This window comes from Arachis stenosperma, chromosome 8 (genome assembly GCF_014773155.1).
Source record: "Arachis stenosperma cultivar V10309 chromosome 8, arast.V10309.gnm1.PFL2, whole genome shotgun sequence".
Lineage (NCBI taxonomy): Eukaryota > Viridiplantae > Streptophyta > Magnoliopsida > Fabales > Fabaceae > Arachis > Arachis stenosperma.
In genome coordinates, this window is record NC_080384.1 from 7,553,953 (window position 1) to 7,626,041 (window position 72,089).

The 72,089-nt window shown below is 37.1% G+C and overlaps 1 protein-coding gene and 2 non-coding genes across 3 annotated transcripts; all 3 read right to left on the minus strand.

Moving 5' to 3' along the window:
• Positions 1-6,463: 6,463 nt before the first annotated feature.
• LOC130947045 (small nucleolar RNA R71) lies at positions 6,464-6,571 on the minus strand. The gene has a single exon (XR_009072458.1). It is a non-coding gene; the product is annotated as a small nucleolar RNA R71 (small nucleolar RNA).
• A 28,789-nt stretch (positions 6,572-35,360) lies between these two features.
• Positions 35,361-37,416, minus strand: LOC130946941 (cytochrome P450 CYP82D47-like). The gene is made up of 2 exons (XM_057875845.1): positions 36,200-37,416; positions 35,361-36,111 (listed from the first exon to the last, which is right to left on the minus strand). The coding sequence occupies exons 1-2, from the start codon at positions 37,139-37,141 to the stop codon at positions 35,485-35,487; spliced, it is 1,569 nt and encodes a 522-aa protein (XP_057731828.1). The 5' UTR covers positions 37,142-37,416; the 3' UTR covers positions 35,361-35,484.
• Positions 37,417-61,859: 24,443 nt separating this feature from the next.
• On the minus strand, positions 61,860-61,967 carry LOC130947140 (small nucleolar RNA R71). Its single transcript, XR_009072549.1, has one exon. It is a non-coding gene; the product is annotated as a small nucleolar RNA R71 (small nucleolar RNA).
• Between the last annotated feature and the right edge of the window lie 10,122 nt (positions 61,968-72,089).

Below are 72,089 nucleotides of genomic sequence, written 5' to 3' on the forward strand. Positions count from 1 at the left end.
TTTTTATATAATACAAAAAAGAATTATAGCTCAATAATTAAAAAAGTTATTAGAAATATAATTTTAATGGATCAACTTTAATTTTTTCTAAGTTTTTATAGTTGTGTGAGAGAGATTTACAAAAAAATAAATTCAAATTTAATAGCTACGTATAATTCAGTTTATATATATATATATATATATATATATATATATATATATATATAATTTTTTATTTAATTATAAAGTTAAAACTCTATCATATTTATGGTAGATGTTTGTTTAATAAAAAAAATTACTATATATAAGGTCAAAGGATTTAGATCTTTTAAATTTTGAATTTTATTTTAGAGGGTAAAGTGTGATCTTTCATCGTTTATTTCATAGGTGCGACTAAGAGAAAATATGAGAGAGAAACTATTCAAGGGTGAGAGATCACATTTTACCATCTAAAGTGAAAATTCAAAATTTAGAGGTCCAAATTCAAAGCGAAAAATAAATTAAATAAAATAATGAAAATAAATAAATAATATATAATATTATCTCAATTAACATTTAAGAAAAATTACTAAATACTAATAATATTATTTATATTATGATGTCTCATGTGTGTGATGTGTTCTTATTTTATTGGTTTAATAAATATTTAATTAAAAGGAAGTTACATGATTATTTTGAAATGTAACAAATTTGATGGAAGTTGATTTTTTTATGAAAACAAATCAGAATTCAATCCTCTCTTCCTACCTATAAATCGTCTTTCTTCTTCACTCACCATCAATAACTAAATAGAAGAAAGAATTAAAAAAGCAAAGGAATAAACAAAGTGAATTCTTCCTAATACTATCATCATCATGGATCAAGGTTAGTAACTATTCTTATTTTTATTTGTGACAATCAAGAATTTCAAGATCCTTTTATTATTGTGACTAGTTTTATAACATTCACTAAAACTGTATAAATTAACATGTGTATCAGAGCATTAAGTTGTGAAATCTGTAATTGTCTATGAAAATAAAATTTTACTGCAAAATTGATATAGCATGAAATTTGTAGTTGTACAAACTTGTTAACTATATTTTCGTTTACATATTTTCGTGCATGATTGTTTATTGCAAGGTATATATAATTGTAATATATTAGAATATTTGCAGTATATATGATGAATGTTATATGAATAAATGATCAAGGCATTGGTATTATGCTGTGTATATATTGATATTGGTTTTGATAATTATGCGCTGTGTTATTATGGATATGAACAGCAATTTTTTTTTAACCCAAAGTAATGTGAAGTGTTCTCTCCACATTGGAAACCAAAAGAACAGTATCTTTTATTTTTGTAACAATAAAAGAAAATATTGTACTGAAATTTTGAGATTTGTTAATCACCAAAGTGGTCAAATTTAAAAAGTTTAGTTAATTTCATATTTATTATTTTATATCAATTACATATAAAAAAGATGCTAAATGACAATTATTTATATGTTAATTGAAGTTCATTGTTATTAGATATTTAAGGATCACCTAAAGTTTGATTAGTTGATCTTATAATTAATGAACATGATTGTTAGCATATATATGTACTGTTATTAGTATTTAAATATTCAAAGATATTAAATATTTTTAATTGGTGCATGTATCTTTACTAAATAAAGTTAAATTTATTAGTATCATTGTATTATTGTATATTAATATATCATTTAAAGGAGAATATTAATATACTTTGAATGTTTCTATGAATGCTCTTTGAATCTGAATAATGTGTTATCTTATGACTCAAAGTGTTAACATTAAGTACGTGATAATTGCAGCAATTCTTCTTGTCGTATTGCATTCGCATGCTACGTCTATTCTAAATGGGTTGAATTTTTTTGATTGGTCTGAATAAGTCCAATTTCACCTTTCTATCTTGGATCTAGATTTGGCACTTCAAGTACAGAAACATGCTGCTATTAATGTTCTTAGTAGCAATGAAGAAAAAGCTCATTATAAAGCTTGGAAAAAGTCAAACAAACTTAGTCTTATGTTTATGCGGATGAGCATAGCAAACAGCATCAAGTCAGCTCCTCCCAAGTCTGATAATGCTAAAGAATTTATGAAGTTTGTGGAAGAGTTCTCCTAAGCTACTGATAAGTCTCTTGCTGGGACTTTAATGGGTACTTTGACCACCATGAAATTTGATGGTTCTCGTACTATGCATGAGCATGTCATTGAAATGACAAATATTGCAGCAAGACTTAAGTCATCAGGAATGAAAGCGGATGAAAATTTTCTTGTGCAGTTTATTTTAAACTCATTACCATTTGAGTATGGTCCTTTCCAAATGAACTATAATACTACGAAGGATAAATGAAATGTGCATGAGTTGTATAGTATGTTAGTTCAAGAGGAAACCAGACTTAAGAATCAAGGAAATCATTTCATCCATTACCTGAACCATCAAGGAGTAGTTGGAAAGAAAACTGGAAAGAAGCATGGAAAGGGAAAGAGAAAGGGACCATTAAAGACTGCTGAGTCCTCTTCTAAAATTCAGAAGAAAGATAAGTGTCATTTCTGTAAGAAACCTGGATACTTCCAAAATGGTTGTTGATGAGCGGATAATTTATACACTTTTTGGCATTGTTTTTAGTATGTTTTTAGTAGTTTTAGTTGAGTTTTTAGTATATTTTTTATTAGTTTTTAGTTAAAATTCACTTTTCTGGACTTTACTATGAGTTTGTGTGTTTTTCTGTGATTTCAGGTATTTTCTGGCTGAAATTGAAGGTTCTGAGCAAAAATCTGATTCAGAGACTGAAAAGGACTGCAGATGCTGTTGGATTCTGACCTCCCTGCACTCGAAGTAGATTTTCTGGAGCTACAGAAGCCCAATTGGCGCGCTCTCAATGGCGTTGGAAAGTAGACATCCTGGGCTTTCCAGCAATATATGATAGTCCATACTTTGCCCAAGATTTGATGGCCCAAACCGGCGTTCAAAGTCACCTCAAGAAATCCTAGCGTTAAACGCTGGAACTGGCACCCAAATGGGAGTTAAACGCCCAAACTGGCATAAAAGCTGGCGTTTAACTCCAAGAAGAGTCTCTACACGAAATTGCTTCATTGCTCAGCCCAAGCACACACCAAGTGGGTCCGGAAGTGGATTTTTATGTCATTTACTCATCTATGTACACCTTAGGCTACTAGTTTTCTATAAGTAGGACCTTTTACTATTGTATTAGAGGACTTTGGTAGCTATCTTCGTTTTATGCTATCTTAGATCATTGGGAGGCTGGCCATTCGGCCATGCCTAGATCTTATGCTTATGTATTTTCAACGGTGGAGTTTCTACACACCATAGATTAAGGTGTGGAGCTCTGCTGTACCTCGAGTATTAATGCAATTACTATTGTTCTTCCATTCAATTCCGCTTGTTCTTGTTCTAAGATATCACTTGTTCTTCACCTTGATGAATGTGATGATCCGTGACACTCATCATCATTCTCACTTATGAACAAGGTGACTGACAACCACTCTTGTTCTACAAGCAACCAAGGCTCTAGTGAATATCTCTTGGATTCCTGATTGCACGATGCATGGTTGATCGCCTGACAACCGAGTGCTCGCCTGACAAACGAGCCAACCATTCCGTGAGATCAGAGTCTTCGTGGTATAGGCGAGAACTGATGGCAGCATTCAAGAGAATCCGGAAGGTCTAACCTTGTCTGTGGTATTCTGAGTAGGATTCAATGACTGAATGACTGTGACGTGCTTCAAACTCCTGAAGGCGGGGCGTTAGTGACAGACGCAAAAGAATCACTGGATTCTATTCCAGCCTGATTGAGAACCGACAGATGGATAGCCGTGCCGTGACAGGGTGCGTTGAACATTTCCAATGAGAGGATGGGAGGTAGCCACTGACAACGGTGAAACCCTTGCATAAGCTTGCCATGGAAAGGAGTAAGAAGGATTGGATGAAGACATTAGGAAAGCAGAGAGACGGAAGGGAAGGCATCTTCATGCGCTTATCTGAAGTTCCTACCAATGAATTACATAAGTATCTCTATCTTTATCTTTTATGTTATTTTCGTTCATCACCATTATACATTTGAGTCTGCCTGACTGAGATTTACAAGATGACCATAGCTTGCTTCAATACTAACAATCTCCGTGGGATTGACCCTTACTCACGTAAGGTATTACTTGGACGACCCAGTGCACTTGCTGGTTAGTTGTGCGAAGTTGTATAATGCCATGGAATTGAACTACCAAGTTTTTGGAGTTCATGACCGGGGATTATGAGAGTTGTGAAAAGTATTGTTCACAATTTCGCGCACCAAGTTTTTGACGCCGTTGCCGGGGATTGTTCAGTTTGGACAACTGACGGTTCATCTTGTTGCTTAGATTAGGTATTTTTTTTTCGAAATTCTTGAAGATGAATTCTAGAGTTTCATGATGATTTGTTGAAGTCTGGCTGGCTGAGAAGCCATGTCTAATCTCATTGGACCGAGGTTTCAACTTATCATCACAAGAGCTTGTTGATTTTTATCAATCTTGCTTTTGGAGCAGTGATCTGCTAAGGCTTGGCTGGCCTCTGGCCATGTCTAGTGTTTTGGACCGAAGCTTTCTTTGAAAGCTTGGCTGGCTGTGAAGCCATGTCTAATTCCTGGACCGGAGTCTTAGACTAGCATTGCACTGATTCCTGGAATTCTCATTAAGAATTTTGATACCTTTTTCCACTTAATTTTCGAAAAACACAAAAAAAAATTCAAAAAAATCACAAAATCCAAAAATTTCTTGTTTGAGTCTAGTGTCTCATCTTAAGTTTGGTGTCAATTGCATGCATTCATGTGTCTTAGTGATCTTCAAGATGTTCTTGGTGATTTACTTGCTCTGATCTTTGAATTCTATTGACTTGAAGTATTTTGTGTGTCTCATATGCATTCTCATTAGTGTCAGTAGTATACAAACTGCTAAGTTTGGTGTCTTGCATGCATTGTTATTTCATTCTTGTTGCATTTTGATTATTAAAAATCCAAAAATATTTTTAAGTTGTGTCTTTTCAAGTCAATAATACAAAGAATTGAAGATTCAGAACATGCTGCAGAGGAATTATACAGAAAAAGCTGAGCATTCAAAAATGCCCAGTGAAGAAGACAGACTGGCGTTTAAACGCCAGCCAGGGTACCTGGTTGGGCGTTTAACGCCCAAAGAGGTAGCATTTTGGGCGTTAAACGCCAGAATGGAGGCCATTCTGGGCGTTTAACGCCAGGATGGCAAAGGGGGAAGATTTTGTTTTCAAATCAATTTTTTTTTCAAGTTTTCTAAGTTTTTCAAAATCAAATCTTTTTCAAATCATATCTTTTCAATCAAATGTTTTCAAAATCAATTTCTTTCCTTTTTCAAAGATACTTACTAACAATTAATGATTTGATTGAACATCTCAAATATGTTGCCTTTTCTGTTGAGGAAGGTTTGATGTTTGAATCATATCTTTTCTTGTTAGACAAGTCATTGATTTTCAAAATCAAATCTTTTAAAAAAAAAATTTTTTTCAAAACATATCTTTTAAAATTGTTTTTAAATCAAATCTTTTCAATCATATCTCTTTAATCACATCTTTTTCAAAATAGTTTTCAATCAAATCTTTTTAACTTCTAATTTCAAAATCTTTTTCAAAAATCACTTGATTTCTTCTCCACTTTCAATTTTCGAAAATTATCAATCAATTTTTAAAATGTTTTTGACATCTTTCTAATTAATTTTTGAAAATTCTCTTCCCTCCTTCTCACATCCTTCTATTTATGGAGTACTACTCCTTCTTAATGCACAATTCGAACTTTATCTCATCAAGTTCGAATTCTTCTACCTTCTTTCTTCTATTTTTCTTTTCCTCTGACACCTCAAGGAATCTCTATACTGTGACATAGAGGATTCCACATCTTCTTGTTCTCTTCTCTTTCATATGAGCAGGAGCAGAGACAAAGGCATTCTTGTTGAAGCTGACCCTGAACCTGAAAGGACCTTGAAGAGAAAGCTAAGAGAAGCCAAAGCACAACTCTCTTTAGAGGACCTGACCGAATTCTCCAAGGAAGAAGAACACATGGCAGCCGAAAACAACAAAAATGCCAACAATGCAAGGAAGGTGCTGGGTGACTTTACTGCACCTACCCCCAACTTCTATGGGAGAAGCATCTCTATCCCTGCCATTGGAGCAAACAACTTTGAGCTTAAGCCTCAATTAGTTTCTCTAATGCAACAGAATTGCAAATTCCATGGACTTCCAATGGAAGATCCTCATCAGTTTTTAGCTGAGTTCTTGCAAATCTGTGTCACAGTCAAGACTAATGGGGTTGACCCTGAGGTCTACAGACTGATGCTATTCCCTTTTGCTGTAAGAGACAGAGCTAGAATATGGTTGGATTCACAACCTAAAGATAGCCTGGACTCTTGGGAAAAGCTAGTCAATGCCTTCTTGGCAAAGTTCTTTCCACCTCAAAAATGGAGTAAGCTTAGAGTGGAAGTCCAAACCTTCAGACAGAAGGATGGGGAATCCCTCTATGAAGCTTGGGAAAGATACAAACAATTAATCAGAAAATGTCCCTCAGACATGCTTTCTGAATGGAGCATCATAGGTATTTTCTATGATGGTCTATCTGAACTATCCAAGATGTCTCTGGATAGCTCTGCAGGAGGATCTCTTCATTTGAAGAAGACGCCTATAGAGGCTCAGGAACTCATTGAAATGGTTGCAAATAACCAATTCATGTACACTTCTGAAAGGAATCCTGTGAACAATGGGACTAATCAGAAGAAAGGAGTTCTTGAGATTGATGCTCTGAACGCCATTCTGGCTCAGAACAAGATATTGACTCAACAAGTCAATTTGATTTCTCAAAGTCTGTCTGGAATGCAAAATGCACCTGGCAGTACTAAGGATGCTTCATCTGAGGAAGAAGCCTATGATCCTGAGAACCCTTCAATGGAAGAGGTGAATTACATAGGAGAGCCCTATGGAAACACCTATAATTCTTCATGGAGAAATCATCCAAATTTCTCATGGAAGAATCAAGAGAGACCTCAACAAGGTTTTAACAACAATAATGGTGGAAGAAATAGGTTTAGCAATGGCAAGCCTTTTCCATCATCTTCTCAACAACAGACAGAGAATTCTAAGCAGAACCCCTCTGACTTAGCAACCATGGTCTCTGATCTAATCAAAACCACTCAAAGTTTCATGACTGAAACAAGGTCCTCCATTAGGAATTTGGAGGCACAAGTGGGACAGCTGAGCAAGAAAGTTACTGAACTCCCTCCTAGTACTCTCCCAAGCAACACAGAAGAAAATCCAAAAGGAGAGTGCAAAGCCATCAACATGGCCGAATTCTGGGAGGAAGAAGAGGCAGTGAACGCCACTGAGGAAGACCTCACTGGACGTCCACTGGCCTCCATTGAGTTCCCCAATGAGGAACCATGGGAATCTGAGGCTCAAAATGAGACCATAGAGATTCCATTGGACTTACTTCTGCCTTTCATGAGCTCTGATGAGTATTCCTCCTCTGAAGAGGACGAGTATGTCACTGAAGAGCAAGTTGCTAAATACCTTGGAGCAATCATGAAGCTAAATGACAAGTTATTTGGAAATGAGACTTGGGAGGATGACCCCCCTTTGCTCACCAAAGAACTGGATGACTTGTCTAGGCAGAAACTGCCTCAAAAGAGGCAGGATCCTGGGAAGTTTTCCATACCTTGTACCATAGGCACCATGACCTTCAAGAAGGCCTTGTGTGACTTAGGGTCAAGTGTAAACCTCATGCCCCTCTCTGTAATGGAGAAGCTAGGGATCTTTGAGGTGCAAGCTGCAAAAATCTCATTGGAGATGGCAGACAATTCAAAGAAACAAGCTTATGGACTTGTAGAGAATGTTTTGGTAAAGATTAAAGACCATTACATCCCTACTGATTTCATAGTCCTAGAGACTGGAAAGTGCATGGATGAATCCATCATCCTTGGCAGACCCTTCCTTGCCACAGCAAGGGCTGTGATTGATGTTGATGGAGGTGAACTGATCATTCAAGTGAATGAAGAATCCTTTGTATTTAAGGCCCAAGGATATCCCTCTATCACCATGGAGAAGAAGCATGAAGAGCTTCTCTCAAAACAGAGCCAAACAGAGCCCCCACAGTCAAACTCTAAGTTTGGTGTTGGGAGGCCACAACCAAACTCTAAGTTTGGTGTTGAACCCCCACATTCAAACTCTAAGTTTGGTGTTGGGAGGTTCCAACATGGCTCTGAGTATCTGTGAGGCTCCATGAGAGTCCTCTGTCAAGCTAATGACATTAAAGAAGCGCTTGTTGGGAGGCAACCCAATGTTTTATAATTAACTATTTCCTTTTGTTATTTTATATTTTTTGTAGGTTGATGATCATAAGAAGTCACAAAATCAATGAAAAAAGCAAAAACAGAATGAAAAACAGGAAGAAAAACAGCACACCCTGGAGGACGCACTTACTGGCGTTTAAATGCCAGTAAGGTTAGCTGTTGGGCGTTTAACGCCCAGTCTGGCACCATTCTGGGCGTTTAACGCCAGAAAGGGGCACCAGACTGGCGTTAAACGCCAGAAAAGGGCAAGAACCTGGCGTTAAACGCCAGGAATGGGCACCAGCCCGGCGTTTAACGCCAGAAATGGCTCAAAACGTTATTTTGAGCAACATTTGGTGCAGGGATGACTTTTCCTTGACACCACAGGATCTGTGGACCCCACAGGACCTCCACCTACCCCACCACCACTTTCTCTCTTCTTCCCCCATTCACCAATCACCTCAATACCTCTTCCCCAAAAACCCTTCACCTATCAAATCCCATCTTTCTCTTCACTACTCACATCCATCCTTCAAAAACCCCACCTAACCTTCCATTCAAATTCAAACCACTTTCCCACCCAAACCCACCCATAATGGCCGAACTCCATCTCCCCTCTCTCCTATAAATACCCTTCTTCATTCCTTCATTTTCACACAACCTACACACCACTTCTTCCCTTCTTTGGCCGAATACAAAGCCATCCCTTTCTCCCTCATTTCTTCTTCTTCTACTCTCTTCTTTCTTCTTTTGCTCGAGGACGAGCAAACCTTTTAAGTTTGGTGTGGTAAAAGCATTGCTTTTTGTTTTTCCATAACCATTTATGGCATCCAAGGCTGGAGAAACCTCTAGAAAGAGGAAAGGGAAGGCAAAAGCTTCCACCTCCAAGTCATGGGAGATGGATAGATTCATCTCAAGGGTGCATCAAGACCACTTCTATGAAGTTGTGGCCTTGAAGAAGGTGATCCCCGAGGTCCCCTTTTCACTCAAAAAGGGTGAATATCCGGAGATCCGCCATGAGATCCGAAGAAGAGGTTGGGAAGTACTTACCAACCCCATTTAACAAGTCAGAATCTTGATGGTTCAAGAGTTCTATGCCAATGCATGGATCACCAAGAACCATGATCAAAGTGTGAACCCGAATCCAAAGAATTATCTTACTATGGTTCGGGGGAAATACTTGGATTTCAGTCCGGAAAGTGTGAGGGTAGCGTTCAACTTGCCTATGATGCAAGAAGATGAACATCCTTACACTAGAAGGGTCAACTTTGATCAAAGGTTGGACCAAGTCCTCACAGTCATATGTGAAGAGGGCACACAATGGAAGAGAGATTCAAGAGGCAAGCCGGTTCAATTGAGAAAGCATGACCTCAAACCCGTGGCTAGAGGATGGTTGGAGTTCATTCAACGCTCAATCATTCCCACTAGCAACCGGTCCGAAGTTACTCTAGACCGGGCCATCATGATTCATAGCATTATGATTGGAGAAGAAGTGGAAGTTCATGAGGTTATAGCCCAAGAACTCTATAAAGTGGCGGACAAGTCTTCCACCTTGGCAAGGCTAGCCTTTCCTCATCTTATTTGTCACCTCTGTTATTCAGTTGGAGTTGACATAGAAGGAGACACCCCCATTGATGAGGACAAGCCCATCACCAAGAAAAGGATGGAGCACACAAGAGACCCCTCTCATCATGAGATCCCTGAGATACCTTAAGGGATGCACTTTCCTCCACAAAACTATTGGGAGCAACTAAACACCTCCCTAGGAGAATTGAGTTCCAACATGGGACAACTAAGGGTGGAGCATCAAGAACACTCCATCATCCTCCATGAAATTAGAGAAGACCAAAGAATCATGAGGGAGGAGCAACAAAGACAAGGAAGAGACATTGAGAAGCTCAAGCACTCCATAGGATCTTCAAGAGGAAGAAAGAGCCGCCATCACTAAGGTGGACCCGTTCCTTAATTTCCTTGTTCTTTATTCTTCTGTTTTTTGAATTCTATGCTTATGTTTATCTATGTTTGTGTCTTGTGATCATTAGTGTCTTAGTGTCTATGCCTTAAAGTTATGAATGTCCTATGAATCCATCACCTTTCTTGAATAAAAACGTGCTTAATTGAGAAAAAAGGAAAGAATTGCATGAATTTTGAATTTTATAATAGTTTAATTATTTTGATGTGGTGGCAATACTCTTGTTCTCTGAATGTATGCTTAAACAGTGCATATGTATCTTGAATTTGTGGTTCATGAAGGTTGGCTCTTGAAAGAATGATGAAAAAGGAGACATGTTACTGAGGATCTGAAAAATCATTAAAAATGATTCTTGAAGCAAGAAAAAGCAGTGATACAAAAAAAAAAAAAGAAGAAAAGAAAAAAAAACGAAAAAGAAAAAGAAAGAATAAAGTTGTGATCCAAGGCAAAAAGAGTGTGCTTAAGAACCCTGGACACCTCTAATTGGGGACTCTAGCAAAGCTGAGTCACAATCTGAAAAGGTTCACCCAATTATGTGTCTGTGGCATGTATGTATCCGGTGGTAATACTGGAAGACAGAGTGCTTTGGGCCACAGCCAAGACTCATAAAGTAGCTGTGTTCAAGAATCATCATACTTAACTAGGAGAATCAATAACACTATCTGGATTCTGAGTTCCTAAAGAAGCCAACCATTCTGAATTTCAAAGGATAGAGTAAGATGCCAAAACTGTTCAGAGGCAAAAAGCTAAAAGCCCCGCTCATCTAATTAATACTGATCTTCATAGATGTTTTTGGAATTCAGTGCATATTCTCTTCTTTTTATCTTATTTGATTTTCAGTTGCTTGAGGACAAGCAACAATTTAAGTTTGGTGTTGTGATGAGCGGATAATTTATACACTTTTTGGCATTGTTTTTAGTATGTTTTTAGTAGTTTTAGTTGAGTTTTTAGTATATTTTTTATTAGTTTTTAGTTAAAATTCACTTTTCTGGACTTTACTATGAGTTTGTGTGTTTTTCTGTGATTTCAGGTATTTTCTGGCTGAAATTGAAGGTTCTGAGCAAAAATCTGATTCAGAGACTGACAAGGACTGCAGATGCTGTTGGATTCTGACCTCCCTGCACTCGAAGTGGATTTTCTGGAGCTACAGAAGCCCAATTGGCGCGCTCTCAACGGCGTTGGAAAGTAGACATCCTGGGCTTTCCAGCAATATATGATAGTCCATACTTTGCCCAAGATTTGATGGCCCAAACCGGCGTTCAAAGTCACCTCAAGAAATCCCAGCGTTAAACGCTGGAACTGGCACCCAAATGGGAGTTAAACGCCCAAACTGGCATAAAAGCTGGCGTTTAACTCCAAGAAGAGTCTCTACACGAAATTGCTTCATTGCTCAGCCCAAGCACACACCAAGTGGGCCCGAAAGTGGATTTTTATGTCATTTACTCATCTATGTACACCTTAGGCTACTAGTTTTCTATAAGTAGGACCTTTTACTATTGTATTAGAGGACTTTGGTAGCTATCTTCGTTTTATGCTATCTTAGATCATTGGGAGGCTGGCCATTCGGCCATGCCTAGACCTTATGCTTATGTATTTTCAACGGTGGAGTTTCTACACACCATAGATTAAGGTGTGGAGCTCTGCTGTACCTCGAGTATTAATGCAATTACTATTGTTCTTCCATTCAATTCCGCTTGTTCTTGTTCTAAGATATCACTTGTTCTTCAACTTGATGAATGTGATGATCCGTGACACTCATCATCATTCTCACTTATGAACAAGGTGACTGACAACCACTCTTGTTCTACAAGCAACCAAGGCTCTAGTGAATATCTCTTGGATTCCTGATTGCACGATGCATGGTTGATCGCCTGACAACCGAGTGCTCGCCTGACAAACGAGCCAACCATTCCGTGAGATCAGAGTCTTCGTGGTATAGGCGAGAACTGATGGCAGCATTCAAGAGAATCCGGAAGGTCTAACCTTGTCTGTGGTATTCTGAGTAGGATTCAATGACTGAATGACTGTGACGTGCTTCAAACTCCTGAAGGCGGGGCGTTAGTGACAGACGCAAAAGAATCACTGGATTCTATTCCGGCCTGATTGAGAACCGACAGATGGATAGCCGTGCCGTGACAGGGTGCGTTGAACATTTCCAATGAGAGGATGGGAGGTAGCCACTGACAACGGTGAAACCCTTGCATAAGCTTGCCATGGAAAGGAGTAAGAAGGATTGGATGAAAACATTAGGAAAGCAGAGAGACAGAAGGGAAGGCATCTTCATGCGCTTATCTGAAGTTCCTACCAATGAATTACATAAGTATCTCTATCTTTATCTTTTATGTTATTTTCGTTCATCACCATTATACATTTGAGTCTGCCTGACTGAGATTTACAAGATGACCATAGCTTGCTTCAATACTAACAATCTCCGTGGGATCGACCCTTACTCACGTAAGGTATTACTTGGACGACCCAGTGCACTTGCTGGTTAGTTGTGCGAAGTTGTGTAATGCCATGGAATTGAACTACCAAGTTTTTGGAGTTCATGACCGGGGATTATGAGAGTTGTGAAAAGTATTGTTCACAATTTCGCGCACCAGTTGTCCAAAGAGGAAGGCTTGATTTGAAAAGAAAGGTAATAAGCTTAATTATGCTTATGTATGTATTGAATCAAACTTAATTGAAGTTCTTCGTAATACATGGTGGATTGATTCTGGAGGTACAACTTATGTTTCTAAATTGATGCAGGGATTCTTTACAACCCGAACCATAAGGCCAAATGAAAAGTTTGTCTACATGGGAAATAAAGATAAAGCTCCAGCAGAAGCTATTGGGACTTATCGGTTGATTCTCGACACTAGACACACTACTAGAATTTAGACATTTACTAACACTTTTTATCTAACATTTTTAAAAATATTAGTAATACTAATAAAATCTTATTTTTAGTAACATTTGTAAAATAAATGTTACAAAATATTTTTTTTCTTAAAAGAAAGAAAAAAATTAGATTTAAATGTTACTAAATGTGTAAACATGTGAAAATTATACTGGGAGATTATCTTTTAATCTCTTTCACGTTCTTCACAACAGAGAAAACTACTCCCAAGTTCCAAGTTCCAAGTTCCAAGTTCCAAGTCCTATGGCATTCGCGTCTCCTTCCTCTGCACTTCATCTTCTTCCTCAATCTCACTCGCAATCTGAATCATTCTCCAGATTCAGATTCTCCTCTCAATTTTGGTAAGCATTTTCTCTCTTCTTTAACTTTTTTCTATTCACTCAGTTCTTCAATTTCTCATCTCTTACTAATTTTGATCCAGATCTGAATCATGCATATGTAATTTCTCACCTCTGGTTCATCCTTTCGTCGCCTACACTGTCATTGTGCCGTTCTCTTCTCGCCTGCGCCATCATCTTCTCCACAGTCGTCTTCTCGCCGGTTCCATCGTTGCGTTATCTTCTTGCTCCTTCAATCCTCTTTAATCTTTACTAGATGATTAATCTGTAATTAATTTGATGTATAATTATTAGTTAATTTAGATTTTTAATTGGTTATTTAATAGTTAGGTTTTGAATTTAGATTTTAATTAAGTTGTTTATTTGAATTTAGGTTTTGAATTTAGGTATAAATGAGTTTAGTTACATTGTCTTTTTAATTATTATTCATTCTGTTTTGCCAATTTCTTGCTTATATTATCTAGCTGTCCGATGCCAACCGACCAGAAGCAACTATTTCTTGCAAGTGTAGCATAATAAAGGGGCAGAACAAGCTTAAGCTCTACAAGGTCAAAAGTCTATGATTTGATTAGTTGATTAGAAAATGTTAGCAAAACGTGTTACACTTGCTTTTTTCATTTCCATCTTTCAGAATATTTGATCCCTTTTTCATCCTCATGTTGGAAATTAAATATCACTTGTAATTGTAGGTCGAACTAAATTATGTTCGCCACATGGTCACAGATGTGTCCTGTCCTGCTAAGAACCTTGATCCCAGACTAATGCTATGCACCAAAAGGATCATAGCAGCTCCAAAAGTAGGTGTCGTTTTTATTCACTTCTAAAGATTACATCGTACCAATTTTTTCGTGTAGAGATTTTGTTTATATAGTTTTCACAATCCTTCTGTTTTCTTTATTTTTATTACATGTCAAATTGAATTGCTAAAGCATAGGTTTTATCCATTTCTTAAATAGAAAAAAGGAACATAGACAATGCAATTGAACTTACTATATGTGCTCTTATCCCAGGATGATGAAATTTAATGCATTTAAAAGTTGATTGATTCTGCAGTTCTAGATGAAACAAAGTCATGTAAATAATGCAAAAGAATTAAGAAAATGAAACCATTTTACTACAAACAAGCAGCCATCAGAGAACAAAATGACTATAATTTTTAAACTTGTCATATAAGCTTTTTCATTCATTCATTCATTCAATCCTTCGTTCCCCCTTGCTTCCCTTAGTCCTCTCATAAGAAGTGCTAGCACATTATTATTACTTTTATTTTCATTTGTCATTTTGGTTAGATGCACAATTATAAAAATGTTACGATTTACTATTGAAAATTCATGCACGAAGGATATCTACATTTAAGAACTATTCTTTCCTAATAAAGACACGATGGACTTTAATTTCTTCACCACATGTGGTAAATACGCCCTTTAGTTCACAGCATATTCTCTTTCTTCAAATATCTTGGCTGCTTTGTTGTTCATAATATATATATCACTTTAACATTTTTGTATGAATTGAAGAGTGTGCTCATGAGTTACAAAAGAAAGAAATAGAAGGTTTAAGATCTTAATTTCTTTTTACGAGTTTAAAATAAATAACAAAAATTTGAAAATTTTGTTATATACTTTTATAATTTTATCATTTACCAAAATATTTGAGATAAAATGGTAAATACTAATAAATAGAAATATAGTAATTTATTGGAATAAAGAGGTAAATTAATTTATCAATTGTTTCTTATTATTCACTTTGATACTCTGCATTCTGCAATGTTTGAGTGATCAATTCATCAAGCATGTGCTGTGCACTCACCTTACCTCATCTTCACAACTCTACACTCAAAATCAAAATCATTCATTCCCTGCTTGCAGCTTCTTGTAACTAACAAAAATTATTACTACATCCAGATTAATTGATAAATTTATTATCTAATATTTCCTCAATCTATTTAATTTCGGTTACTCCTTTCAATTTTTGCTACATAAGTTTCAGATTTTACACAGATTCTGTTTCTGAATTACCAAGTCCAGAGAGAGCTGGACTGACAAAGAACACGACAAGTTTCTAGAAGCTATTCAGCTGTTAGTCTCTAATTTTCATAATTCTATTTTTATTTCTTATTTTCTTTCTTCTTTTATTAGGACAAAATAAAATTGCATTTGTATGTTCCTTGACTTATTTTCGTGGTTCTTATTGCCACTTTAGAGTTTTTTTTACCATCATTCTTAGTATTCTTTTAAGTTCAAACACCTGATTTAGTTGACCTTTTTGCGCTGAGAGAGAAGAATAAGAAATTAAAAAAGAGAAAAGAAAGAGTTATTATTTCCACCTTATAGAAGTGAAAATTATTATTTCCACCTTTCCATGGCTATGGTTACTGGTTTGGTCATGAAATTCTTTAACTCAACTTTTAGATCCTCATGAAATTCTTTAACTCAATTTCTTTATTTCTTTCGTTCATTGTTATATTCTTTATTTTTATTTAATTTGTTCTTGTTTCTTGTTTAAGAGTGGAATGCATGTATACATAAAAAGTGAAATTTGTTACTGTCAATATTAAGAGAGTGACATTTCTATATTTTTTATACTATTAGTTAATAGTTAATGCTCTCACACTCTCGGTCAGTCACAGAGCTCTCAACCTCTGACTCTGGCCGATCTATGCTCGCCTCTCTCTTGCCGGTGCTCGCCTCTCACTCTCGACGGTCTGTACTCGCCTCTAGCCGGCTCATCTGCTCGTCTCCGTGTGTGCTCCTCTGCTCGCCTCCGTCTGTCGCCTTGAATTTTTATTTGAATAGGTAAAAATTTAATGCTTCTGATAAGTACATCTTTCGTTCAATGTATTGGTTTGCAGAGAAAACTGATAAGTCAAACCTTCTGCCGTTATAACGGAATCACCATTCTCATATGGCAAAATGTGACCATATTATAGTAATTTTTTAATATACCCATTTCCTTAAGTTGAATTTCAAAGCCTTATTTTTAATCTTTAACATGAAGTTGGAGAACTCTAGGTGGCAGCCGGCCTGGACCTCCCACCAGAAGACTCCTTCCTATAACTCTTGGACAGGTAGGTCTGTTTCTGAACACGTATCATGCATGATATAACTGTAAATTGCTTTAGCCTGGTCGCATGAAATATATTTGAAAATGATTCATAATTGTTGAGCAAGTTGCAGATTCTTATAGAAGTCTATTATCAACAGTAAAAGTAATACTTTTATGGACATATTTTGCAGAATGATTTGGTTTGTCATCAGCACTTTGTTCAGCAATTAGATCATGATCAGTGTCACTTCCATCTTATGTTTGGGATAGTTATTTTGTTCCATTATGCAGTGATAGAAGTTCCTGATAATGTTTTCCTTCTAGAAGGATGCCCTCATGACTGGTTGTTTCCTCAATGTTCCGCCGTGGTGAGTCAAAATTTACACTTCCAGGGTTATTTGGGAAATAAAAAGAATAAAAAATGCTTATCATGCCAGTGATCAACTGGAGATAATTTAATTTCTGCACAAAATGCAGGTGCATCATGGTGGAGCTGGAACCACAGCTACAGGATTAAAAACTGGGGTAATGTTCAATATTGTAGCAAACTGTGTTATGTCTTAACATTTTTTTGCAGTGGTTTTTTCTTCAAATAGCCAAGTGGTGTTGTGTGCCTTGTGGTGGTGTATAGTTTTTTTCCCACTAAGTAAAGTATTTTCTTCTATTCATTATATAGCAACGGACATATTTTTAGCTGTGTGTGCCTGTATAGCTTAAACTACATATATACTCATTACCAAATTTTACAGGTGCTCATTCTTTCGTATGAGACATTCCGAATGCATTTGTCAAAGTTTAGCTCTAGTGGCTCTTGTGACCTCCTTATCTGTGACGAGGTTCACAAACTAAAGAATGATCAGACGATAACAAACAAGGTACTGTACAAAATTTCTCCGGTTTCAAGGCATGTTTCTGACTTTTGTTCAAGGCACGTTGATGGCAGCTCTTCCATGTAAACGTAGAATTCTATTGTCAGAAATCCTTTGCAGGTGAGATTCTACGCATGTATAGCTCTTTGTGTTTCGGGCTACAATCCTAAATAACCATTTATGTTTATACTTTTATGGACATATTTTGCAGAATGACTTGGAGGAATTCTGTGGAAGTTGAGGCTGAGAAACGACTAAGATGCATGGAATGAATATTATCAACAGTGTCAGACTTTTATGGGATTGTTGCTGTGTGTGCAAATTATCATCTAGCTGCTCAAGTTTTGATGGACTCTCAAGGCATGTTATTAATCATGTAAGCATATTGAAGAAATAGAAAAATTGACTTATTAGACTAATTTTAATGTTTAAATATCTTTAGTTTAATTTGTAAAGTGGGTGTAGAATATGTAATTGAAAAAAAAATTAATTCAATATTTTGTGCATTTAAATGTTACTAAAGATCTATTATAATTTTTTTTTGTTAGCAAAGAAAATCTTTTGTAACATTTATTAGAGTATTGCTATAGAATATCTATTGTAATATTTTTTAAAATGTTATTATAAAGACTTATTGCGATATTTTTTAAGTATTACATAAAATATCTATTGTAATATTTTTTAAGTGTTACAGAAAATATCTATGGTAATATTTTTCTAAATGTTACAAAAATTATCTATGGTAACATTTTTCTAAGTGTTACAGAAAATATCTATGGTAACATTTTTCTAAATGTTACAAAAAATATCTTTTGTAACATTTTTCTAAGTGTTACCATGAATGCTCTATTGTAACATTTTTCATAATATTACTATAGACTATCTTTTGTAATATATGGTAACATTTTTCTAAGTGTTACAGAAAATATCTATGGTAACATTTTTCTAAATGTTACAAAAATTATATATGGTAACATTTTTCTAAATGTTACAAAAAATATCTTTTGTAACATTTTTCTAAGTGTTACCATGAATGCTCTATTGTAACATTTTTCATAATATTACTATAGACTATCTTTTGTAACATTTTTACTAAATGTTATTAAATCTTTAGAATAATGTTAGTAAAACTCTTTAGTAACATAGGGTATATTTAACATTTGTTAAAATGTTACTAATATACATAGGTAACATTTTAATATGATTTAGTAACATTTTTTAAATGTTAGTAAAAGTCAATTATGTAGTAGTGACATCTTTTGGATTTGCTAGATAATTTTTATGTACCAAGTATTTCTAGGAATTTAGTTTCTTCATCTAAACTTGATGTTGCTGGATACTCTTTTAATTTCGGTAATAGTTATTTCAATTTGTTTAAGCACAAGTATATGATTGGATCTGGTATACTTTCTTATAGTTTATATAAATTTAATCTTGATAATTTATATGCTGAATCACTTATGACTTTGCATCATAAAGTTGGCACCAAATGTGGTTTAGTGAATGAACGTTCTGCTTACTTGTGGCATAAACATTTAGGTCACATTTTCAAAGAAAGAATGGATAGGTTGATAAAGAATGACATCCTTCCAAATATGGATTTCACTGATCTTAATATTTTTGTAGATTGTATTAAAGAAAAGTAAACAAAACACACAAAGAAAGGAGCCACAAGAAGTATCAAACTTCTTGTAATTATACACACTGACATATGTGGACCTTTTTATGTAAACTCTTTCAATAAAGAAAAATATGTTATCACCTTTATTGATGATTATTCACGTTATGATTATGTCTATCTACTTTATGATAAATCTCAAGCATTAATGCTTTAGAAATTTATATAAATAAAGTAGAAAGGCAGTTGGACAAAAAGGTGAAAAATCGTTAGATCTGATAGAGATGGTGAATATTATGGAAGAAACGATGGAAGAGAACAAAACACTGGTCCATTTGCTAAATTCTTTGAAAAATGTGGTATATGTGCTCAATACACTATGCCAGGTAAACTTCAACAAAATATTGTATCAGAAAGGTGAAACCGTACTTTAATAGAAATGGTTAGGACAATTATGAGTAATGTATCTTTACATATATCATTGTGGATGTATGCTTTAAAAACTGCTATGTATTTGTTAAATAGAGTTCCAAGTAAGGCAGTTCTTAAAACTCCTTTTGAGTTATGGACTGGGACGAAACCTAGTTTAAGACCTCTAGATGTTTGGAGATGTCAAGCAGAAATAAGAGCTTATAATCTGCAAGAAAAGAAGCTGGATGCAAGAACAATCAGTGGATATTTCATTAGCCACAAAAATCAAAGGGGTATAGATTTTATTATCCTACTCATAGTACAAGAATAATTGAAACTGTCAATGTACGGTTCATTGAAAATGGTGAGACCAGTGGGAGTATAGCTTCACAAAATGTGGAGATTAAAGAAGAATTCAAATTCCTTCAACTTGTACTTCTATTTCTAGAGTTGTTATTCCAAATGTTATTGAGCCTAATCACAATCAACAGGAACAACAAATTATTGATCCTGTTGTTGTTAGACTAAATAGCAATCAAGAGGAACAAGAACTTATTAATCCCATGGTTAATGAGGAGCCGATAATAGAATAACCACAAGAAATGACATTAAGAAGGTCTCAAGAGAAAGAAGATCTGCTATTTCTGATGACTATATGGTGTATTTATAAGAGTCAGAAAATGACTTGAGTGTCGCTAATGATCCAGTTTTTTTCTCACAAGCCATTAATGGTGATAATGCTGATAAATGGTTAGAGGCCGTGAAAGATGAGCTTAAATCAATGGAAGAAAATAAAGTATGGGACCTTGTGGAATTACCTAAAGGATGCAAGAGAATTGGGTGTAAATAGGTCTTTAAGACTAAGCGTGATTCTCATGGCAACCTTGAATGCTACAAGGATCGTTTTGTTGCCAAAGGTTTTACTCAAAAAGATGGTGTTGATTACAAAGAGACTTTCTCATCAGTTTCTAGAAAAGACTCTTTAAGGATTATCTTGGCTTTGGTGGCTCATTATGACTTAGAGTTACATCAAATGGATGTAAAAACCGCCTTTCTTAATGGGGATTTAGAAGAAGATGTTTACATGGATCAATCAACAGAATTTTTGGTTGAAGGGAAAGAACAAATGGTGTGTAAACTTAAGAAATCACTATATGGACTTAAACAAGCATCCCACCAATGGTTTATCAAATTTAATGATACCATTTTGTCCTATGGATTTAAAGAAAATACTGTTGATCGGTGTATATACTTGAAGGTTAGTGGGAATAAATTCATTGTTTAAGTTCTATATGTTGATGATATTTTGCTTGCATCTAATGATCTTGGTCTATTAAGCGAGACTAAGAAATATCTCTCTAATAACTTTGAAATGAAAGATATGGGTGAGGCAAGTTATGTGATTGGAATAGAAATATTTCGAGATAGATTACAAGGACTATTGATGTGTGAAAAACGATCCAACACAAAACTCACCGGCAAGTGTACCGGGTCGCATCAAGTAATAAAACTCACGGGAGTGAGGTCGATCCCACAGGGATTGAAGGATTGAGCAATTTTAGTTCAGTGGTTGATTTAGTCAAGCGAATCAAGTATTGGTTGAGTGATTTTGTATCCAACAGTAAGTAAATAGCAGAAAATGTAAAGGGAAAGGGATGAATTACAGAAATTAAAGAGAACTAAAAATAAAGATGCTGAATCTTAAAGAACAAGAAATTAAATGACTGAAACTTAAAGTGCAAGAAATGTAAATTGCAGTAACTTAAAGTGCAAGAAATATAAATTGCTTAAATGGAAAAAGGGAGTTGAGGACTGGGAATTCAGAATTTAAGCAAGGGAAATTAAATTGCAGCAATTATCAAAGCAAGAGATGAATTGGAGTTGACTAGATCTCAAACAGAAATGGAAATTTAATTTCAGCAGGGGTTCAACAGAAGAACCAAAAGGAAAAGTGGATCTCAGGACTCCAGAGACTAGATAGCAAAGTCTAGATCTCAATTGCCTTCCCAAATCCAAGTTCACAAAGCAATTAATAAGAAATTAAAGATTGCAGCAGTGAGGAAATGAAATTTAGCTCAATTATGAAGTAGTAAAAATCCAAGAGATCTTAAATGGAGATTGAGACAGAAATTCCTCAATTCTTCACACCCAAGACTCAAACAAGAAAAGTAAAAAATGCTCAAGCAAGAACAAGGAAGAAGAGAGATCAATTCTCCTTCCCAATTCTCTCAGATCTCAGTTCAAAGCTCTCAAAGAAAATGAAGTCTCAAAATGTAAGAATTCAAAAATCAAAAGAAGGTCCCCTAATTACATCAAACTATCTCCTATTTATACACTTTCTATTCTTGGATTTTGGAATTTGGATGGGCTTTTGATTTGGTGAAGAAATGAATTAAATTGGATTTTTAATCCAATTTTCAGCCCATGAAGAAGTTGGCTCCAGGAGGCTGCTCTGCTCTTGTGGAGAGCAAAGCAGGGAAATGGTGCATGCGGCCTCATTGCGTGCTCGTGCTGCGTGTGATGGGCGTTCAAGATGCTCCTGGCCGTGCGTGCTTGTGTGCGCGCTTGTGTGCTGCCCGTGCCAAGAAATGCTGCTCTGCTCTCCTTGTGGGCAGCGCAGCAAGGCAACCAAGGGTGAGGTCCCAGGTTCGAAACCTGGTGGAAGCACACGCTGCCCCTTTTTCCTTGGTTTTCTTGGCACCAAAGTAGCGCCTAGTTCCTTGCTTCCTCATGGTGCTGAGTTCGATTCTTGGAGATTGAAAACAAGCCAAATTTGCTTGTTTTCCTTGTACTTGAGCGCTACTCCTTTCCTCCTTGTTCTTGGGTTCGAAACCCATGGGTAACACTAGGAGAGCAATTTCCTTTGAATTTTTCTTGGATGAAGCCCGATATTGCTCTTGAGGAGGGCAGGGCAGAATTTTTGCTTTCTTTGGTCTTTGGCATAGAATTGTGCTCCGCTCTTATTGTGGGCAGGGCAGTGATATTTTGGAGGCTTGGTTTATTATGCTGCTCTCTTGGAGAGCAGTGTGCTCTTGTGGAGAGTAGTGTTTGCTTCCTCCTTCTATGTTGCACCACACTTCTCCTTCCATGGCCACACTTCTTAAGCCACGTTTTTCTTCTTTTCTTCCTTTCTTTACCTACAAGAAACCAAAGCAACCAATCAAAGTATCTCCAAACTCATAAGGTTTATAATTCATTAAAAATCAATTAATTTTAGTTCAAACCTCATGATTTAGCATCAATTTAATGGTGGTTGTTTGATTTATAGAAGTCATGCATTTTCATTCCAAATTACTTACTTAGGATGCAAGAAAGTGCATAAAGACTAGTGAAACAAGTGAAATTAGCTTGAAAAATGGGTATATGATGACTTGTCATCAACTATTAGGATTGTCTCAGAAATCATATATTAATAAAGTATTAGAGAGATTCAGAATGGCACAATGCTCAGCATCACCCATTTCAATTCAAAAAAGGGACAAGTTTAGTCTCACAAAGTCAGATATCAGCTTTGCAGTTGGTATGCTTGGCAGATACCAAAGTAACCCAGTATTGGATCATTGAAAAGATGCAAAGAAAGTTTTAAGATATCTGCAAGGGACAAAGGAACACATGCTTACTTATAGGAGATCTAATCACCTTGAAGTGATTGGATATTCAAATTCAGATTTTGCTGGTTGCGTAGATACAAGAAAATCCACTTTTGGTTATTTGTATCTCTTTGCTGGAGGAGAAATATCATGGAAGAGTGCGAAGCAGTCAGTAGTTGCTACTTCTACATTGGAAGCTGAATTTGTGACATGCTTTGAGGCCATGGTTCAAGATAAGTGGTTGCGGAACTTCTTTTCAGGGCTTGAAATTGTTGACAGTATTGCTAGGCCGCTAAAAATTTATTGTGATAACTCTGCAGCAGTTTTCTTTTCTAAAAATGACAAGTATTCCAAAGGTGCTAAGCATATGGAATTGAAAGACTTTGCCGTTAAAGAAGAAGTTCAGAAACAAAGAGTGTCAATAGAGCACATTAGCACCAATATTATGGTTGTTGATCCATTGACTAATTGAATTATTATTTATTTTCTAATTTAAGTCAATTTAATTTATCTAGTTTCAATAGATTAAATTTATATATAATTTTTTTCATTGTATTGATATTTAAGAACATAAATTTTTATCATACATAAATAAAAAATTTAAACATGCCACAATATAATGATACAATGGGCATTATATACTTCTATGTATACTTCTTATTATTTTTTCTATAATTCAATCGGGGCAGAGGCCCCCCATAACTTTATGTAGGTCCGTCTCTAGTTGTGCTCAATTCGAGCATTAGTTAGTTCGGTTATTTGATTTGCCATTCGCTGATTTTTCTCTGTCGTGTACTGATTTGCTTGTTGCAATTCTGTTATCTGAAGAAGCTCGGATAGTATGGAAAGAGGCAAATCAGCCGAGATTGAGAAGCAAAGTTTTTGGGACCTGTAAGGAGAAAGGATTTTTTTTTTCGAGGTTCCACGGTGGACGCCAAATGGTCTTGTGTGGTCGAACTATAAATCAGCAGGATTAATCTCACCTTCTGCTGATCAAATCCAAGCTTTCTTCTTTGGTAGAGTTATATTTCAGCTTTCAGTATACAAAGGAGTGTGTGTATCTGCAAAAGGCACTTCGATGTTCAAGTTAGTATAAGAATTATCCAGATGTACTTGAATATAAAAGTGTCTTAACTCCCCCTTTTATAGGGTGGAGTATCCGATCATTGTATTTTGAAGAGTAAAATGCATAATTAAACCAAACCTAAAATAATATTACATAATTCACCCAAAAAAAATGTTACAAGTGCATATTTCTATATAAATCGAATGAGATACATTCGATTTGTAAATCCCATAGTAAATCAAAACTGATCAATTCGAATTATCAAAAAGAAAGCAAATCGAATCAGTCAGTCAATTTATGCATGCAAGGTTTTGCTCCTAGTCATTCGAAACAGACTGTTTTAATTTATTCTAAATTTGATTTTTATATAAACTTAAGATGATTAACTCTTCCTTAAATTTAAACAAAAAAATTGAAATAATATTTGAATATGAGTTAGATTATAATTTATATTTAAATTTAAATTAGACATTTATGTTTATGATTTAATATTTATTTAATATTTATAAATAAAAAATATTTTTTATCATATGTAATAAATAACAAATTTACAGAATACATATACATATATTTTATTCTAATCCCTTGTCTTGATTTCTAACAAGTTAACAGACATTTGTTATCATGCATACCAAAATAAATAACATATGAATTTTATGAATCAAAATTAATTGTTCTTATATAAAAATTGAAAAAATATGTATAATTTAGAGACCAATTATTTATTTAAATTTATTAAATTCTATATTATAATTTTTTAAAATAGTTACTCCAATAAAATTATTTTTTTTTAAGCAAGCAACCGTTCATGAATATAAATAATCAACATATCAACTATTATAAGAGGTATCGATTTTTGAATATACTAAAAATAAAGTAGGACAGAGAATAAAGTTTAATGACTATAAAATTTTTCACTGTATAAAGTATATAATTATTTATATATTTTGTTGGATAAATTAAATTTTTGAAGATAAATAATTTTATAATTTAATATTCTAAATTTTATGGTAATAGAATATGAAGTCGTACTCCAACTAACATAAGATTTAATATAGTTTACGAAAATAAAAAATAATATAATATAACAATAATTTTGTCATATTAAGTAATTATATCTAAAATAAATCATAAAATAAAAAATAGAACTTATAATTAATTCAACATGATTTATATGTATATTTTAATGGTTAGTACATATTATACATCTATATATTATTAAATATATTTATATTATATGTTATTCTACATAAAATTTTTTATGTTTATTTTTATTTATCTTAATTTTTTAGATAACAAAAATTAAATTTTTAATATTTTATTATAAAAAATTTTTATAGTTTTTTTTATTTATTTTAAATTTTTAGATAACAAAAATGGAAACCGCCTATTTCAAATTACTAGGAGCAAAATCTTGCATGTATAAATCGAACATAACTTATTCGATTTATTGTGTGGCTGACATGTATGTATAAATCGACTGACTGATTTGATTTGTATTTTTTTTGGTAATTCGAACTGATCAACTTTAATTTATTATGAAATTTATAAATTGAATACATCTCATTTGATTTATATAAAGATATGTACTTGAGTGATTCATGTAATATTTTTTTTGAATTAATTGTGTAATATTGTTTTGGATTTAATTTAAGTGTGTATTTTATTCTATTTTAAATATTTCTCCTTTTATGAAAATTAACTATATATGAAAACATTTTTATTTGACGACCGTTTATTGGTAACCGATTTTATGGTCAATCGTCAAGTTATACCGTTTTAGCCGATTTATAACTGCATATCAATATATATAATCTTTAATTATTATCTGATTATTTATATCCACCTAGATCTCATCATGCTAATTAACGCTGCTCTAAATTTCTAATGACCTTAGCTTGTCAGTCTCCAAGAGAATTTGTTTTAGACGAATACTAGACTTTCAATTAATTGAATATAGAATAGTTAGTTTAGATGATCTTTCTTTTAATGCAAATACGATTTTTGTATTATTAATATAGCTACATTTAATGATATTAATAGTTTATTTACATCTGATGACGAAAAGACGTTGATATTAAGCGAATTTTTCTTCTTAGATAAAATACGGTAAATAATTTAGCTAAAATCAGATTCATCAAAATGAAGTGTTTTAACTTTTAAATATAGATAAATTTTAGATGAGGACGATGTCTTTTCAGTCCTATAAAATAGCATATCATTACGTGTTTTTCACGTAGCCTTTTCGAATTACCACAAACTTTTGTCTTCTTTTCGGATTGGTCAAATTGTTAGGCGCACTTAGTGGATTATTATATCTGTAAATTTGTAAATGGTGTGTTTATATAGATTAAACTTAATTTAATGATAAAGTTATATAATAATAAAAAATAGTATATGTTCACTAATAATTAACGACCAAAGTTACAATAATATTTTATTTAATTTGTTTTTAATATATAGTTATATTTTAATATATATTTTATAAAATAACTAATTTAATAATTAATTTTTAATACACATAAATATAATTGTATAATAATATAACATAAGATAAATATTAGACTAAGAATTATATTAAAATCTAAAAGTATGATAACTTGATAAGAATGTGAGAGTAGACGTGTTGATATAAAGTTTGAGAAATATTAAGCGACTAACTTTTTCAATGTAATAAATAAAAAATTGATTAATCTAAATTCAAATATAAGAAAACATATTAACATTTCTTATAAAATTTCTGTTCGCGGTGTTTGCATTATGATATATTTTTTTAATAATTATATTAGGTATAGATAAAAAAAATTAATTAATAAATTAATTATTAGTATAAAATATATGTTAAAATGTAAAATATATTTTAAAAATTAATTAAATAATATATATTTATATAAAAATATATAATAATTTATTTTTTATATGTATATAGCGTACGGTATCAATTTAATATCGGATGAACCCCGTTATACTTCGGCATATCACCTCCACATTCGAAAATAAAAATGATGTTATCTTAATAAATCACTCCCCATGATTTCGTCCAAAAGTCGGCCACGAAGATCTCGGCTCAAACCGGCAATCCATTCAACACCAATCAAATCTATAAATCGAGCATAAGGTCGACTAAGGTCGGCAGATCATCCGACATATAACCCATTGATCATATACTCTTTTTGATAAGTGATTTTTTACTGACTTGAGTGTGGGAGTCCTTTTTACAAGTAACACACTCAAGTCCGAGTTCACGAGGATATTTCCAGTTTAGTTCGAGCTGTCAAGGACATTGGATTAACACAAGGCCAAAGTATAGCTCGAAAGGATCAATATCAAGCTTTGAAGAATTCGCCAAATTGTTGATAAACCACTTCGCAGCATCCAAAATCTATGTGCTAGATTCAGATTGCCTCAGTATAATCAAGCAAGGACAACATGAGAGTTTGAAGGTCTACATGACACGCTTCACGACGGTAGTCATGGAAATCCCAGAACTCAACCAGGAAGTACAACTGCACGCGATAAAAAGTGGCCTTCGACCTGGGAAATTCCAGGATGCAATAGCTATTGCAAAGCCAAAAACATTGGAGGAGTTCCGAGAAAAAACAACCGGAAAAATTGAAATTGAAGAATTACGTGAAGCTCGAAGAACTGGCCATTACCTCGGAAGGAGGAGGAAAAACCTACCAAATCTCAAAACAGAGATTCCAAAAAGCCTTTCAAGTTAACACTGAAGTTCAACTCATACACCAAGTTCAACACCAAAAGAGAGGACATCATCAAGGAAATACTACATAATAAACTAATCAAACCACCAAGCAAAGCAGGGACATACCGAGATCAGAAATATGTAGATAGAAGCAAGTATTGTGCATTTCACCAGAAGTATGGCCACACCACTGACGAGTGCATAGTAGCCAAAGACTTATTGGAGAGGCTAGTGAGACAAGGCCTGCTGGATAAATACGTCACTTCCAGAAGCCAGAAAGAAACAAGGGACACTGACAAATTGAGCTATAGATCAGACCACAAAGAAAAGGGAGCCTGGTATGGACCAGTTGAAACTCGTGCATCTAAAGGAACAATAAACTATATTTCAGGCGGCTTCGCAGGACGAGGAGCAACCAGCACGGCCAGGAAAAGGAGTTACAAAACTATAATGACAGAAGGATCTCGGCAACAGACTCAAACCTCGGCAACAAATGCCTAAATCACTTTCGGTTCATCCGATCTAAAGTCGCAATGCCCAAATATGGACGATTTAGTGGTGATCTCAATACAAATGGGAGAATTAACAATAAAAAAGGTTCTACTCGACCCAGGGAGTAGTGCCAACGTTTTATTTTACTCCACCTTCAAGAAGATGCAACTCAGCGACAAAGCACTGCAACAATCACCCGGAGAGTTAGTAGGATTCTCCGGGGAAAGGGTTCCCGTATCAGGTTATGTATGGTTGAGAACAACAATGGGGGAGTCTCCGAACTCAAAAACCCTCGATATTCAATTCTTAGTAGTAGATTGTGCAAGCTCTTACAATGTCATCTTGGGACACCCGTCCCTCAACTCCTTCGGAGCTATTGTCTCTACTATTCACCTTTGTGTTAAGTTTCCTGTGCAGGATAACATAATCGCAACAGTCCATGCCAATCACGAGGAGGCCAGGAAATGTTATAATGCGGGCTTAAAAGTCGCCTCAAAGGAGACCATTACAAGAATCCATTTTGTTTACAACTCGGAAAGCGTTCCAACTTTGGCTGAGCTAGATCTGAGAGAAAGCAACAGTCACCCTACCCCAAGGGACGACTTAGAAAAGGTATAACTTGGGAATCTAGACCAATTTACTAACATCGGCTCTATTTTCTCTGCAGGAACAAAATGAAATCCAATTGAGACATTAAAGTCCAACACCGACCTATTTACATGGACACCAGCCGATATGCTAGGGATCGATCCGAACTTCATATGCCACAAGTTAGCAGTCAATTCTAACGCTCGACCTATAAGGCAAAAGAAACAAAACTTAGGTGCAGAAAGAAGAAATGCAGCAATAGAAGAAAAACAGAAATTACTTGATGCAAGTTTCATTCAAGAACTTTGTTTCTTGCCATGGATAGAAAATGTCGTAATGGCTCGGAAAAGTGGTGTATGTGCATGGACTTTACAGACCTAAACAAGGCTTGACTAAAGGATTCCTACCTGCTACCGAATATTGACAGGCTAGTAGATGACAACTCAGGATATCAAGTGCTCAGTTTCATGGATGCCTATTCTGGTTATAATCAGATACAAATGCACCCCGATGATGAAGAAAAAACAACATTTGTAACAGACCGAGGTAATTTTTGTTACAAAGTTATGCCTTTTTGACTAAAAAATGCAGGAGCAACCTATCAGAGACTGATGGACAAGGTCTTCAAAGATCAAATTGGCCGGAACATTGAAATATACATTGGCGACATGGTGGTCAAATCGAGCTCAGAACAACAGCATGAGGCCGATCTCAATGAAGTCTTCCAACAACTCCGAAAATACAATATAAGACTAAACCCAGAAAAATGTGCATTTGGAGTACATGAAGACAAATTCCTTGGGTTCTTACTAACAAACAGGGGGATAGAAGCCAACCCCGACAAATGTCAAGCCATGATAAACATGCAATCACCTCGGTCAATTAAAGAAGTACAGCAACTCACAGGACGCTTAGCAGCTTTGTCCCGATTCTTACCTGCAGCAGCGGCCAAGTCATGTCACTTCTTCAACACATTAAGGAAGACCAAAAATTTTCTCTGGACAGATGAATGTGAAAAACCCTTTGTCAAATTCAAAAATCTCCTCGGTTCACCCACTATTCTCAAGAAGCCACAACAAGGTAAACCCCTTTTTGTATTTCTTTCAATTTCAACTAACACGGTCAGCTCCGGGCTTGTAACAGATACAGGAAAAGAACAACACCCAGTATACTTTGTGAGTAAAGTATTACAAAACGCTGAAACAAGGTACCTGCCCATTGAAAAATTAGCATTTGATTTGGTCATCACAGCTCGGCGTCTGCGACACTATTTTCAAACATATCGAGTAGTAGTTCGGACGGGACAACCCCTGCATCAAATATTAATGAAACCAGACCTAGCAGGGCGACTTAAAAAATGGGCAATAGAGCTCTCCAAATTCGACATCTCCTACGAATCACGAGGATCTCCCAAAATACAAGCTCTTGCCAACTTTATATTAAAATTCACCGACCTTGAAGAACAAAATCAAAACATGGGAGTTGTCTGTAGATGGTGCATCAAATGAAAGTGGATGTAGAGCAGAGATCCTACTAAAGGACAACTGTGGAGTCCAAGATGAACAGTCAATCAAATTCCTATTTCAAGCAACCAATAACCAAGCCGAATATGAAGCACTCTTAGCAGGCCTCTGGTTGGCAAAAGAAGTAGAAGTAAAAGATCTAAAGGTATACTGTGACTCCCTACTTGTAGTACAACAGGTAACCGGTCAATTTCAGGTACGAGATTAGCTCCTAGAAATGTATCTAACTTCAGTAAAAAATATGATACAGTATTTTCAAAATTTTGAAATATCACATATACCCAGAGAACAAAACTATAGAGCCGATATTTTATCTAAATTAGCTACATACATGGTAACTAATTTGGTAGATAAATTATATCACCTCACACTAACAGAACCAAGTTTAGAAATCAAATCTGCCGTAAGTATATCACAAGAAGAAGACTGGCGAAGCCCATTCATTCGCTATTTAAGAACCAGAGCAATACCAGAGGAAGAAAATCTAAGATCATTTAGATATAAAGCGAGCCATTACACCATGATGGGAACTGACCTATACAAACGGGGTATCTCTAGGCCACTATTAAAATGCCTCGGCCAAGAAGATGCAGCAAATGCAATTACCGAAGTCCATGATGGTTTCTGTGGACACCACACCGGAGGTAGGAGCTTAGTCACAACAATCCTACGAGCAGGCTATTATTGGCCGACATTAAGAAAAGACTGCAGAAATAGCGTACAAAAGTGTGATGCATGTCAAAAATGTGCATCGCTCATCCACAGCCCGGCCAAATTGTTACACACCTCAGATGTCAACTGCCCATTTTACAAATGGGGCATGGATATACTCGGACCATTCCCAGTCTCACCAGGACAGGTAAAGTTCCTTTTGGTAGCCATTGACTACTTCACAAAATGGATATAAGCGCAACCACTTGCGAAAATAACATCGGATAAGGTACAAAATTTTATTTGGAAATCAATTATATGTGGATTCAGTTTACCTAGAGAAATCGTCTCCGATAACGGTAGGCAATTCACTGATAAGAAAATTGATTCATACTTAACTGATCTACATATCAAACACCATTTTTCATCCGTCGATCGAGCACCCACAACGTAATGGGCTCGTAGAGGCAGCTAACAAAGTTATTTTGCAGGGCTCAAAGAAGAAACTAACAGATGCTAAAGGACGTTGGGCAAAACTCATACCAGAAGTACTGTGGAGATATAAAACAACACCGTAGTCTACGACAAAAGAAAGCCCGTTCTGACTAGTTTACGGAACAGATTGCATGATTCCCATTGAAGTCAGTCAAGGATATACTCGGACTGAGCACTTTGATGAATAGGCCAACACAGAAGCAAGATCAGCCGAGCTAGATCTAATAGAAGAAGAGCGATGCTTAACAGAGCTCAGACAAAGAGCCATGCAGGAAGCTATGCAAAAGCAATATAACAAGAAAGTATGATCGAGAACTCTAAGAGAAGGGGACTTGGTGCTAAGACAAATCGAAGAAGTTCGAAAACTACCAGGACATGGATAACTAGCTGCTAATTGGGAAAGCCCCTTCCGAGTCTCCAAAGTTGTCGGAAGAGAAGCATACTCACTCGAAACTTTGGAAGGAACGGCTCTCCCCAACACTTCGAATATTTCATCTCTAAAGATCTATCATAGTTAACATCTTATTTTAAAAAGTGGAGTGGCCAGGTACTCTTTTTCTTGGTTCGGGGTTTTTCCGTAAGGAGGGTTTTACTCAGACAGATTTTAACGAAGCTGACCACTCCACACCTCTCAAACAACCAAGAGGTCTTTTTTCACACAATAATCCAATCACTTCTTTCTTTCCGATTACTATACTAAAATTTTCTTAGCAATATCAAACCAATGAAATACAAAGTTGGAAATCGCAAATTCATATGCATACAGCAACCATTCAGAATATTCACAAAAAAGTCAAAACCGACAAAACATGTCAGCAAAACAGTTACAAACAAACAACTATCTCAATAATCGGCTACCAAATAACAGTACCCAACAAACATACTATGAATTTTCAAAATTACAAATATTAAAATTCTTCAGGAGGGGGAGGAATATTGTCAGCATGACCTTCGCCGAGCTCATCTTCCACAAGATGACCTCCAATCACAATCTTTGTCACATCAAGCTTTCTGACGTCAAACTCGAGAGAAAACAGAGCAACTTGGCTAACAGCACGATCAAATCCCACAGCAAACATCTCAAGACCCTCATCCTCAAGCTCATGAATCCGAGATGTCATTTCACCTTTTTTCTTGTCATTCTCCTTAATCTCTGCCTAGAGAAGACGGATCTGATCCTGGAGTTTAACAATTTCTTCCTCCCCACTTTTCATCTTTGCGGTTACGTCAATAATGACGTCATCTCTCTCCTTTAAGGTTTTTTCCAAGCTAACCACCTTGTCCACAGCAATCTGCTGCTCCGCTCCCAACAACTCGGTTGCACGACCAACGCATAACAAACGCGAAGCAACGATCTACATAACAACTAATCAATGACAATTCCAGATATAAAACATATAACAAAATGAAAGACCCGTTGACCTGGATAAATTTTTCCATTCCTTCTACTCTAGTCCTTCGAGTCCGCCGCATATCTCTAGGATAATGGGAAACTCAGTCAGCCAACTCACCAATAGGAAACTGGTTGCTGCAAAGAGACTAAAGATTCACTCCGTCAATAAACCCACGCAGCCTTTTCTGTTTCTCAAAGACCGACCTCTCACCAGCAATAGCTTCCATACCTTCCTCGGATATGACCTCCAAAGACTTGTCCGACTCATCTCTCCTCATCTTTAAAGATACAGAATGCTGAGCAGCAGAATGCAGAGCATCCCCACCAGTTTCTTTCACCAACCCAGAACCACTACCGACCTTTTTATTTTTTCGACTCAGATAGGACTGAAGCCGAGAAGTGTTCAGATGAGGAACTCACCCACCTACAAGAAACAACAACAAAACGTCAGCAATTAGAAATTATCAAAACTAAAAACACAAGATTATGATTACCTATATACGCTTTCAACCCCTCCTTATCATTCTCCCTTTCAAAATGCAACATATTCGGAATCGATAAGCATTTTCCAGCAGAAAAATTTTCTATGAGAAAATCTGAAAAAAGTCCTCTTCCTCACTCCTCTCATCAGTCTCAAGAATCTGTATTGGCTCCGAACACCAATACAGAGGATATTTCTCTATTAGTTCATCTAAATAAAAGGGATACTCGGTCTCCAAAGATCGAACTTTTACGAACAAAGACTTGAAGTTCTTAAATGAAGACTTGTACAAAAGAAAAATAGAGCATCCAGAGAAACTACTAAGGAAAACCCAAAGACCCTTCCGCACCCCCTTTGAGTGAAATAAAGAAAATAAAACATTAAGAAAACGGGAAAACTTGAGAAAAAATCCATCAAGCATTCGTACGCACGCAGGAACTCCCCAGGAATTAGGGTGAAATTAAGACGGAGCACAATTAAGCTGCATCAGAACTTTGCACTCAAAATCAGGAAAGGCTAATTTCACATGCAACTCGGTGAAGTAAGGAATATACATATAAAAATACTCCCAATCACCTCTCCTTTCACAGACCTTCTCCTCACTAGTACAAGGGAGGAGCTCAATGCAAACTCCCGACCCCTCCCTAATAGGCTTCAGAGCTCTTAGCTCACGAAGTGACTCGGCATCACAATACGACACCGCACGAGTTTTCACATTAATGTGAACCCAATGATAGGGATTCTGCTTATTCACTTCAACTACTTTAACTTTGTTTTTTTTTCTTTTTCCTAACCATCATTTTAAAAGAGACTGAGTCAAAAAAAGGGACAAGAAGAGGGAAGACAAACTTTTTGAAGATATGTCCTTTTTCAATTAAGCAAAAGTAACTCCAAGTCGAGCGTTGTGTTTCTTCCCAATGAGAAAATGAAAAAAATATTTAATTACAATCCACTAATTTATTGGGAAGTTAACAATTGAAATTGTTCATATGCCCAAGGTAAACAATCTGTATCCCAACAGGCCAAGCAAATTATTTCAGCCCAATTAACAAAGTAAATAATTATTCAAAACTTATCTTTCTTTTTTTTTTTAACCCGTTACGCATTTAAATAAAAATCATAAAATCCAAGCTTAAAGTAGTAGCAATGCATATTGAGTTTGGGGGCTACACACTTGCCATTAAAAGACCAAGGTATAACTAGACAAGATAAGCTCAACTTGCTAAAGCTATACTTTTCAAGTCAAGCTTGGGGGCTGTGTATAGTATCAGTCTAACATCGGATGAACTGCGTTATGCCTCGGCACGTCACCCCACATTTGAAAATAAAATGACGTTATCTTAATAAACCACTTCCCATGATCTTGTTTAAAAGTCGGCCACGAAGTTTTTGGCTCAAACCGATGACCCATTCAACATCAATCAAATCTATAAATCGAGCATAAGGTCGACTAAGGTCGGCAGATCATCTGACATATAATCCATTGATCATATACTCTTTTTGATAAGTAATTCTTTATTGATTTGAGCATTGGAGTCCTTTTGTAGGTACTACGCTCGGGTCCGAATTCACGAGGGTATTCCTATTTTAGATCGAGCTATCAAAGGACACCAAATTAACACAAAACTAAAATATAGCTCGAAAAAGGTATCCTTACCATAACATATAGTATTTTTATTTTCTAATATAGTAATAATTGTCAGCTAGAATATTTCATACATATATAATTTTAGAAAAATAAAGAATTACTTTAATTAATAATATTAATAAATATTTTTTATTATAAAATCTTTTTTAAAAGACATAAAATCATTTTAAAAAAAAACATAATTTTTATGCCGTTAATATTAACTGTTTTTGTATATTATCTATATAGTATTATTCTATAATCTATACATTAAATGTCCTTGTTAATCTGAAGACACACTAGTAGAAATTGATATTTGATTTATTAGCTGTACACCATTTCAACAAATTAGAAAAACAAAATCAATTTGCATTCAGGTGGCCAGTTGGATTTCTCATTGCCCATTATATGAAGATCAGAGAAGGTGATAAGCGACGTTTGACTAAAACCTCAAGCGGTGTGGTTTTGATGATTGTGAGGCCAAACGTCGCACTCATATCAACAGGAGCATCTGAGGGAGTTGTGACCTCAAATGCATGCAAGAATGCAGCTAATGCCAATTTCGTCATTTGAAGCCCAAATGACGCACCGGGGCACACCCTTCTTCCGCCGCCAAACGGAAGAAGCTCGAAATGCTGACCCTTCACATCCACATCTTTGTGTGCGCTTAGAAACCTCTCTGGCTTAAATTCCATTGGATCTGACCATACGCGAGGGTCTCTGTGAAGCTTCCAAAGGTTCAAGAACATTCGAGTACCTGCTTTGATATGATAACCCCCTAAGCTACAATCCTCTGTGAATTCACGAGGTCCTGATAGTGGTCCAGCGGGGTACAATCGCATCGATTCTTTGACCACAGTTTCAAGGTATGTTAGTTTGTTAACATCTGATTCCTTCACCACACTTTCTTTTCCTACCTTCTCGTCTAGCTCGTCTTGAACTTTCTTTAGAATGTGGCGATGATTTAGCAGTAACGAAAGTGTCCATGTCATGGTAACTGTTGTTGTATCAGTTGCCGCTGAAATTATCATCTGCAAATAATGCAAAAGAGTTAATTACCATTATCTTTAACAAATAAAAACCATCATTAAATTTCTTCTAAACTACAATGGAGCATACCAAACAAGTGGCTTTGATGACAGTGTCAAGATGATAACCGTTAAGATGAGCGCTATCAAGAACAGAAAGCAGGACGTCAATGAAGTCTTGCTCTATTGAGTTCTCACTCTCATGATCATCAGAGTCTCTTCTTCTTCTTCTCCGATGCTCTTCCAACCATTCGGACACGATCTCGTCCATCTCTTTAGCGGTCTTCTTCATCTCTTTCACTTGGCCACCAAGATCAAGCCACCCAAGACCGGGAATGGCGTCCCCAATCACAACCACCCCCATCAGGCGAAAGAACTCCCTGAACGCCCTCCTGATCCTCCGGACTTCTCGTTCCTCATCTTCGCTTCTTGCTCTATATCTCTTCCCGGCAACCATTCTCAGAACAACGTTGAGGTTCAAACCCCCCAGCCACTTCTTCATCTCCACCATCAAATCACCATCTCTTTTCTCTGCACATTTTCTGTACAACTCTTTCACCGAAGCCTCCACCTCTGAATCTCTAACACGTCGAAGCATCTCGAACCGACGAGTGGAGAGTAACTCTGAAGTGGTTATCTTACGCATCTCGCGCCATAAATCACCATAAGGAGCGAACCCAAAGTTGACATAGTCGTGTGCCAGAATCTTTGCGGCAGTGAACTTGGGACGAGAAGAGACAACGACATCGAGGGTCGTGAAACACTCCCTGGCTAGCTCCCAAGAACTCACAACCACGGCATTGTGAACACCAATTCGGATGCTGAATATTGGTCCATACTTGTCTGCTAAGTTTCCCAGGGTCACGTACGGTTGCTTCCCTGATGAACCACCTAGGAGGTGAAGGTGACCGATCAACGGCCACCCACCATCTGCCATCGGTGGCCTGCGGCGGTCATCACGTGGTGCTGCTCTCTTGGTCAAGTACAAGTAGCAAGAAACTATTAGTATGACGACAACTATGGCGTGGATCATGATGAGACCTGTTTTGGCGCACACGACTAATACAGGGTGGAGTTCTCTTGATTTCACAAAGATTATGAAAATTATATATAAAACATATAAATATGACTACTTTTCCTCTCTGTTTGGGTGGTGGGAAAAATCTAGTTAGCCTTATAGTCGTAGCTGCCTTTCTTGATTAATTTGAGGTAGCTGCGTTTCTTGATTGCTTAGCTGCGTTTATTAAAAAAGTTGCTCTTTGATTAAGGAAAACTTTTCTTGCATATACTTATGGAAATGAAAGTTTCCACAAACTAGCGTTTCTACTTTCATTGGATATTAATCGATAGGAACAAACATTTTTCAACACTATCTTATCTTTAGCAGTAACGTTCATTTTTTCTCCTGTTTAGTTCTAAGATACGGTAATATTATTTGTACATTACAATTAACTACTAAAATTAGTTATTAGTATAAAATATATATTAAAAATAAATTAAATTACATATATTTATATATAAATATATTAATAATTAATTTTAATAATTAATTTTTTATATAAATAATATTTTTGATATATATATTTTTATTTTTAATTAAATTTTTATATATTTTTTTAATTAAATTCTTATATTATATCAAATTTAATAATTAAGTCTTTATTAACAGAAAATGTTAAAATATTTGTGGCTGGGAGATGGCACCATTAGTGTCATTGGAGTAGCAGTAATAACATCATCAATACCTCAAACTTCCGCGATATATATACATGAAATTGATACTTAATTATTATTTGAGATTAACAAAAAATTTCCAAAATCTGAACCTTAGCAACATGAAAAAATAAAATAAAAAAAAACAAACTAATAATAATATCATTTTCGGCCAACTCCAACACTTACAACAATAATGAATCCAATTATTTTATCGATTTTTAGTAAATTGAAAGTGGTTTGATATCTAATATTTGAGAGTGAAACTTACTCCTCTTTGTGAGTATCAGTTTTTTCAAAGTATATCAAAGACCTTTTAATAGAAGAAAAACTATAAAGAAATATGAAAACAGTAAATAAAAGATTTTGAAAATAAATTGACTGAACTAAAAATGATTTGCATTGAGTTTAAATAAAGCAATAAAATGTCTTCGATAATTAAGATTGATGAACCATTAATTTATCACTTATTTTGGACCGAATCGAGTGGATTTTATCAGCTTTACTCATACTTATCCATATAATTTGCATCTTTTTAAGTTTCCTTTCGAATTTTGTGCTACAATTGAAAACATGCTTCGTAGGCTTTTAAATTACTAATTTTTAATAATTTTTTATTATCATTCGATGTCGTGATGCGTTTGTTAAGTGATTTCAGGGTTTATAGGGTAGGAATAGCTTAGAGGATGGAAAGGAAGCATGCTAAAGAGGAAGGAACACAAGAAATTGAAGTTTTGAGAAGCTAGTACCGACGCGTACGCGTGGCTGATGCGTACGCGTGACTAGGAGCGTCGTCCACTGACGCGTATGCGTGACTGAAGTGTACGCGTGGCCAGTGCAAAGTTCAAACGACGCGTATGCGTGACGAGCGTCATGTGCTGTAATAAAATGAAAAAACTGGGGGCGATTTCTGGGCTACTTTTGGCCCAGTTTCAAGCCCGAAAAGAAAGACAAGAGGCTGGAGAGTGGAGAGGCCAAGGAATTTAATCATTTATTCATTCACACACTTTAGTTTTAGATAGATGTAGAATTCTAGAGAGAGGCTCTCTCCTCTCTCTAGGTTTCAGGGTTTCTTCTTTTATTTTTAATTTCATCTAGGTTTAGGTCATACTTGTCATCTTGATTCAAGTTCCTCTTTTAATTCCTTGTTATTACCTCTTTGCTTTCTTAGTTTTATATGTTGTTTCCCTTACCTTGTTTCTTTATTGTTCATGACTTCTTGCTGATTCCAATTTCCTTTTTATGCACTTTGACGTATTTTATGTTTATTGTCACTTTCTTTAATTTGTTGTTATTGTTTTCTTGCAATTGTTAGTTTTAGATTTTACTATTTTTTGTTAATTTTCTATGTTTTTATTTTGTACCTTCCAAGTGTTTGATAAAATGCTTGGCTGGATTTTAAAATAGATTTTTGTATTCTTGGCTTGGATTGAGTAATTTGGAGACTCTTGAATTGTCAAAGTCTCTTGTTGATTGGTGATTGAAAGTTGCTAGTTGGCTTGAGTTTTACTAAATCTAGTCTTTGATTAGGACTTGTGAACTTAAGTTGATTTTGCTCACTTGACTTTCCTTCAATTGTTAGAGGTTAACTAAGTGAGAGCAAAAGGCAATTACCATCACAATTGACGATGATAATGAGGATAGGAATTCCAATTCTCAACCCTTGCTAGGACATTTCTTAGTTGTTAGTTTATTTTCTTGTTATTTACATTCCTTGTTCATCGTTCAAAAACCTGAAAAATACTTTCCCATAACCAATAATAAGTACACTTCCCTGCAATTCCTTTGAGAGACGCTCCGATATTTAAATACTTCGATTATTTTTATTGGTTTGCATTGTGACAAACAAATTAAACGTTGACCGAGGATTATTTGTCAGTTTAGAACTATACTTGCAACGCGATTTTATTGAGAAATTCTTTACCGACAATAATCCTCCGTCAAAGATCAAGGGACTTTGAATTCGAAAATAAAAATTCTAGGAATGTAAATTGGACAAGAATGTTAAATGTTGCTTGAAAGATAAATTTGCAAGAAAGGTAAAATTTTCAGAAAAATGTAAATGAAAAGTTTACAAGTGGAAGGAACCCTACAGAAATTTGACTCGGAGCAGACTCAAAAATTCGCTGGGATGTGAGTGTGCGTGAGCAATTTCTGAAACAAAGTTTCAATCCTTGCACCTTCGAGCCTTCTTCTATTTATAAAAATCTTCAACCAATCAAATTGAAGTGTAACTCCCACGTTCATTAATCCATAGGTAACCGTTCCCGCTTCTTTTACTAGACAAAAAATAACGTTGATAAGAAACAACCCTCAAACCTTTAGTCCTTCGATTCAGCATCTCGATCAGCTTGCTGTCCGATCACAACAAACTTCTGCTCAAACTTTCTTACCATACCTTTCGATATTATCTTTCCTTCGAAAACACACACTTATTGGCTCTTCGAATCCTCTCCTCTTCGAAATAAATTATTTTCAACCAACAAATGGCCCCCTAGGATTAATGTGTTATTCTCGATGTCCTCTTGAGAAAAACGCTTAATCCTAACATGCTCTTATTATATCATCATAAGGCATTAATTAATCATAAATAAAATTTACTTTTCTTCATTTACCCATATCTATCCAACACGTTTCCCCTTATTTTCAATTTCTCTCTCCACCACTTCGTCTTCTCTAGGAAGTTACCCAATTTCAACATTTGAACTTCCTCATACGAAATGGCAAAAACAACTTTTTACTTGTTGAACTGAATTTCTTGCCATCATTTCACCTTCTAAACTTCTATCCTCAAAACTTTGTCTCATCCTTTTCTCCAAATTCTCTGTCCAATCCGTCTATAACTAAACTTCACCGTCATCAATTTCTTACCTTTATACACCAATGACTTCTTCTTCGACTAACAACACTCCCACTGCTGATAAATCGCTATTTTACGATTTATCTTGTGCTTAATTTAGTGAATTTTATCCATTATTCTCACAGTTATTCATTGAATTTGCATGTTTTATATTTTTCTTCCTAATTTTGTGCTATGATTGAAAACATGCTTCTTTGGCCCTAAATTTGCTAATTTTAATCCTCTCTTATTACCATTCGATGCCTTGATATGTGTGTTAAGTGATTTCAGGGTTTACACTGCAGGAATGACTTAGAGGATGGAAAGAAAGCATGCAAAAGTAGAAGGAATACAAGAAATTGAAGAAATTGCAAAGCTATCAAGCCTGACCTCTTCATACTAAATCAGACATAACTTGAGCTACATAGGTCCAAATGAGGCGGTTCCAGTTGCGTTAGAAAGTGATAAACCCCGATTTTGTGGTTTATCTTGTGCTTAATTTGGGGGATTTTATCACATTTTCTCACATTTATTCAATAAAATAGCATGGTTTTGCAATTCTCCCTTGATTTGTGCTTAAATGTAAAAACATGCTTTTTAGGCCCTAAAATAGCTAAATTTAATTCACTTTAATTCCATTCGATGCCTTGATATGTTTGTTGAGTGATCTGAGGTTCATAAGGCAAGTATTGGATGGAAGAAGTGAGGAGAAAAGCATGCAAAGTGGGAGAACTCATGAAGAAATGAAGGAATCGTAAAGCTGTCAAGTCTGACCTCTTCGCACTCAATCGACCATAACTTGAGCTACAGAGGTCCAAATGAGACAGTTCCAGTTGCGTTGGAAAGCTAACATCCGGGGCTTCGAAATGATATAAAATTTTCCATATGTTGCTTCGCGTATAGGGGCGCGCATGCGCCATGTACGTGTGTGCGCCGATACTGCTCGTGGCCCACTAAAGTGAAATCGCCCCCAGCAATTTCTGAAGCACTTTGGGACCAACCCAACTCATTTCTAATGCTATTTCATGCAGAATTCAAGCTTGGATAAGGAGGGAGCAATTGTTTGTAGTATTATCATCATGTAGTCTAATTTCTAGAGAGAGAAGCTCCCTCTTCTCTCTAGAATTAGGTTAGGTTAATCCATCTTAGATCTAGGTTCAATCTCATCTTTTCATCTTGTTTCCTTTATGATTTCTTGCTCATACTACTCTATTTTTCTTAGTTCTCTTGTCAATTTTACTTTTATGTCTCTTATATGTTCACGAACTCTCATGTTGGATTTGGATTTTCTTTTAATGAAATTTAATGTTGATGTTTCTTTTATTGATGATTTGAGTTGTTGATTTATTTTTCTTGCAATTTGTAGTTAGTAGATTTTACTATTCTTGCACATTTACCATGCTTTCCATTTGTACCCACCAAGTGTTTGACAAAATGCTTGGTTGGGCTTTAGAGTAGATTTTGAGCATTCTTGGCTTGGAAAAGAGTAAATAGGTGATCTTGAGTCATGAATACCCAACTAATATTAGTGATCTAGAGTTGTTAGTTAATATGATTTCCATTAACTCTAATCTTTTGCTAATTATATTAGTAAGTTGATTAGTACATTTGGATTGAGGTTAACTAGTCTTGTTTGACTTTCTCTCATGGAAGATAACTTACACATTTTTCCAATGTTGGAGATGACGAAATAAGAAAAATTCTTGTTTATTATTGTGATATGATTGATTAGTCTTATTTGACTTTCTCCCTATTTGTTGGAGTTGACTAGATAAGATGAATTAATCATTGTTTGACTAGGATAAAAAGCCTATGATCTCAAACATTGCCATGAATATCCCTCTTTATTACTTGCTTTCTTTAATTGCTTGTTTGATTTACTCTTCTTGCCATTTTATAAACAAAACCCATTGATCCCCGTAGTCAATAATTGAGCACTTCATTGCAATTCCTTGTGAGATGACCCGGAGTCTAAATGCTTCGGTTAATTCTTATTGAGGGTTGTTAATTGTGACAACCAATCTTTTTGTATGAAAGGATTGTTGATTGGTTTGGAAACTATACTTTACAACGAGACTTCATTAGATAAATTCTAAACCGTCAAGAATTCGTTCATCAGAAAGCTAACATCCGGGGCTTCGAAATGATATGCAATTTGCCATAGTTGCCTTGCTGTTAGGTGATGCGTACGCGTGGATAACCCGTACGTATGGGTAGTGCGGCAGACAAGCGACGCGTACGCGTGGGCAACGTGTACGCGTGACGGAGCCACGTGCTGTACGTATCAGAAATTGCTGGGGGCGGTTTCTGGGATGTTTTTAGCCCAATTCCAAGCCCGAAAACATAGATTAGAGGCTGCAGAGTGGGGGAATCAATCATACACTTCTCATTCATATAATTTTATGTTTTAGATGTAGTTTTCTAGAGAAAAAGGTTCTCTCCTCTCTCTAGGTTTTAGGTCTTAGTTTTATTCCTTTCCAATTTCTGAATTCTATCTTATTTCAATTTAGTTTCTCTTCTACTTTTAATTGCTCTAGCATTCTAGTTTATTTATTTCCCTTGTTGATTACTTTATGTTGACAATTTAGTTTATGAACTCTCATGTTAGATTTGAATTCCCTTTTTATGCAATTTGAGACATTTCATGTTTATTGCTTCTTCCTTTTATTTGTTATCATTGATTTTACAACTATTGGTTTTAGATTTTACATTCTCTTATTACTTTTCTATGCTTTTGTTTTGTGCCCACCAAGTGTTTGATAAAATTCTTGGTTGAATTTTAAATTAGCTTTTTATGTTCTTAGCTTAGATTGAGTAATTAGAGACTCTTGAATTGTCAAAGTCTCTTGTTGGTAAGTGATAGCAAAAGGTAATTACCATCACAAGTGACTATGATAATAGGGATAGGAAGTCTAATTATCAATCCTTGCTAGGACTTTTCTTAATTATTAGTTTATCTTCTTGTCATTTACATTCTTTGTTCAACAATTAAAAACCTAAAAAGATATAATCTCATAACCAATTATAAGTACACTTCCTTGCAATTCCTTGACAGATGACCCTAGGTTTGGATACTTCGGTTTATTTTTATAGGGTCTGTTACTTGTGACAACCAAATGTTTGTATGAAAGGATTCTTGTTGGTTTAGAAGCTATACTCTCAACGAGAACTTATTGTGAATTTCTTTACCACACAAAAATCCGATCATCAAATTTTGAACTTCCTCATGCGAAACGGCAAAATAACTTTTTACTTATTGAACTGAATTTCACTCCATCATTTCACCTTCTAACCTTCTATCCTTAAAACTTTGTCTCATCCTCTTCTCCGAATTCTCTACCCAATATGTCTGTAACTAAACTTCACCATAATCAATTTCTGACCTTTATATACCAATGACTTCTTCTTCGACTCACAACACTCCCACTGCCCAAGATAAGGACAAAGATCCTGCAACTCAAGCTCATGAACCACCAACTTTACAAATACTCAACAAAATCAATAATGAAATCATTGAAGACCCCCAACCTCAACCTGATGATAAAAGGATCTTCATTTCGTTCACCATTGACAACAAAACATGCTGTTTTATTGGCCCCATTCAAATCCTAGAGCTTGCCAATAAACGACTTAACTTCTTCCCTAACTCTGAGGGGGAAGACTTGCTTATCAAACAAAACCTCTTTGTTGCTCCTTTTATCGATCATAAGAAAACCTTTATGAATAACCCCAAAATTACTCCTCTAGGGGCCGACTTTCGAGCTTGGCACAGGTGTTTCGAATCGGTAAAAAGTGACACTTAGAAGGCCCTTGATATCCACGACCTCCTCTGACTTTCTCATTTCTCTCCTATCCACCACCATTGGATGATTGGAGTAGCTGTGAGCTTCTGGAACAAGACAACTAACAACTTCCATCTCCCCTGTGGGATGGTAGGACCCTCATTACTTGATATGGCTGCCATCACTAGTCTTCCATTAAATTTCCCTGAATTGACTTACGATATGCAACCAAATTGGACCTATAAGGTAACTCACAGAAACTCCTATAGTGATTTTATCATTCAAAATATGGGACATGAAAACGATCCTGTAACTGATGAAGAAAGCATTGCATTCTTGTATTACTGATTGAATGGCATCGTTTTATGTTCAAGAAATGTCCAGATGCAGAAGTTGTTTCTCCCTTTGGCTGCCCTTTTGCATGAAGGCCACAAATTCAATTTGGCCAAATTGATTTTAGGTTTGATGAACTTGGCCACCTAGTTAACTGTCTTAGAACCAATTCGCCGATTAATGTGGGAGGTCCCCTTTGGCTCCTCCAACTTTGGTTGAATGCTTTATTTGAAAAATACATGCAGCAGGATGGGGGGTAGCGCTCCAGAAAAACAACACATCGAGAGATTTTGATTGGCCCCCTTTCAACCAAACTTTGAAAATGTCAATTCGACTGAACACTTATTCTGGGTTGTCTTCTCCCTCTTTCACTCCTGCAGAAGCTTCAACAATAATGACTTGAAGTTTACTCCTTTCTTGCATCAAAACCGTGGTCCCCAATGGTTCGAACGCCTTCTCTTCCCTTTTGATGATGAAGAGAATGAAATAGCCAACAAAACTTAAACAAATTTCCTTGTTGTTCAGGTAATTCCAATCGGATTACCTCAATAGAAAAAAGAATAATTTAAGGCAACTCTTTATGCTCCTCATTATGTTGCTAAGCAACTGGGTTTCTCTCAAACCATTCCTGTTCCCATTCCTAGAAATGACCATGCCCTTTGTCATATCAAATTTACTTTGAAGAGAGACATTGATTATTGCCTTACAACCAACCAATAGCACAATGATAACTATACTCATCTTATTTATGAGCGTAGTTCATACATTACCAAATCTTTCACCGAATGGTGGACCGGGTATTATTCTCAATACAATCGCACCTTCGACCAAATCAAAAGCTCATCAATAAAAGTTGTCCCAATTGTTGAAAGCTCACCTAAAAAGACTTCAAAAAGGAAAATCGAAGCTCCGACACAGCAAAGACAACCGAAAAAGAAAATCCAAAAGGTTTCCACAAAAGCCTCTAAAAAGGTAAACCTTCGATCGAACCTTTTCTAAATATCTTTTTACCATATTCATTCAAACATACCTTATTTTCAATCTTTTAATTTTGGTCAGATTCAATCATCAAGTGATAATTCTTCTGATGGTAGTGAGACTCAAACAAATATCTTTGCTTCTTCGAATGAGTCAGATTCAGAGGATTCCTCAGCAGCTACTATGTTCCCTCATCTCATTCGAAGGAAATCCATTCAGGTATACTTTTATTGCTTTCATATTTCTAACATAAACCTGAATTGTTTATCTCATAAACACTTTAAAATTTTAGGCTGGGAAGGTCGCCCAATCTGTTTCCTCCTTTTCATTCATCCCTGAATAAAAGAATTAAGAGGACCAGCCAAGACCAGAACCACAAGAATCTCACTCGTCTGCTCAAAGTGTGATCTCAGCCAAGCCTATACAAATTATCCTCCCATCAACGACTGAAGCACCAGCTTTAGTTGATTTAACTCAAGAACACCTTCCATTGCCACAAGGACCAACCATTGAGAATCCTCCTTCTCTAGTCAATACTGATACACTCCTTAGGTCACCCATTGCACGAAACCTTGATTCACCCATTCGAAAAATCGGAGACATCACCTCTCCCCAAAAAATACCAAGCCCAGAAAAAACCATTGAACTTTCTTCTTCACATGGTCTTGAACCATCGACTCAAATTCCTGATGTCACTTCTAAACCCTCTGATATTGAACTGGCTAAGCTTGTGGCTGTTCTAACACAGATTGCTCAGGAAGATGAAGTTTCTATCTTGAATCTAGCCACTGAAGACCAATCCACATCCAGTCTTCGCACTAAGTTTAGCCAACACACTCTCCAACAGTTAACCACTATCCTAAGGCTCCTGACACATACCCCCACCGAATGGACTAATCAGCGAAACTTGAATTCCCTTCTATCAGACATTCTAAGCTCTTTTCTCGAATTCGAAGTCTCTCCTCAATTTTCTTCCATAATGAAGAGACTTATAAAGGTCTCAAATAATTGCATCATCATCCAAGATAACTTGCAAGAGACCAAGGAGAGAGTAGTCAAGATCAAAACCAAATCAAAAGATATTAACATGGCTCTTTAGCCAATAAAGCAATCATGCCAAGAGTATGATTTGAGAATTTCTCAAGCCATCAGCGCTCAAGCCTATTTTGACAAATGAGAGGAGCTTGAAACAGAACTAGCCCTAATTGGACAAGAACTAGCTAGAATTCAAAAAAGAAGAGCCGAATTAGCTGAGCCCTTTGCTGCAATATAACACAAGCAATAAGAAATCTTCAAGGAGCTTTGCATAGCAGAAGTCCAACAAGAAGAAATCAATAAACAACTCAACAAGGGTTCAACTCTATTCTGAACTTCAAAAACTTTTGGCACCTTTCATTCCATCGATCTGAAACCCTTAATATGTATAACTTTCTTTGTTATATATATATATATATATATATATATATATATATATATATATATATATATACTTCTAGTCTTGATCTTCCATGCATCGATATTGTTTCAAGTATTTTCCGTTTATTGACATAATCATGTTTTCTGAACCGATATCCTTACTTTCAATACCAACTCTCCTATACTAAAACACTTCTCTTTTATTCGACGATTATAATTTTGAGTAATGTTATCTTTCTGCGGAATCATATTCTCAAGTGCTAGAATATGTTCTAAGTTCAAGTCATTCAACTCATCATACATTGCATTCCAGTAATCTTCGATTGGCACGTCATCTTGTTTCATTACTCTTAAGGTATTAAGATTAATTTCCAATGGCAAAACTGCATCGTGACCATACACCAACTTATAAGAAAAAGTACCTGTTGCACCTCTTGGTGAGTTTCGATAAGCCTATAACACTTGACTCAAAGTCTCATGCCAAGTTCGAGGCTTACGACCAATTTGCTTCTTAATCAAATTGATCAATATTTTATTTGCTGCCTCGACTTGTCTATTAGCTTGTGCATAATAGGGAGTCGAAATAACCATACTAATATTTCTGGAAGCTGCAAAATTCTTAATACATTGACCAGTAATCATAGTTCCCTAATCAGTAATAAGATTTTGGGGTATCCCAAATCGATGAATTATATACTCCTCAATGAAGTTTATAATTTTATTTTGTCCAGCCTCAATTAAAGGAACAGCCTCGACCCATTTCGTAAAATAATCAATTGCCACCAAAATAAACATATGATTTTTCGACGACGGTGGGTGTATTATTCCAATCAAATCCAAAGCCCAATCTCAAAAAGGCCATGGTCTAATAACTGAATGTAATTCAGAGGCTGGGATCTGTTGTATCACCCCATGTCGTTGACATTCCTGACACGCTTTCGCATAATCGATGCAGTCTTTAATAATAGAAGGCCAATAAACCTGATTTCATTGGAGTACCCACTTCATTTTCATTCCAGTCTGATAAGCACCACAAATACCTCTACGAACTTCTCCCAAAGCAATATCTTTGTCTAATTGACTTAAATATCTAGAAAGTTCTCCATCGATACCCTTTCTGTACAACTCATCGGCTGTTCCGAGTGTTACCTGAAACGATGAGGCCGATCTCGGACGAGATCTTCTATTGTGATCGGAGCTACCATGTCCGAATTGTTGGAGCTTGAGGTGCTGTTGGTCCTTGATCATCGGAGGATGGTGGTACCTGCAAGAGACTCCGAAGCTTAAGTCAGCACGGACTTTAGGTAGGTTTTTTGTAGAATTAGAGTATGAGTTATACCTGGGTGCCTCAGATGAGTTCCTCTGGTGGTGCGATATGAAAGTTGGCGTGCTTCTGGCATGGAGGGCATGTTTTGACAAACAATGTTGCTTCCTTTTGCAAGGTCGGCCAGTAAAAACCAGCTAAGAGTACCTTTTTGGAAAGAGCTCGTGCCCCAAGGTGGTTGCCGCACATGCCACCGTGGACTTCCTCTATAACTTCCCTCGTAGCGGAGGTCAGGATGCATTTTAGGAGGGGTGTTGAAATTCCTCTTCTATATAGGATGTCGTGCACTATGGTGTTGTATTGCCTCCTTTTTATCTGCAGGGAGTGTTTTAGACTTGACGTAGCTGATTATGAGAGTCATCCACCCTTGGTCATGGTCTGATATGCTTAAGACCTTCTTTCCATCCGAGATTGATGGATTTTGTAGTGTTTCTTGGATAAGGCTTCAATTGTTGCCCCCGGGTTTGGTGCTGGCTAGTTTCGAAAGTACATCAGCTCGTGCATTTTGTTCCCGAGGTATATGTCAGATCTCATATCCTATGAATTTCCCAATCTGTTCTCTGGTCTTGTCTAGGTATTTCTTCATGGTGAGATCCTTAACCTGGTAGCTCCCTTCTATTTGCGAGGTGACTACCTACGAGTCGTTGAAAATGGCAAGCTTTTGAGCTCCAACTTTCCTAGCCAGCTTCAAACCCTCCAATAGGGCTTCATATTCGGCTTGGTTATTTGAGGCAGAAAACTTGAATTTTAAGGAGAGCTCGAGTTGAGCTCCTTTAGTACTTTCTAGGATTACTCCGGCTCCACTCCCGGCTTTGTTTGAGGAGCCGTCAATGTAAAGGTTCCATTCTGTGGGGGTGTCTGGGGTGTCGGTGTACTCTGCGACGAAATCACCCAGGTATTGGGACTTGATGGCTGTCCGAGCTTCATACTTGAGGTCAAACTCGGACAACTCGACTGCCCATTGTAGGATTCTTCCAGCTAAGACTGTTTTCTGTAGAATACTTTTTATACGTTGGTTGGTCCATAATATGATGGTATGGGCCTGAAAGTATGGTCGGAGTCGTCGAGAAGTAAGTATAAGAGCGTAGGCGAACTTTTCTATCTTTTGATAGTTTAGTTCAGCCCCTTGCAGAGCCTTACTGATGAAGTAGATAGGTTGTTGCCCATTTTTGTCTTCTCTGACTAGTGCTGAAGCTATCGCCCAGCTTCCTACAGCGAGGTATAAGATTAGGTCTTCACCTTCCCTGGGTCGAGTCAGGATAGGTGGTCACCCCAGGAATGTCTTGAAGTCTTGGAAGGCTTGTTCACATTCTAGGGTCCATTCAAACCTCTTTCCTTTCCTTAGTATTGCGTAGAAAAGGAGAGATCTTAAAGCAGATCAAGCTAGGAATCTAGACAGACCCGCTGGTCTTCCGTTGAGCTGCTAGACCTCTTTGATACAGGTCGGGCTTTTCATTCTAAGTATGGCCTGGCATTTATCTGGGTTTGCTTCAATCCCCCTTTGGGTGAGCATGAAGCCCAAGAATTTTCCAACTTCCACAACAAAAGTGTACTTTGCGGGATTAAGTCTCATCCCATGCTTTCTTATGGTGTCGAACACTTTAGCGAGGTCGGATAACAACGTTTCCTCTCTTTGCATCTTTACTAGCATGTCGTCTACATAAACTTCCATCAGCTTCCCGATGTGATTGGCAAAAACTTTGTTCATCAATATTTGGTATGTAGCCCCTGCATTCTTGAGTCCGAAGGGTGTGACTACGTAGCTGTAGTTTGCTCTTGGGGTTAGGAATGAGGTTTTCTTCTGGTCGGGTTGATACATCGGGATTTGATTGTATCACGAGTAAGCATCCATGAGGAGAGGTACTTATATCCCCATGAAGCGTTGACTAGTGTGTCTATGTTCGGGAGTGGGTAGGGATCTTTTGGGCAGGCTTTGTTGAGTTCGATGTAATCAGTGCACATCCGTTACTTTCTCATTTGACTTTTTGACCAGTACTACATTGACTAAGCATAATGGGTACTTGACCTCCCTTATGAACCCTGCCTCCAACAAAGCCTATACCTGTTCCTCTACTACTTGCGATATTTCTGGGACGAGCTTACTGCACTTCTGTTGTACTGGCCGAGATTTGGGATATACGGCCAATCTATGGCACATTAGTCCGGGATCAATACCGGGCATGTTTGCGACCTTCCATGCGAACAGGTCGGAGTTCTTTCTCAAGAACTTTGTCAGCTGTTCCTTTAAGTCTCTTATTAGGTTCGCCCCTATGTTTGTTATTTTTTCTTGAGTATCTCCGATATGAACTTCTTCGATCTCACCTTCTGGTTGAGGATGAAGTTCTTCACGAGCTCGTATTCCCCCGAGTTCAATAGTGTGGGTTTCTTTTCCTCTGGGGTCGCCTTTAAGGTTCAAACTTTCGTTGTAACAGCATCGGGCGAGTTTTTGGTCTCCCTTTATGGTGGCGATCCTTTCTGGAGTTGGGAACTTCATGCATAAGTGAGGGGTGGAGACCACCGCGGCGAGCTGATTTAGCGTTGTCTGACCTATGAGGGCATTGTATGCAGAGCTCACGTTGACTACGATGTAGTCTATACTTAGTGTTCTAAACCATGTCCCTTTCCCGAAGGTTGTGTGCAGTGGAATTTACCCAAGTGGTTGGATTGGGGTGTCTCCGAGCCCAAATAGGCTATTAGGATATGCTCTGAGCTCTTTTTCTTGTAGGCCAAGCTTGTCGAAGGCAGATTTGAACAAGATATCCACAGAGCTTCCTTGGTCTACCAATGTTCGATGGAGATTGGCATTAGCGAGTATGATGGTAACGACCACGGGGTCATCATGTCCCGGGATTATGCATGCGGTGTCTTCTTTAGTGAAGGTAGTAGTAGGGAGGTCGGGCGACCTATCTCCTTCTGCAACATGGTATACCTCTTTAAGGTGTCTTTTGCGGGATGATTTAGAGATCCCTCCTCCTGCAAATCCTCCATTTATCATGTGAATATGTCTCTCAGGATGTGAGGGGGGTGTTCACCTCGTCCACCCTTTTCGTCCCTTCTTCTCTTTTTTGGTTCGTCCGCTCTATGGGCTAAGAACCGATCTAGCTCCCTTCTCGTGCCAATTTTTCTATGACATTCTTCAGGTCGTAGCACTCATTGGTAGGATGCCCGTAGATTTGGTGGTATTTACAATACTCTGTCTGACTTCCTCCTCTCTTGTGTTTAATCGGGCGAGGGGGTGGGATCTTCTCAGTGTTGCATATCTCTCGATAAACATCCACGAGGGACACCCGAAGAGGGGTGTAGTTATGGTACTTTCTGGGTTTCTCAGTAGGTTGGTCTTCTTTTTTCATGGACTCTTTATCCTTGTCCCGGGGTGGGTAGGAGAATCCGATCTTTGAGGTTTCTCCTAGTCGGGAGTTCTCCTCCATATTGATGTACTTTTTTGCCCGTTCTTGAACCTCTTTGAGAGATGTTGGGGGCTTCTTGGATATAGAGTGACTAAAGAGTCCTTCTCATAGGCCATTGATGAGTCCCATGATGGCTGCTTCTGTTAGAAGATTTTGTATGTCAAGGCACGCTTTATTGAATCTTTTCATGTAACTGCGGAGGCTTTCCCGATCTCCTTGTTTAATCCCAAGCAAGCTTGGAGCGTGCTTGGTTTTGTCCTTCTGGATGGAGAACCTGGCTAGGAGCTTCTTGGCGAGGACATCGAAGCTGGCAAACTGTCGAACCACTTTATCGCTGTCTTGGTCAAGGTGGTCGGGTAGGCTTTGCAACGGGTCGTATCCGAGGCATCCGTGAGGTACATCCGGCTTCTGAAGTTGTTGAGGTGATGACTTGGGTCGGATGTACCATCGTAGGGGGTCATGTCAGGGGCTTTGAAGTCCTTTGGGACTTTCGCTTTCATGATTTCCTTTGTGAATGGGTCTTGGTCCTTGTGGGGGTTATCTTCGCAGTTGGTCTGAGCGGTTTTGGTTTTGAGATCAGTTTTGAGCTTTAAGAGTTTATCTTCCAGCTCTCGGCGCCGTCTTGTTTCTCTCCGGAGATCTTGTTCGGCTTCACGTTGTCGTTCGGCTTCTTATTCGAGCTGTTTGAGGCGATCCTACTGTTCACGAATGGTATCTAAAATCTCTGTGTTCTGAGTCTGCTTGTCTCCCTTGGATTAATGTGCGTCCTTTGGAGAGTTTGGTGTGGCATTCGTGTTCTTGAGTGGTGCTCCTTCTTCTAATCCTGAGTTGAGATCATTGGCAGGGTTGTTCGCCATGGTGATGGGATGACTTCCAGGTTCCCCGTCAATGGCGCCAATATTTCGAGGGTTACCTGAAACGATGAGGCCGATCTCAGATGAGATCTTCTGTTGTGATCGGAGCTACCGTGTCCAACTTGTTGGAGCTTGAGGTGCTGCTGGTCCTTGATCACCAGAGGGTGGTAGTACCTGCAAGAGACTCCAAAACTTAAGTTAGCACGGGCTTTAAGCAGGTTTTTTATAGAATTGGAGTATGAGTAATACCTGGGTGCCCCAATGTATTTATAGTAGTGTGGAGTAACCTTCTTTGAGATAAGTTTGTTATCTTATCTTATCTTTTGTGGGTGAGATCACCTATCTTTTGGCCAGCCGCCTTTAGGTGGGCTGTGATCCTCTCATTTGGGCCTGTTTTGGGCCTCTATGGCGATTTGGCCGAGCTCTTTGGGAAGAGGTCGGTGACGAGCCAACCTTACAAGAGGTTGGTCGTTTTGTCTTTGTCCATCCCGGACCGTATAGCTCAGTCTAGGGTATGAACATCGGCCATTAACAAAAAATTCATTGCTTTCAACTTTACTTTCCTATCCACTCGAATATTAGGATCTTTCAGATACTCAGTGATAGGTTTTCTCCAATCATCATCATCTCATTCATCTAAGGCTAAAGCCTCTCTTTCATCAATGGGAACTAAAATTTGATGAACCCTTGCTAATACTTCCAACGTTCCAGGGAATACTCAGTATCTCAATGAAATTTGGGCTAACTCATTAGTAATTTCATTTCGAACCCTTGGAATATGAACCAATGAAACTTTTCGAAAAGATGCCAGCAACTCCCATGCTATCGAAAGATACTTTTCTAACTTTTCATTATTACATTTGAATTCTTTTGATAACTATTTCAAAACCAACTGGGAATCTCCAAATATCTGAATATCTAAAGCCCCTTTACTAACCAAAATTTTGAGACCCAATACTAAAGCCTCGTATTCAGCCACATTATTTGAACAAGGGTACTTTAATTCGAAGAGAAACTCTGATGGAACAACTTCTGGTAAAATAATTAAAATTTCTATCCCATCACTATCTTAATGTTTCGAGCCATCGAAATATAACTTCCAAGAGTCAATAAGTACATCAATTATGTTTGCCCCTTGGTCATTGGGATTGTCCAAATGATCCACTAAAAAATCTGTAATGACCTAGCCTTTCACAGCCTTAGTTGGAATGTATTGCAGGTCAAATTCTGTCAAAGCCAACATCCATTTTCCTAATCGACCTTTCAACATAGAATAGGATTACATGTATTTGACTAAGTCAGTCTGTGCAATCACATGCACAGTTTTTGCAACCATATAGCACTTTAATTTCGTACAGGCATAATAAAGAGATAGACACAATTTCTCAATAGGTGAATATCTTGTTTCGATATCAGTTAACACCATACTAAGGTAATAAATGGCTCGTTTATGTCCTTCCTCATCATCTTGAGCTAACATGCATCCAATAGTATTCATCGATGCTGCAATATATAATTTTAAAGGCTCATAAGGACGAACAGTCGCCATTATCAGTGCTTTGGACAGATAAGCTTTAATCGACTCAAAAGCTTCTTGATGCTCGTTTGTCCATGTAAACCTTTTGTCATCTTTAAGTTTTACTAAGGGTGCAAATATCCGAGTTCGACCTGAAAGGTTTGATATAAACCTTTCAAGATAATTAACCTTTTCAAGAAAAAGATTGCACTTCCTTTTTCGACTTAGGAGGGGGTTACTCTAAGATTGTGTTAGCTTTATTTTTATCAATAGCAATCTCCTTCTTGTGAACTACGAACCCTAGAAAATTTCTTGCAGACACACCAAATACACATTTTAAAGGATTCATTTTTAATCATTTTCTCTGCATTGTATTAAATGCCTGCCTCAAATGATCGAGATGTTAATTTACAGAACTTGATTTAACCATAACATCATCGATATAAACCTCTATAAACTTTCCAATGAACTCATGGAAAATAGTAATCATGGCATGTTCATATATAGCACCGGCATTCTTTAGACCGAATGGCATATAACCACCCATTCGTATGTTCCCAATGCTCCAGTTCATCAAAAAACAGTTTTGGACACATCATCTTCTGCAATAAAAATTTGGTTATATCCTGAATAATCGTCTATAAAACTCAGGATTTCGTTACTTGCAGCAGAATTGATTAACATGTCTGCTATAGGCATAAAATATTCAACTTTTGGAGTAGCATTATTTAAATCTCAAAAGTCTATGCATACTCTCAATTTTCCATTCTTCTTCATTATGGAAACAATATTCGAGACCCATTCCACGTAACATGCAGTTCAAATGAACTTTGCTTTAATCAAACGTTCAATCTCCTCTTTAATCTTGATTAATTTTAGGGGCAAATCGTCCAGGTGATTACTTTACTAGTCGAGCAAACCATTTTAATGCTAATCAATGTTCTACAAGGGAACGATCGAGACCAGGCATCTCATGATAATCCCAAGCAAAATAGTCTTTAAGTTCATGTAAAAGATTAAGAAAGTTTGTTCGACATGGTTCCACAAAGTTCTTACATATGTAAGTGATTTGAACATCGTTATCAAATCCTAAATTAACTTCTTTCATCGGATCTTGTGACTCAAAACTTTTTGTAACTTCATCATCTTTTACCGAATATTTTTTGAACCCCAAAGGATCCAAATCATAGATGCAATCAAAAGATAAATCAACGGATTCCTTGGCACTGAAACATACTTCATTATCAATCAATTCAACAACTGAGTTATTTTCAATAAAATGAACTTCTGCTATGTCAACGGCAGTTTGATTGATAATATTATTAAAACTAGGAAAGCAAAATGAACCTAAGCCATGACTGAATTCGATCGAAGCAATCGAATCTGTACTACAAACTAGAAAAGATGAAACTACATTCCTAGATGACTCAACTTCACCAGAAGAATTATTTTTATTTTTAACAGAAGAAAAACTATTTAAATAACTTCTTAAAATTACCAGGTAATTCGAGACGTCTTGTTCATCAGCCATGTAAGGACGTCTTCAAATCACCTCTTACGCTGAGCAATCCCAACCAGTTTGAGGAGCATCAAGTCTTGGATAATGAAGCTTCACATTTAGGCCCTCTAAAGTCAGAAAACAACCTTCACAATTGTAAAAAGTGAGCACCCTGTTGACATTCAAAGGCTTTAATTTAGGACTATACATTCTGAAATCGACATGCAGTTGCTCGACATGCAGATTCGAATTAGCCTTAACCACTTCAGGCTTCCTTTCATCTGTCCATAAAAGGACACTCTGATGCACAGTAGAAGGTACTGCCCCAACTCTGTGTTTCCAGTCGCCCCCTGTTCATACCCTGGGTCGAGCTGTCCGACCTAGAATGTTCTACAGACAAAGCGACCGACATCTTCAGGTCAGGACGACCCGACCTCTTCTCATAGAGTTCGGGCAAGCCGACAGGGAAGCCCAAAGAAGGGCCCTAACGGAGGACCGCGCACCAAAGCCCAAGGCAACCCAAGCCTACAGGGAGAAGGGCGGTTCCTTTGAAGATAAGATGACTGAAGTTAGGATTTTTGCTAGTAAAGAATTTTATAAAAATAGTCGTGTTGTAGATATAGATTCTAAACCAACAGAAATCCCTTCGTGCAAACGTTTTGGTTGTCACAAGTAACAAACCCCTTTAAAATTAATAACCGAGTATTTAAACCTTGGGTCGTCTTCTCAAGGAACTGCAGGGAAGTATGTTCTTATTATTGGTTATGGAGATTGTAAATTGGGGTTTGAGAATGAGGAATGAATATGGCAATTAATTTAAATGGCAATTAAAATAAATAAATACTGTAAAGCAAACTCTTTGGCAAGGTATAAGAAATCAGAAGTCCAGACTTAGTTATTCTTATCAATAATAATGAAAGTTGAATCTTAATTCCACTTAGTTAACCTTTACTAAAGCAAAGAAAAGTCAAGGGACTAATTAGTTTGACCTTTTAGTCCTATTTATTTCCTAAGAAAAGGTTGGGATTATCGAAATTCAATTCAATTAGCAAAGATAACAGTTATCAATTATGTTGAGCTAAGATAACTCCTGAGTTACTGATTTCTTAACCAAGACCAAAAGGAAAAGGAATTAAGTCTACTGGAATAAAAATGTCTTCAGATTGGGAATAATCAATGACATAAATAAAAGAAAGCAATATTAACTGAAATACCTCAAATAACATTAATTCGAAAGAGTAATCTGTAACATAGAAGAATTCATAAACTAAATTGAAAAACAAGTAATGAAAAAAGGAATATTGAACCTGATAAAAAGATAATCCTCAAAGCAAATAAAATCCTAAATCTAAATCCTAATCCTAAAGAGAGAGGAGAGAACCTCTCTCCAACTAAACATAAATCATCGAAAGTGACTAAAAAAAATTCTAGAGTCCCTTGAATGGATGCATTCCCACACTTCATAACCTCTGGTCTATACCTTCTGGACTTGGATTTGGGCCAAAAAGGGCTTTAGAATTTGCTATGAGCGTTTTCTGCAATTTTTTGTGCGTGGCCTCTGTTACGCGTTCGTGTGGGTCACGCGGTCGCGTCAATTGGAGTTTTCCTTATCGCGTGGTCACGTCAGTCATGTGGTCGCGTCATAGGTGTTCTTCTTTAGGTGCGCGTTCGCGTCAGTCATGCAGCCGTGTCGCTGCTTCTTCGCTCTTGGCACGCGGTCGCGTCATCCATGCGATCGCGTGGATGCCAGTTTCTCCAAAACTCCGTTTTACGCTTTTCTTTCATTTTTGTATGTTTCCTTTCCATCCTTTGAGTCATTCCTGCCTTAGAAGATCTGAAACTACTCAACACACAAATCACGGCATCGAATGATAATAAAGGGTAATTAAAATAATTAATTTTAAAGCATAGGAAACATATTTTTCACATACATCACATAATAAGGAAGGAAAAGTAAAACCATGCAATTAATATGAATAAGTGGGTGAAGGATTGAATAAATCACTCAAACTAAGCACAAAATATATCACAAAATATGGGTTTATCAACCTCCCCACACTTAAACAATAGCATGTCCTCATGCTAAATCCAAGGTAAAAAGTAAGGTTAAAGTGGTGGAATGTCATGTAATGCAATCTAAACTAAATACAACTAACTAAATGAATGATGCATCATGCAATTATAATTTGTTATTCACTTGTATATAAAGCTTACACATAGTTAAATTAATTCACATTCTCAAGGAATATATATATATATATATATATATATATATATATATATATATATATATATATATATATATAGCCAAACCTTAGATAATGATAAAGCACTTTTACAATTGAGATGGGAGAGAAAAATATTTTATAAACTTGCAAGACAATTAGTAATTTAAGCAGAGATATATATTAATGAGTTAGTGAACCCTCAATGGATTTTTGTGTTTACTCTCTAGTCACTCAGTGTTTATCGGGTTAATCACTCTATTCTTCTTTTTATCCTTACTTTCTATAACTTTGTTCTTCATCTAACCAATCAACAATTATAGAATATAGACATACCAAAAATCATGAGGTCTTTAATTAAGGCTGTAATGTGGCCAAGGTAAAGGTAAGGGTATATTGATGAGTGGATAATTTATACGCTTTTTGGCATTATTTTTTGTATGTTTTTAGTATATTTTAGTTAGTTTTTAGTATATTTTTATTAGTTTTTAGTTAAAATTCACTTTTCTGGACTTTACTATGAGTTTGTGTGTTTTTCTGTGATTTCAGGTATTTTCTGGCTGAAATTGAGGGACCTGAGCAAAAATCTGATTCAGAGGCTGAAAAGGGCTGCAGATGCTGTTGGATTCTGACCTCCCTGCACTCAAAGTGGATTTTCTGGAGCTACAGAAGCCCAATTGGCGCGCTCTCAACGGCGTTGGAAAGTAGACATCCTGGGCTTTCGAGCAATATATGATAGTCCATACTTTGCCCAAGATTTGATGGCACAAATCGGTGTTCAAAGTCACCTTCAGAATTCCCATCGTTAAACGCCGGAACTGGCACCAAAGTGGGAGTTAAACGCCCAAACTGGCACAAAAGCTGGCGTTTAACTCCAAGAAGAGTCTCTACACGAAAATGCTTCAATGCTCAGCCCAAGCACACACCAAGTGGGCCCGGAAGTGGATATTTATGTCATTTACTCATCTTTGTAATTCTTAAGCTACTAGTTCCCTATAAATAGGACCTTTTACTATTGTATTTTGATCATCTTCGGACATCTAGTTCTTAGATCATTGGGAGGCTGGCCTCACGGCCATGCCTAGACCTTGTTCTTATGTATTTTCAACGGTGGAGTTTCTACACACCATAGATTAAGGTGTGGAGCTCTGGTGTACCTCGAGTATTAATGCAATTACTATTGTTCTTCTATTCAATTCAGCTTGTTCTTGTTCCAAGATATCACTTGTTCCTCAACTTGATGAATGTGATGATCCGTGACACTCATCATCATTCTCACCTATGAACGTGTGACTGACAACCACCTCCGTTCTACCTTAGATTGGGTGGATATCTCTTGGATTCCTGATACACGACGCATGGTTGCTGCTCGCCTGACAACCGAGCCAGCCATTCCGTGAGATCAGAGTCTTCGTGGTATAAGCTAGAATTGATGGCGGCATTCAAGAGAATCCGGAAGGTCTAAACCTTGTCTGTGGTATTCTGAGTAGGATTCAATGATTGAATGACTGTGACGAGCTTCAAACTCACGATTGTGGGGCGTTAGTGACAGACGCAAAAGAATCACTGGATTCTATTCCGACATGATCGAGAACCGACAGCTGGATAGCCGTGCCGTGACAGGGTGCGTTGAACATTTCCACTGAGAGGATGGGAGGTAGCCACTGACAACGGTGAAACCCTACATACAGCTTGCCATGGAAAGGAGTAAGAAGGATTGGATGAAGACAGTAGGAAAGCAGAGAGACGGAAGGGACAAAGCATCTCCATTCGCTTATCTGAAGTTCTCACCAATGAATTACATAAGTATCTCTATCTTTATCTTTATGTTTTATTCATATATCCTCCATAACCATTTGAGTCTGCCTGACTGAGATTTACAAGGTGACCATAGCTTGCTTCATACCAACAATCTCCGTGGGATCGACCCTTACTCGCGTAAGGTTTATTACTTGGACGACCCAGTGCACTTGCTGGTTAGTTGTGCGAAGTTGTGTTTATGCCATGGTATTGAGCACCAAGTCTTTGGGGCCATTACTAGGGATTATTTGAGTTGTGAAAAGTAGTGATCACAATTTCGTGCACCAAGTTTTTGGCGCCGTTGCCGGGGATTGTTGAGTTTGGACAACTGACGGTTCATCTTGTTACTTAGATTAGGTATTTTTTTCAGAGTTCTTAAGAATGAATTCTAGTGTTTCAAGGTGATGTTCTTATCATCACCAAAGCTGATTGATTCTCATCAATTTAGCTCTTGAATGCAATGTCTTGCTGAAGCTTGGCTATCCATGTCTAATTCCTTTAGACTAAAGCTTTACATTAACATTGCATGATTCCTGGAATTCTCATTAAGAATTTTGATATCTTTATTTTCTTTTCCACTTAATTTTCGAAAAAATCCAAAAAAATTACAAAATCATAAAAACCAAAAAAATATTTTTATGTTTCTTGTTTAAGTCTAGTGTCTCATTTTAAGTTTGGTGTCTTGCATGCATTGTTTATTTGATCTTGGTTCTATTTTCAAGTCAATAATACAGGGAACTGAAGATTCAGTACATGCAGCAGAGGAATTATACAGAAAAAGCTGGGCGTTCAAAACGCCTAGTGAAGAAGGAAAAACTGGCGTTTAAACGCCAGCCAGGATACCTGGCTGGGCATTTAACGCCCAAAAGGGTAGTGCTTTGGGCGTTAAACGCCAGAATGTGCACCATTCTGGGCGTTTAACGCCAGGATGGCACAAGAGGGAAGATTCTGTTTTTAATTCAAATTTTTTCAAGTTTTCAAAATCAAATCTTTTTCAAATCATATCTTTTCAATCAAATGTTTTCAAAATCAATTTCTTTCCTTTTTCAAAGATACTTGCTATCAATTAATGATTTGATTCAACATTTCAAGTATGTTGCCTTTTCTGTTGAGAAAGGTTTAATGTCTGAATCATATCTTTTCTTGTTAGTTAAGTCATTAAGTTTTAAATCAAATCTTTTTAAAAATAGTTTTCAATCATATCTTTTTTATTTTTGATTTCAAAATCTTTTTCAAAAATCACTTGATTTCTTTTCCACTTTTGGTTTTCGAAAATCAATTAATGTTTTTCAAAATGTTTTTTTTAAATCTTTTTAAATTATTTTCGAAAATCTCTTCCCCTCTTTTCACATCCTTCTATTTATAGAGTACCACTCCTCCTCAATGCACAATTCGGACGCTATCCGACTAAGTTCGAATTCTTCTCCCTCTTCCTTCTATTTTTTCTGTTCCTCTGACACCTCAAGGAATCTCTATACTGTGACATAGAGGATTCCATATTTTCTTGTTCTCTTCTCTTTCATATGAGCAGGAGCAAAGACAAAGGCATTCTTGTTGAGGCTGATCCTGAACCTGAAAGGACCTTGAAGCGAAAGCTAAGAGAAGCTAAAGCACAACTCTCTGTAGAGGACCTAACATAAATCTTCAAAGAAGAAGAACCTATGGCAGCCGAAAACAACAACAATGCCAACAATGCAAGGAAGGTGCTGGGTGACTTTACTGCACCTACTCCCGACTTCTATGGGAAAAGCATCTCTATCCCTGCCATTGGAGCAAACAACTTTGAGCTTAAACCTCAATTAGTTTCTCTAATGCAACAGAATTTCAAGTTCCATGGACTTCCACTGGAAGATCCTCATCAGTTTTTAGCTGAATTCTTGTAAATCTGTGACACTGTCAAGACCAATGGGGTTGACCCTGAGGTCTACAGACTTATGCTATTCCCTTTTGCTGTAAGAGACAGAGCTAGGATATGGTTGGACTCACAACCTAAAGAAAGCCTGAACTCTTGGGAAAAGCTAGTCAATGCCTTCTTGGCAAAGTTCTTTCCACCTCAAAAATTGAGTAAGCTTAGAGTGGAAGTCCAAACCTTCAGACAGAAGGAAGGTGAATCCCTCTATGAAGCTTGGGAAAGATACAAACAATTAATCAGAAAGTGTCCCTCTGACATGCTTTCTGAATGGAGCATCATAGGTATTTTCTATGATGGTCTCTCTGAACTATCCAAGATGTCATTGGATAGCTCTGCTGGAGGATCTCTTCATTTGAAGAAGACGCCTGCAGAAGCTCAAGAACTAATTGAAATGGTTGCAAATAACCAATTCATGTACACTTCTGAAAGGAATCCTGTGAACAATGGGACAAATCAGAAGAAAGGAGTTCTTGAGATTGATACTCTGAATGCCATATTGGCTCAGAACAAAATACTGACTCAGCAAGTCAATTTGATTTCTCAAAGTCTGTCTGGAATGCAAGCTGCACCAGGCAGTACTAAGGATGCTTCATCTGAAGAAGAAGCTTATGATCCTGAGAACCCTTCAATGGAAGAGGTGAATTACATGGGAGAACCCTATGGAAACACCTATAATTCTTCATGGAGAAATCATCCAAATCTCTCATGGAAGGATCAACAAAGACCTCAACAAGGTTTCAACAATAATAATGGTGGAAGAAATAGGTTTAGCAATGGCAAGCCTTTTCCATCACCTTCTCAGCAACAGACAGAGAATTCTAAGCAAAGCCACTCTGACTTAGCAACCATGGTCTCTGATCTAATCAAAACCACTCAAAGTTTCATAACTAAAACAAGGTCCTCCATTAGGAATTTGGAGGCACAAGTGGGACAGCTGAGCAAGAAAATTACTGAACTCCCTCCTAGTACTCTTCCAAGCAATACAGAAGAAAATCCAAAAGGAGAGTGCAAGGCCATCAACATGGCCGAATTTGGAGAGAAAGGAGAGGCAGTGAACGCCACTGAGGAAGACCTCAATGGACGTCCACTGGCCTCCAATGAGTTCCCTAATGAGGAACTATGGGAATCTGAGGCTCACATTGAGACCATAGAGATTTCATTGAATTTACTTCTGCCATTCATGAGCTCTGATGAGTATTCTTCCTCTGAAGAGGATGAAGATGTCACTGAAGAGCAAGTTGCCAAGTACCTTGGAGCAATCATGAAGCTAAATGACAAGTTGTTTGGTAATGAGACTTGGGAGAACAAACCTCATTTGCTCACCAAAGAACTGGAAGACTTGTCTAGGCAGAGATTACCTCAAAAGAGACAAGATCCTGGAAAGTTCTCAATTTCTTGCGCCATAGGCACCATGACCTTCAAGAAGGCCTTGTGTGACCTAGGGTCAAGTGTAAACCTCATGCCTCTCTCTGTAATGGAGAAGCTAGGGATCTTTGAGGTACAAGCTACAAGAATCTCACTAGAGATGGCAGACAATTCAAAGAAACAAGCTTATGGACTTGTAGAGGATGTTCTGGTAAAGGTTGAAGACCATTACATCCCTGCTGATTTTATAGTCCTAGAGACTGGGAGGAGCATGGATGAATCTATCATCCTTGGTAGACCCTTCCTAGCCACAGCAAAGGCTGTGATTGATGTGGACAGAGGTGAATTGATCATTCAAGTGAATGAAGAATCCTTTGTGTTTAAGGCTCAAGGATATCCCTCTGTCACCATGGAGAGGAAGTAGAAGTTCATGAGGTTATAGCCCAAGAACTTTATAAGGTGGCGGACAAGTCCTCTACCTTGGCAAGGTTAGCCTTTCCTCATCTCATTTGTCACCTCTGTTATTCAGTTGGAATTGACATAGAGGGAGACATCCCCATTGATGAGGACAAGCCCATCACTAAGAAAAGGATGGAGCAAACAAGAGATCCCACTCATCATGAAATCCCTGAGATACCTCAAGGGATGCACTTTCCTCCACAAAGCTATTGGGAGCAAATCAACACCTCCCTAGGAGAATTGAGTTCCAACATGGGACAACTAAGGGTGGAGCACCAAGAACACTCCATCATCCTTCATGAAATTAGAGAAGATCAAAGAATCATGAGAGAGGAGCAACAAAGGCAAGGAAGAGACATTGAGGAGCTCAAGCACTCCATAAGACCTTCAAGAGGAAGAACAAGCCGCCATCACTAAGGTGGACCCGTTCTTTAATCTCCTTGTTCTTTATTTTCCTGTTTTTCGAAAAATCATGCTTATGTTTATCCATGTTTGTGTCTTATGATCATTAGTGTCTTAGTGTCTATGCCTTAAAGTTATGAATGTCCTATGAATCCATCACCTTTCTTAAAATGAAAAATGTTCTTAATTGAAAAAGAGAAGAATTGCATGAATTTCAGATTTTATAACAGATTAATTATATTGATGTGGTGGCAATACTTTTGTTCTCTGAATGTATGCGTGAACAGTGCATATGTCTTTTGAATTTGTGGTTCATGAATGTTAAAATTGTTGGCTCTTGAAAGAATGATGAAAAAGGAGACATGTTACTGAGGATCTGAAAAATCATAAAAATGATTCTTGAAGCAAGAAAAAGCAGTGAATTAAAAAAAAATGAAAAAAAGGGAGAAAAAGAAAAATAAAGAAATAAAGTTGTGATCCAAAGTAAAAAGAGTGTGCTTAAGAACCCTGGACACCTCTAATTGGGGACTCTAGCAAAGCTGAGTCACAATCTGAAAAGGTTCACCCAATTATGTGTCTGTGGCATGTATGTATCCGGTGGTAATACTGGAAGACAGAGTGCTTTGGGCCACGGCCAAGACTCATAAAGTAGCTGTGTTCAAGAATCATCATACTTAACTAGGAGAATTAATAACACTATCTAGATTCTGAGTTCCTAAAGAAGCCAATCATTCTGAATTTCAAAGGATAAAGTGAGATGCCAAAACTGTTCAGAGGCAAAAAGCTAAAAGCCCCGCTCATCTAATTAATACTGATCTTCATAGATGTTTTTGGAGTTCATTGCATATTCTCTTCTTTTTATCTTATTTGATTTTCAGTTGCTTGGGGACAAGCAACAATTTAAGTTTGGTGTTGTGATGAGCGGATAATTTATACGCTTTTTGGCATTGTTTTTAGTATGTTTTTAGTATATTTTAGTTAGTTTTTAGTATATTTTTATTAGTTTTTAGTTAAAATTCACTTTTCTGGACTTTACTATGAGTTTGTGTGTTTTTCTGTGATTTCAGGTATTTTCTGGCTGAAATTGAGGGACCTGAGCAAAAATCTGATTCAGAGACTGAAAAGGGCTGCAGATGCTGTTGGATTCTGACCTCCCTGCACTCAAAGTGGATTTTCTGGAGCTACAGAAGCCCAATTGGCGCGCTCTCAACGGCGTTGGAAAGTAGACATCCTGGGCTTTCCAGTAATATATGATAGTCTATACTTTGCCCAAGATTTGATGGCCCAAACTGGCGTTCAAAGTCACCTTCAGAATTCCCAGCGTTAAACGCCGGAACTGGCACCAAAGTGGGAGTTAAACGCCCAAACTGGCACAAAAGCTGGCGTTTAACTCCAAGAAGAGTCTCTACACGAAAATGCTTCAATGCTTAGCCCAAGCACACACCAAGTGGGCCCGAAAGTGGATATTTATGTCATTTACTCATCTTTGTAATTCTTAAGCTACTAGTTCCCTATAAATAGGACCTTTTACTATTGTATTTTGATCATCTTCGGACATCTAGTTCTTAGATCATTGGGAGGCTGGCCTCACGGCCATGCCTAGACCTTGTTCTTATGTATTTTCAACGGTGGAGTTTCTACACACCATAGATTAAGGTGTGGAGCTCTGGTGTACCTCGAGTATTAATGCAATTACTATTGTTCTTCTATTCAATTCAGCTTGTTCTTGTTCCAAGATATCACTTGTTCCTCAACTTGATGAATGTGATGATCCGTGACACTCATCATCATTCTCACCTATGAACGTGTGACTGACAACCACCTCCGTTCTACCTTAGATTGGGTGGATATCTCTTGGATTCCTGATACACGACGCATGGTTGCTGCTCGCCTGACAACCGAGCGCTCGCCTGACAACCGAGCCAGCCATTCCGTGAGATCAGAGTCTTCGTGGTATAAGCTAGAATTGATGGCAGCATTCAAGAGAATCCGGAAGGTCTAAACCTTGTCTGTGGTATTCTGAGTAGGATTCAATGATTGAATGACTGTGACGAGCTTCAAACTCGCGATTGTGGGGCGTTAGTGACAGACGCAAAAGAATCACTGGATTCTATTCCGACATGATCGAGAACCGACAGCTGGATAGCCGTGCCGTGACAGGGTGCGTTGAACATTTCCACTGAGAGGATGGGAGGTAGCCACTGACAACGGTGAAACCCTACATACAGCTTGCCATGGAAAGGAGTAAGAAGGATTGGATGAAGACAGTAGGAAAGCAGAGAGACGGAAGGGACAAAGCATCTACATTCGCTTATCTGAAGTTCTCACCAATGAATTACATAAGTATCTCTATCTTTATCTTTATGTTTTATTCATATATCCTCCATAACCATTTGAGTCTGCCTGACTGAGATTTACAAGGTGACCATAGCTTGCTTCATACCAACAATCTCCGTGGGATCGACCCTTACTCGCGTAAGGTTTATTACTTGGACGACCCAGTGCACTTGCTGGTTAGTTGTGCGAAGTTGTGTTTATGACATGGTATTGAGCACCAAGTCTTTGGGGCCATTACTAGGGATTATTTGAGTTGTGAAAAGTAGTGATCACAATTTCGTGCACCATATATGTATAAGGCTAAGTGAGCTAATAAGTGAATCCTTAATTAGTCTTAGATCTCACCTAACATACATAATTTCTAAAGCAAAGCTTCTTTACCTATTTTCCCATATTTTTCCCACTTTTGATATTACATGCTCATATTTTATTTTTATCCTATGTGCATTGCTTTTTATTTTGCAATTGAGGAATTCTCTTATATCCCCTTTGTTCAAATAATATATATATATATATATATATATATATATATATATATATATATATTTATGCAGGTATCTAATTATGCAGTATGCAGTGCTAAATGCAAATGTTATGAATAGCATCCAGGTTCAATAGAAATAAACAATATAAAATAAAAAAAATGAAATAAAATAGAAACAGGAACGATCATACCATGGTGGGTTGTCTCCCACCTAGCACTTTTAGTTAAAGTCCTTAAGTTGGACATTTGATGAGCTTCCTGTTATGGTGGCTTGTGCTTGAATTCGTCCAGAAATCTCCACCAGTGTTTGGAATGCCAGCATCCTTCGGGGTCCCAAACAAAGTACGTAAAGTCCTTGTGTGAGTTCAAACAGGCTTGTAGGCTCCCGGAGTGTTGAATGTCAGAATAGACTCCAAGATCCCAAACTTTTCTTCTACACCCATCTTTGTCTTGATCTACATTGTTCTAGTAGGGTGATGAGTAATCCGAATTCTCACTGCAGTGACCAAATAGCTTCCGAGATCCTTTAAATTGAGCTTGACACCAATTCCTGCACCTCAAATTGAAGTGCGAAACCTCATTGAATCTTGCATACCAGCGCTGAGTGCGAGTCATTTTCCTTTTTCGCTTAAAGCCGCAAAGAGCTCTAAGCTAGCCATCTATTTCAAGCAAACCATATTCAAGTGGGAAATTAAAGATGAAAGTCGAGTATTTTACCCACTTGAAGTTTGTGTTGAGTGGTAGTGGCCTTGGGATTAGTGTTTCTAGTGGTTCTGCAAGCTCTACTCCCTTGTGGTCTTCAGTGAATCCTTCCACTTCTTTGCAAATCTTTTCCATTCCAGCCATATCCTGGTCAAAGGTTTCCATATCTTCCTCATCACTCGAGTCATAATTAGGAGGTTGAGAAAAGTCGACCTCTGCATCATCTTCGTATTCACTTGGGGAAGATTCTTCTGTCTCAAAGAATTCACTTGCGGATGCAAGTTCATCACTAGGAGGACTTGACTGGTGACTATCATCATCAAGGAAACATGCGTCTTGAGTTACTCCGTCTAGTTCTTCATAAGATATCTGCATTGGAGGCTGTGCAACACCCTCTTTAGCGTCAATTGTAACATCCTTGACGGGGTCTTCCATGACTCTGTATTTCCTAGGAGGTTCAGCATCTCCTAAATCTTCAACCAACTCTTCTTCTTCTACAATGACAGCACCCTCTACTTGTTCTAGTACGAAGTTATGCTCTATGCTGTCCACTGGAGTCTCTAGTGTCTTCTTCGTGCTGCGTTCTTCATTAGATTCTCCACATGAAGTCATGGAAGTCTGTTGAGTGTCTGAACTTCTGAAGGATAATTGATTTATTGCTTGCTCCAGTTGATGAAGGGTTGCATTGAATTGGTTTACTGATTCGTCGAAGCAAACCTGTGATTCTTGGCTCGATGAATATGAACATGGTGTATGATGAGCGGATAATTTGTATGCTTTTTGGCATTGTTTTTAGTATGTTTTTAGTATCTTTTAGTTAGTTTTTAGTATATTTTTATTAGTTTTTAATTAAAATTCACTTTTCTGGACTTTACTATGAGTTTGTGTGTTTTTCTGTGATTTCAGGTATTTTCTGACTGAAATTGAGGGTCCTGAGCAAAAATCTGATCCAGAGACTGAAAAGGACTGCAGATGCTGTTGGATTCTGACCTCCCTGCACTCGAAGTGGATTTTCTGGAGCTACAGAAGCCCAATTGGCGCGCTCTCAACGGCGTTGGAAAGTAGACATCCTGGGCTTTCCAGCAATATATAATAGTCCATACTTTGTCCAAGATTTGATGGCCCAAACCCGCGTAGCAATCCGGCCTCAGAAATTCCAGCGTTAAACGCCGGAACTGGATTAAAAGTTGGAGTTAAACGCCCAAACTGGCATGAGAACTGGCGTTTAACTCCAGAAAATGTCTCTACACATAAAAGCTTCAATGCTCAGCCCAAGCACACACCAAGTGGGCCCGGAAGTGGATTTTTCTGTCATTTACTCATTTCTGTAAACCTTAGGATACTAGTTTACTACTTATAGGACCTTTTGACATTGTAATCAGAACCTGATGACCTCATAACATTTTTGTACACGTTCTTTCCACAGTATGAGCCTCTAAACCCCATGGTTGGGGGTGAGGAGCTCTGCTGTGTCTTGATGGATTAATGCAATTACTACTGTTTCTTATTCAATCATGCTTGCTTCCATTCTAAGATAACACTTGTTCTTAATCCGGATGAATGTGATGATCCGTGACAATCATCATCATTCTCAACCATGAACATGTGCCTGACAACCACCTCTGTTCTATCTTAGATTGAGTAGTTATCTCTTGGATTCTTCTGAGTCTTCGTGGTATAGGCAGGACCTGATGGCAGCATTCAAGAGAATCTGGAAGGTCTAAACCTTGTCTGTGGTATTCTGAGTAGGATTCAATGATTGAATGACTGTGACGTGCTTCAAACTTGTAACCTACAGGGCGTTAGTGACAGACGCAAAAGAGTTATTCCGGTAGGGGAGGGAACCAAACCGGTGATTGGCGGCACTGTGACAGAGTGCTTTGCATTAGCTTTCACTGCGCGGATGGGAGGTAGCTGCTGACAACAGTGAGACCCTACACGAGCTTGCCATGGAAGGAGACATGCGTGTTTGATGAAGAAGACAGTAGGAAAGCAGAGATTCGGAAGATGGAGCATCTCCAAACCTCAACCCATTCTCCATTACTGCAGTACAAGTAACCATTACATGTTCTTTTGCTTTTTACAATCAATCCTGATAATTTCTGATATCCTGACTAAGATTTACAAAATAACCATAGCTTGCTTCAAGCCGACAATCTCCGTGGGATCGACCCTTGCTCACGCAAGGTATTACTTGGACGACCCAGTGCACTTGCTGGTTAGTTGTGCGGGATTGCAAAAGTGTTATTGCAATTTCGTGCACCAGTGTATAAGGGAGTGGTGGTTCTTGGGAGTAATTGGATTGGTGTTGAGGTGGATAAGGATCATATGGCGGTGAATGGTGAAAAGAAGCTTGTAAGTATGGTGGATTAGGGCTGTGTTGAAGAGATGGTCTCTGAGCATAGGGTGGGGCTTGTTGGTAGCTACAAGGCGGTCCACCAAATCTATCAGTTGGACATGCATTGTAAAATGGTCTTTGTCCATGATATCTAGGAGGATGTTGTTGCCTAAAAGAGTGATCAGATCCTTGTGGCTCTATCCATCTTTGATTGCTTAGACCTTGATGCATAGTCCTGTTATAGCTTCCATCCTTGCAACAAAATTAGAACTAAACTCAAAGCGAGAGGGGTGAGAATTCATAATAGCTATCAGAAATAAGAAGGAAGAGAAGAAACAAATAAACAAGTAAAAGAAAAATATATTTTTTTAAAATATTTACAATAACCAATAATAAGGCACACGTTTGCAATTTCCCGGCAACGGCGCCATTTTGACGTTAGGATTTTTGCTAGTAAAAAATTTTATAAAAATAGTCGCGTTGTAGATATAGATTCTAAACCAACAAAAATCCCTTCGTGCAAACGTTTTGGTTGTCACAAGTAACAAACCCCTTTAAAATTGATAACCGAGTATTTAAACCTCGGGTCGTCTTCTCAAGGAACTGCAGGGAAGTATGTTCTTATTATTGGTTATGGAGATTGTAAATTGGGGTTTGAGAATGAGGAATGAATATGGCAATTAATTTGAATGGCAATTAAAATAAATAAATACTGTAAAGCAAACCCTTTGGCAAGGTATAAGAAATTAGAAGTCCAGACTTAGTTATTCTTATCAATAATAATGAAAGTTGAATCTTAATTCCACTTAGTTAACCTTTGCTAAAGCAAAGGAAAGTTAAGGGACTAATTAGTTTGACCTTCGAGTCCTATTTATTTCCTAAGAAAATGTTGGGATTATCAAAGTTCAGTTCAATTAGAAAAGATAACAGTTATCAATTATGTTGAGCTAAGATAACTCCTGAGTTACTGATTTCTTAACCAAGACCAAAAGGAAAAGGAATTAAGTCTACTGGAATAAAAATGTCTTCAGATTGGGAATAATCAATGACATAAATAAAAGAAAGCAATATTAACTGAAATACCTCAAATAACATTAATTCGAAAGAGTAATCTGTAACATAGAAGAATTCATAAACTAAATTGAAAAGCAAGTAATGAAAAAGGAATATTGAACCTGATAAAAAGATAATCCTCAAAGCAAATAAAATCCTAAATCTAAATCCTAATCCTAAAGAGAGAGGAGAGAACCTCTCTCCAACTAAACCTAAATCATCAAAAGTGACTAAAAAAAATTCCAGAGTCCCCTGAATGGATGCATTCCCACACTTCATAACCTCTGGTCTATGCCTTCTGGACTTGGATTTGGGCCAAAAAGGGCTTCAGAATTTGCTATGAGCGTTTTCTGCAATTTCTAGTGCGTGGCCTCTGTCACGCGTCCACGTGGGTCACGCGGTCGCGTCAATTGGAGTTTTCCTCATTGCGCGGTCACGTCAGTCATGTGGCCGCGTCATAGGTATTCTTCTTTAGGTGCGCGATCGCGTCAGTCATGCGGCCGCGTCGCTGCTTCTTCACTCTTGGCACGCGGTCGCGTCATCCATGCGATGGCGTGGATGCCAGTTTCTCCAAAACTCCGTTTTACGCTTTCCTTCCATTTTTGTATGTTTCCTTTCCATCCTTTGAGTCATTCCTGCCTTAGAAGATCTGAAACTACTCAAACTAAGCACAAAATATATCAGAAAATATGGGTTTATCAGTAACCCTCGGAACTGATTTTACTTCTCAAATCATCTCAGGCTCATAGGCCACTTTTACTCAAAGTAAGTTCCCCTTTCAAAAACAATGCCACTCTCAGCATCCTCTTTCCAAAACTTCCATAACCATGGCAAGTTAAAGATTTATTTTGAAATATTCAAAATCATCCATTCCACAATAGGATTTTATAACAAAAGTCTCTCGGCAGAGTCTCAAGTCTTTAGGGAGAATAACATAACTCATTCTGTCAAATTCTCTTAAAATCATTAAAACCTTGGCTTCCTGATTTGAGTAATAAAATAGGATCTAAGCCAAACCGAGTCACGTAATCATTTACTTCTTTCAAAGTCGTTTCCTTTACTTAGGTAGAACCAGCTTCAACCCCATGATAAATTCTAAAGCGTTTCAACTGTTCAAAATTGTTTTAGTCTTGCAAAAATTCAAAATTCAAAGAGTACTTAAAACCTTTCCCAAAACATTTTAAAATGAAACTTGTCAATAGATGTTCAGGTTCTTTCAAAGTCACTGAAACTCCATTAATTGA

Coding starts and splice junctions, on each gene's coding strand:
- LOC130946941 (XM_057875845.1), bottom strand. CDS start 37,141: ATGATCCACGCCATAGTTGTCGTCATACTAATAGTTTCTTGCTACTTG. Junction 36,112..36,199: donor TCATCAAAGCCACTTGTTTG/GTATGCTCCATT, acceptor CATTATTTGCAG/ATGATAATTTCAGCGGCAAC.